We start from the raw sequence: 51,666 nt of genomic DNA on the forward strand, positions 1-51,666 counted from the left end.
GCTGGGATTACAGGCATGTGCCACCATGCCAGGCTAATTTTGTATTTTTAGTAGAGACAGCATTTCTCCATGTTGAATTCAAGGTGTTTCTCCAGGCTGGTCTCAAACTCCTGGACTCAAGCGATCCTCCTGTTTTGGCCTCGCAAAGTGTTGGGATTATGGGCGTGAGTGTTGGGATTATGGGCGTGAGCCATCGTGCCACACCTTTGCCCAACTATTTTGATGCCCAGACCTGCTTCACCTTTGTGCCAGGGGCCTTCCTGAGCTTGGTGTATTTTTGTTGTGTGTTTTTTAAGTTGGGCATTGTTTTGGGGGGGGGGGAAGTTGTCTTTCTCCTGACATTCAATGTCAGACAACTTATATGCATCCACTAGCTACCCTGGATGGTAAACCCTAGGTTATTCTTGGAAAAAGTTGCTAAATAAATAAATGTTTGGATATAACTCTTACTTTGTAAATAATAATACATGGGCAGCGTCAGGGAGTTTATATTACTCCTTCTTCTGTTCCCTATTATACATTTAAGCTTGGGGAGGCAACAGGGACCCTCTGGACACCATATGCATGACGTCTAAAATTGTTACTATATTTTATCATTGCCTCCTGTCTGGTGCAGGAGACCAGAGTAAAGTGGCCTGAGTGACAATCCCACATCTCCCAGTGACTTTTTTGGGACTTTAGGTGATCTTCCTAAATCTCAATTTTCTCAATAGTAAAGTGAGGAAGTACAGGACTGTCAGTCAAGAACTACCCCTTCCGCTCTATGTCAGACATCACAAATCGATGACTGTGTTCTTTTCCACTGAGCCAGGACTCAGTCTCATCTTCAGCCCAGCCCTCAGGGCAGCCACATTTCTGGACTAGATACTCTCTAAGGGCACCTTTAGATACAGTGGTTTAAAAAAGAATGGAGTAACGGGAGGGCGTGGTGGTTCACACCTGTAATCCAAGCACTTTGGAGGCCAAGGTGGTTGGATCACCTGAGGTCGGGAGTTTGAGACCAGCCTGACCAACATGGTGAAACCCCGACTTTTTAAAAAAAAAAAAAGAATGGAGTGAGCCATGCCAGGAGAAGTGAAATGCCTTCAAATGGTTTCTTTCTTCTTTTTTTTTTTTTTTTGAGACGGAGTTTCGCTCATTACCCAGGCTGGAGTGCAATGGCGCGATCTCAGCTCACCGCACCCTCCGCCTCCTGGGTTCAGGCAATTCTCCTGCCTCAGCCTCCTGAGTAGCTGGGATTACAGGCACAGGCCACCATGCCCAGCTAATTTTTTGTATTTTTAGTAGAGACGGGGTTTCACCATGTTGACCAGGATGGTCTCGATCTCTTGACCTCGTGATCCACCCGCCTCGGCCTCCCAAAGCGCTGGGATTACAGGTGTGAGCCACCGTGCCTGGCTCAAATGGTTTCTTTTGTGATCATGTCATTCTATGCCTTGGTGGAGAAGACAATGTTAGCTCAAGTTCCAAGACTAAAGTTTCGCCAGGGCTTTTTTCCAAGCCACTGTTCCTTTATTTCTTTGCCAAGGAGTTAGGCAAGGGGTGGCTCTGCAGGTCGCATGAACACATGTTGCATCTGTCACTCTAAAGTACACCTTCTTTCTTTTGTGGGGTTGCCACTGGAGAATTTGGGTTCCCAGTCCTAATAATTTTTTGGCCAGGCATGGTGGCTCTCACCTATAATCCCAGCACTTTGGGAGGCCGAGGCGGGTGGATCACCCAAGACCTGCCTGGCTAGCATGGTGAAACCCCGTCTCTTCAAAAATACAAAAAATTAGCGAAGAATGATGGCGGGTGCCTGTAATCCCAGCTACTTGGGAAGCTGAGGTTGGAGAATCGCTTGAACCTGGAAGGCGGAGGTTGCAGTGAGCTGAGATTGCACCATTGCACTCCAGCCTAGGCAACAGAGCAAGGCTCCATCTCAAAAAAAAAAAATAGAATTCCCACCTGCTTTTTTTTTTTTCTTGAGTTGGAGTCTTGTTCTGTTGCCCAGGTTGGAATGCAATGGCATGATCTCAACTCACTGCAACCTCCGCCTCCCGGGTTCAAGCAATTCTCCTGCCTCTACCTCCTGAGTAGCTGGGATTACAGGCGTACACCAGCATGCTCAGCTAATTTTTTTTTTTTTTTTTTTTTGACACAGCATTTCCCGAGTTTCGCTCCTGTTACCCAAGCTGGAATGCAATGGCACGATCTCAGCTCACTGCAACCTCTGCCTCCCAGCTTCAAGAGATTCTCCTGCCTCAGCCTCCCAAGTAGTTGGGATTACAGGTGCACGCCATCACACCCAGCTAATTTTTTGTATTTTTAGTAGAAACGGGGTTTCACGATGTAGCCAGGCTTGTCTTGAACTCCTGACTTCAGGTGATTTGCCTGCCTCAGCCTCCCAAAGTGCTGGGATTACAGGTGTGAGCCACCGTGCCTGGCTATTCAGCTAATTTTGTATTTTTAGTAGAGATGAGGTTTCACCATGTTGACCAGGCTGGTCTTGAACTCCTGACCTCAAGTGATCCACCTGCTTGGCCTCCCAAAGTGTTGGGATTACAGGTGTGAACCATTGTGCCCAGCCCTCACCTGCTTTTTAAAGTGATTGTTCAGAAGCATTTCTTGCTATTTTGGAATCTCTATCATTAGATGACATTCTCCACCTTTCAGCAAGCGGCTTAGTTTTTAAAATTTCGGTGGTGGTGGTGGTTTTTATTTTTCCATCCTGACTTGGCTCAAAAGTCTTTTGGGAATGTGTGGCCAAAATGGTGAGAGAATCAGGACTTCCTGGGGCTCTGACTTCAGATTTTTCAAAGGGAGCCCCTTCTAACAAGACAAGAGGCCAAATATACATAATGATTACTCTTTCACTTAAATGGGAGGGATTGCCAGAGGCAGGTGACAGTTTTTCTTTTCTTTTCTTTTTTTTTTTTTTTGGCAGAGGCCCGAGGGCAGGTTTATTGACAAACTCACAGGACAGAAGTGGGACAGGACGGCTCCAGGCGAGGCTCCGTGGCGGTGCTACCTGCGGTACCAGATCTGCAGCCTCCTCTCCTGTTTGATCTTCCTCTGCAGCTGCAGGATGCCGTAGAGCAGGGCCTCGGCCGGCTGTGGGCGGGCAGCCTGGGACGTAGATGTCCACGGGCACGATGCGGTCGCAGCCCCTCACAACCGAGTAGGTAGTAGCCGCCGAGTAGTGGTAGTAGCTGCCTCCGTTGGCACAGCTCCCCATGGACACCACGTAGCGTGGCTCGGGCATCTATCTGGTCGTAGACGTTGCGGAGCGCGGGGGCCATCTTGTTGGTGAGTGTGCCGGCCACGATCATCATGTCAGACTGGCGTGGGCTGGCACGGAAGACCACACCGAAGCGGTCCATGTCATAGCGGGGTGCGGCCATGTGCATCATCTCTACGGCGCAGCAGGCCAGGCCGAAGGTCATGGGCCACAGGGAGCTCCTATGGACCCAGTTGATGAGGTCATCCAGCTTGGCCACCACATACTCCCTCCGGCTGCTGGGTTTGGGAACCACAGCTCTGGCCTTCGGCAGGGCAGGCTGGGTGCTGCTCGGGCCCTTGGTAGCCACGGTCTGATGGACACCTCGTGCCTGCACAGCTGCGCCCACGCTGGAGCGCAGACCAAGGATCCAGAAGCCGCTCAGGCCAGGAGCTGACAGTGCCGCCATCTTGGCCTCGGCCTTCAGACAGACAGTTTGTTTTTATTTTGAGACAAAATTCATCCTTTTTTTTTTTCTGTCTCCCAGACGAGAGTGCAGTGGCGCAATCTCAGCTCACTGCAACTTCCACCTCCCATGCTCAAGTGATTCTCTTGTTTCAGCCTCCTGAGTAGCTGCGATTACCGGAGTGCACCACTACTGCCCAGCTAATTTTTGTATTTTTAGTAGAGATGGGGTTTCACCATGTTGGCCAGGCCGATCTTGAACTCCTGATCTCAAATGATCCACCCACCTTGGCCTTCCAAGTGCTGGGATTACAGGTGTAAGCCACTGTGCCCAGCCAAAATTCACCCTTTTAAAGTACACGACTCTGGATTTTAGTGTATTTCAACGTTCTACAACCATCACCACTAATTGATCATTTTCATCACCCCAACAGGTTCTGCCCATCTTCCTATTCCTGCCGCCTCTTTGTATTTGGGTCTTGATTGTGGAGGGGGGCCAGGCAATTGTGAAACTTCTCAGCAAAATGGGCTGCATTTGCTTCTTTTTACCTAGTGACAGTCTAATGCCCATTAACACCTGTCAGTCTTTTTTTTGAGACAGGGTCAGCTGGGCGCGTTGGCTCACACCTGTAATCTCAGCACTTTGGGAGCCCAAGGTGGGCCGAGTGGAATGTGAGTTCAAGAGCAGCCTGCACAACATAGTGAGATGACCGCCCCCATCTCTAAAAGAAAAAATTATTTACATTAAACAAACAAAAAAAGAGACGGGGTATCTCTTGCCCCGGCTGGAATACAGTGTCATGATCATGGCTCACTGCAGCTTCAATCTCCTGGATTCAAGCGATCCTCCCATCTCAGCCTCCCAAAGCCTTGTGATTACAGGCCTGAGCCACCGTGCCCGGACACCTGTCGGTCTTGAATGGGTGTCAGAATCACTTGGAGGGCTTGCTAAGACACAGATGCTGGGCCGGGTATAGCGGATCACTCTTGTAATCCCAGCACTTTGGGAGGCTGCGGTCAGAAGATTGCTTGAAGTCAGGAGTTCAAGACTGGCCAGGGCAAAAGAGTGAGATCCACCCCCTCTCTCAAAAAAAAAAAAGTTAAATAATTGCTTATTTGTTAAAAATAAATAAATAAACAAAACACAGAAGGCTGCTGCTCTCCCACAGTTTCTGATTTAGGTGTGTTTTGATGTGAGGCTTGATCATTTGTATTGCTAACATGCTGTGGCTGCTGATTTGGGCTTTTGAACATGCTGTTCCCTCTGCCTGGGAACCCATCCTCACCTTTACTTGGCTGATTCCTACTTGTCCATCAGATCTCAGTTTGGCTTCCTGGAGGAAGTGTTTCCTGACATTTGCCCTAGTTGGACTTAGGAACCCTTTCTCAGAGGCCTTATCTTGCTGTTTATCACACTGCGTTGTAATTGCCAGTTTATTGTCTCTTTTCTCCACTAGACTGTGAAGTCTTGGAGGTTTCTGTGTGTTGTGTCCACCATGGGATTCCCCGTGCCTTGCCCAAAGTGGGCGCACAGTCCCTATTACCAGCCCATTCTTGCATGGAGCTTCTGAGAAAACTTGAACTCAAGGGCCATTTGAACCTGAGCCATTTGCATCCAAGATGGAGAGAAAGAGGGAGGCAGAGAGAGCAGCAGGACAGTGAAAACAAAGCCAAAGCCCTCTTTTTTCCACCCCTTCTTGATTTCTAGGCAAATAAAGCCACTTGGGTTCTGTATCAGTTCTTTATCATCACAGTAATGCTGTGTAATAAACAGCCCCAAAATGACAGTAGTGCTTCTTATCTAGAGGCCTGGGCAGTTGGCTAGGTGGCTCTGCTGATCTGCCTAGGGATTGATGACTAGCTGATGGCTGATCTAGAATGGGCCAAGCTGGAGCCACTGAGATAACTTGGGTCTGCACCATGTAGTTTGTTTGTTTGTTCGTTTATTATTTGAGATAGAATTTCGCTCTTGTCACCCAGGCTGGAGTGCAGTGGCACAAACTTGCCTCACTGCAACCTCTGTCTCCTGGGTTCAAGCAATTTTCCTGCCTCAGCCTCCTGAGTAGCTGGGATTATAGTTGCCTGCTACCATGCCCAGCTAATTTTTTGTATTTTTAGTAGAGACGAGGTTTCACCATGTTAGCCAGGCTGGTCTCAAACTCCTAACCTCAAGTGATCCACCTACCTTGGCCTCCCAAAGTGCTGGGATTATAGGCCTGAGCCACCTCGCCCAGCTGCTCTGTATGTGTTACTGCATCTTAAGAACACATACCTGACTTTTAAAAAATCCTAATACAGGAAGACTGTCCAAAAAGGGAGTAAGTAACTTAAGATCTCTGAGCTCAGGCTGGGCATGGTGGCTCACGCCTATAATCCCAGCACTTTGGGTGGCCGAGGCAGGTGGATCACGAGGTCAAGAGATCGAGACCATCCTGGTCAACGAGGTGAAACCCCGTCTCTATTAAAAATACAAAAATTAGCTGGGCATGGTGGTGCGTGCCTGTAGTCCCAGCTACTCGGGAGGCTGAGGCAGGAGAATTGCTTGAACCCAAAAGGCGGAGGTTGCCGTGAGCCGAGATCGTGCCATTGCACTCTAGGCTGGGTAAAAACAGCAAAACTCCGTCTCAAAACAAAACAAAAGATCTCTGAGCTCCAGTTTTTCTTGTTTGTTTAATATATTGCCTGCTTTGCCAGGTGTAGCGAGCACTCTTTTTTTTTTTTTTTTTTTTGAGACGGAGTCTCACTCTGTCACCTAGGCTGGAATGTAGTGGTGTGATCTTGGTTCATTGCAACCTCTGCCTCCCCGGTTCAAGTGATTCTCTTACCTCAGCCTCCTGAGGAGCTGGGATTACAGGCACTTGACACCAAGCCCGGCTAATTTTTGCATTTTTAGTAGAGACAGGGTTTTACCATGTTGGCCATGTTGTTTGGAAATCAGGAAAGGTAGTAACAGCCTGATCTCCCCTTGTACAGGATTGGAGGCTGTTGTGATTGGAGAAGTTCATGAGAATGTTACTCTGCACTGTGGCAACATCTCAGGACCGAGGGGCCTGGTGACCTGGTACCGGAATGACTCGGAGCCTGTCTTTCTTTTCTCGTCCAACTCTAGCCTCCCGCCAGCTGAGCCTCACTTCTCTCTAGTGACTGCCAGCTCCCTGTACATCGAAGTGCTGAGCCTGCAAGATGAGGGGAACTACACCTGCCGGGAGATCCTGAACATGACTCAGTGGTTCCAAGTGAGGCTGGCAGGGAATGGGGCTGGAGAGGTGCTCAGAGCCTTGGGAAGGAGGAAGTCATAGTCAGGAATATGGATTATGGGTTCAGATGGCATGGAATTCATTCTGGGCCCTGCCACTTAGAAGCTGAGGGGCCTCTCACACCTCTATTTCCTCACCTATTAAATGAGGATAAAAATAATTCCTGCAGCTGGGCGCAGTGGCTCATGCCTGTAATCCTAGCACTTTGGGAGGTCGAGGCAGGCGCATCACTTGAGGTCAGGAGTTCGAGACCAGCCTAGCTAACATGGTGAAACCCATCTCTACTAAAAATAAAAAAATTAGCCGGGCATAGTGGCACATGCCTGTAATCCCTGCTACTTGGGAGGCTGAGGCAGGAGAATCGCTTGAGCCTGGGAGGCAGAAGTTGCGGTGAGCCAAGATCACACCACTGCACTGCAGCCTAGGCGACAGAGTGAGACTTCATCTCAAAAAAAAAAAAAATGACTGCTTCTTAGAGTTGCTGTGAAGAATAGGTACTAGTTTATAAAGTGCTTTAGGCCAGGTGCGCTGGCTCATGCCTGTAATCCCAACACTTTGGGAGGCAAAGTGGGCAGAGCACCCGAGGTCAGGAGTTAGAGACCAGTCTGACCAAGTAGTGAAACCCGTCTCTGCTAAATATACAAAAATTAGCCAGGTGTGGCGGGGACCTGTAATCCCAGCTACTCAGAGGCTGAGGCAAGAGAACTGCTTAATCCCTGGGTGGTGGAGGTTGCAGTGAGCTGAGATTGTGGCATTGCACTCCAGCCTAGGTGACAGAACTAGACTCGTCTCACGAAAACGAAAAATAAATAAATAAAGTGCTTTAAATGGCTCCTGGCATATTAATGAGCTTTTATTTTTAGCTTGTTAATATTATCCTAGCTATTTATATCATCTTATTATGTAACAAAGTTACAGTATATCATAATCAAAGCCCGGTGCAGTGGTGTGGGACTGTAGTCCCAGCTACTCAGGAGGCAGAGGTGGGAGGACTGCTTGAGTCTAGGAGTTCCAGGCTGCAATGCACCATAATTGCACCTAAGAATAGCCACTGCACTCCAGCCTGGGCAACATAGGGAGACCCTGCCTCCAAAAAAAAAATATGGAGTCAAGTTAGACGCCTGAATTTCAGTCCAAAGGCTGTCACTGAGTTCTGTGTCACTTTGAGTAAGCGCCCAGAGCTATATGAACGTCGCTGCGGCGGCCGCCACCGCCTCGGGCTACGGGGGCATGGCGCCCCCAGCGGCGGCCGCCGCCTACGGGCTTCAGCCCGCCACCGCCGCGGCCGCAGCCGCCAGGAGCCTGGGCCCCATGGGCGACCTGCGCGACAGGATCAGCAAGCATGTACCTGCCACCCGACGGGGACGCGGCCGACGCCGCCTCTCCGCTGCCCGGCGGTCGCCTGCACGGCGTGCACCAGCACTACCAGGGCGCCAGGACTGCAGTCAACGGAACGGTGCCGCTCACCCACATCTGAGCACCGGCCTGCGTTGGTCGACCCTCATTATCCACCCTCCACCCCCTTGCCCCGCACCCCCAAGTTGGGACGCCTCATTTAGCTTTGCTTGCCTGGGACTGTTGCCCATGGGGACCCTCCCATGGGGGAGGACTGAAAGTTTTGCTGTAGCTGTCGGGTTTTGTACAATAGCAAAAAGAAGTCAGGAGCAGCGGAAATGGGACTTCTAGAGAGTTCTTTTACCCCACGCCACTACCCCTTCTTTCTCCTTTGTAGGCTGGGAATCCCTGTGATATTTGCAAAGAAAAAACAGCCCCCCCACCCCACTCCTCCTCCTGAGTTCCTGGGTTCTTCAGTTACACTGAAAATGCTGTCGTTAGTTTGCAGTTAGCCAAGGAGTGAGTGAATGGAAGAACCGAAGTATCGGGTGAGTCTGGCGGGACAACTGCAACGCCTACGCGAATCGTGTCGCTTCTCTTTTCCTCGTGGTTTTTTGGGGCGCTGACCACTCCCAGCGACGCCGGCAGCTAAAGCCAATGTTAATTTATAGCCAGGTGTGCGTGTGTCTCCCGCCTCGCCGCCCCTAGCAGCGGGACAGCTTCTGTCCCGTCATGTTGAGTTGGTGATTTCTGCCATGATCTGTTTGATATTTCGCCGCGCTAATGTGTTCAGATTTCGTTTGGGTAGTGGGGAAGGGGCTATTTTTTTTTTTTCAGGTTTTTCAAGCTTTTGCTCTTAATTCCTAAATGAGAGATCAATAAATTTTATAAACAACAACAAAAAAAAGAGAGATCGAGACCATCCTGGTCAACATGGTGAAACCCCGTCTCTACTAAAAATACAAAAAATTAGCTGGGCACAGTGGTGCGTGCCTGTAATCCCAGCTACTCAGGAGGCTGGGGCAGGAGAATTGCCTGAACCCAGGAGAGGGAGGATTCGGTGAGCCAAGATCGTGCCATTGCACTCTAGCCTGGGTAACGAGAGCGAAACTCCATCTCAAAAACAAAAAACAAAAAACAAAAAATTTCCTAATTCCTTCGTAGATTCATTGACAGCTTGATGCCAGACACTGTTCTAGGCACTGGGCCACAGATGTGAAGAAGACAGACAAGGCCTTTGCCCTTGAGGAGTGAGCAGCCTACTGGGGTAGACAGATAAGAAACAAGTTAATGTGATTTTTCTGAAACATTTTAAACTGGGAGGTCAGATGGGAGCCTTTGGAAGTAATGAGTTCTTTGTTTGTTTGTTTTTAAGACAGAGTCTTCCTCTGTTGCCCAGGCTAGAGTATAGTGATACCACCTTGGCTCACTGCAACCTCTGCCTCCTGGGTTCAAGCAATTTTCATGCCTTGGCCACCTGAGTAGCTGGGATTACAGATGTTTGCCACCAGCCTGGCTAATTTTTGTTGAGTCTCTCTATGTTGACCAGGCTGGTCTCAAACTCCTGACCTCAAGTGATCTGCCCACCTCGGCCCCCACCAAAATGCTGGGATTACAGACATGAACCACTGCATCTGGTCTGGAAGTACTGACTCTTTTTTTTTTATTATTATTCTTTTTTCTCCTTCCTCCCCTCCCTGCATTGCAAGTAGTGACTCTTAAACTGATTGGTAAGTAGGGCTGGGCACAGGGCTCATGCCTGTAATCCCAGCACTTTGAGGGGCGGAGGTGGGAGGATTGCTTGAGCCCAGGAGATCAAAGCTGTAGTAAGCCATCATTGTGCTACTGCACTTCATCCTGGGGGACAGAGAAAAACCCTGTCTCTGAAAAACAAAACTGGGGAGAGAGCTTTCCAGGCAGAACATGACAGGTTGAGCTGAGCATGGTTCATTCACAGACAGGGAGAAGGCCAGCGTGGCAGGGGCCTCGTGTGTAACAGGGCAGGCCAAGTGAAATATGGGAGGCCAGGGTAGACTACTCCAGGGCCAGGTAGGACCTGTGCTATGGGTTGAATTATGTCCCCTGAAAAGATACATTGAAGTTCTAACCTTTGTTACCTACCAATGTGAGCTTCTTTGGAAATAGGGTGTCTTTGCAGATATAATCAAATTAAGAGGAGGTCATTAGGGTGGGCAGTAGCCCAGTTTCACTAGCATTCTTATTTTTTAATTTTTTTTGTCTCCTGAGACAGAGCCTTGCTTTGTTGCCTAGGCTGGAGTGCAGTGGTGTGATCTCGGCTCACTGCAACCTCTGCCTCCTGGGTTCAAGTGATTCTGCTGCCTCAGCATCCCGAGTAGCTGGGATTACAGGCACGCACCACCACCTGCTTGGCTAATTTTTGTATTTTTAGTAGAGGTGAGGTTTCACCATGTTAGCCAGGCTGGTCTCGAACTCCTGACCTCTGGTGATCTACTTACCTCGGCCTCCCAAACTGCTGGGTTTACAGGTGTGAGCCACTGCCCCTGGCCAGGATTTATGATTTTATTTTTTTGAGATGGAGTCTCACTCCGTGGCTCAGGCTAGAGTGCAGTGATGCGATCTTGACTCACTGCAACCTCTGTCTCCCAGATTCAAGTGATTCTCATGCCTCAACCTCCTGAGCAGCTGGGATTACAGGCATGAACCACCATGCCTGGCTAATTTTTGTATTTTTAGTAGAGATTGGGTTTCACCGTGTTGATCAGGCTGGTCTCGAACACCTGACCTTGTGATCCACCTGCTTCGGCCTCCCAATGTGCTGGGATTACAGGCGTGAGCCACTGTGCCCGGCCTGAGTTATAATTTTATTCTGTGTGCCTGGCCTGAGTTATGATTTATTCTGTGAGAAACTCCTGGAGCTTCCAGCAGTTTGGTTTCCATGTGGCACCATTTCATTTGCACATGGAAAACATATGTGTTTGGTGTCAAGAAGAGCTGATGAAATAAAACAGGGAAGCCAATTGGAGGTACACAAAGTTGGTGACCAGAACCAGGGTAGTGACAGTGGCCTTGGTGAAAATGTGCAGGTCTAGAAAATACTTAGGAAGGAGACCAGCAGGACTTGCTGGTGGATCAGAATGGAGGATAAACGAGAAAGAGACCTCAAGGACATGTCTTGATTTTTGGATGATGCCTAAGATTTCTTTCAATTCTCAAAGTTTAGGGCATCATGCATCGGGGCAGTGTTTTCTGTGTCTGGAAATGCCATAGATAAATTCCTCGGTGATGCCAGGAGTGAATAGGGTGCATTAAAAATGTCACCTAGCCGGGCACAGTGGCTCACACCTGTAATCTCAGCACTTTGGGAGGCGGAGGCAGGCATATCACTTGAGGTCAGGAGTTCGAGACCAGCCTGGCCAACATGGAGAAACCCTATCTCTATTAAAAATACAAAAAAAAATTTTAGCCAGGCATGGTGGCAGTCACCTGTAATCCCAGCTACTTGGGAGGTTGAGGCAAGAGAATAGCTTAAACCCAGGAGTCGGAGGTTGCAGTCAGCCGAGGTGGTACCATTGCACTCCAACCTGGGCAACAGAGCAAGACTCCATCTCAAGAAAAAAAAAAATCACCCATCTTGGCCCCACTGTTTGGTTCCCACTGTGAGCCCCAGGCAAGTGCTGGCTGGTCTCCCTCAGTCCACCTGCCCAAAGTAACTGATCGTCTCTTCATCTCATCAATGAATAACCTTATCTTCTATCCACAGTGGAGTAAGGTGACATTGCAACTTTCTGTTTCTTTATCATCACTGTCTCCAGTTTATAATGACTCGATCGACAATGATTTGTTAATCACTGACTAAGTTTATTGGAGGATAGATTAGTTTCATTATTGCCCCGTAGGGAAATAAAGGCGAGGTCTTGTTGCAATGAACGTGAACTTACATCTTTAAAAATGTGGGTGGATCACCAGAGATCAGGAGTTCGAGACCAGCCTGAGCAACATAGTGAAATCCCATCTCTACTAAAAATACAAAAATTAGCAGGAAGTAGTGGCGGGCACCTGTAATCTCAGCTACTGGGGAGGCTGAGGCAGGAGAATCACTAGAACCCGGGAGGCGGAGGTTGCAGTGAGCCGAGATTGCACCATTGCACTCCAGCCTGAGCAACAGAGAGAGACTCCATCTCAAAACAAAACAAAACAAAAATTAGCCAGGTGTGGTGGTGTTCAGCTGTGGTCCCAGATACTTGGGAAACTGAGGCACAAGAATCACTTCAACCCCAGAGGCAGAGGTTGCAGTGAGCTGAGATTGTGCCACTACACTCCAGCCTAGGTGACAGAGTAAGACATCTAAAAAAAAAAAGGAATAAAAATGTCACTGAACTCCAATGGCACTTTGCGCTCCCTCCAGGGAAGTCCTGTGCATGTCTGAGTGATTGTGCTGTGATTCATAGTATGGACTTTTCTTTACTTGGAAATACATGGGGTAGTTGACTAAGGTAGGGCTTGCTTGTGAAAATCGAACACAGAAACCCTTTGGTTCACGTATTCCAGAGCCCTCTGGGGTTGTTCTCCTGGTTCTCATCTTAGGAAGTCCCTGAGCAAAACACCAGACCCCTCTCTGCCTCAGGGAACTCGGTCTTGCTGCCCAACAGTGGCCAGCAGGGAAGGTGTGATATCTCCGATTGGAAGTTGGTCCTCATTTTTGCATAGATTTGGGAAAATAGGTTTGATTCAGTCACTCTTTGTGGGATGGCAGTGGTATTGTGGAGCAGTCCTGGCCTAGGTTCAAATCCACGTTCTACTAACTGTTGTTTGTGTGACCTTGGGAAAGTCCCTTGAACTCCAATGTTAATTTTACTGTCTGTGAATTCGAGGGGAATGGTGGAAGTCGTTACGGATTTGTGGTATGCATTAATGAGATAAACTCACGGAGCCCTCAGCACACATGAACTGGATCCACTGGGTAAGCCAGCGGTGGGATTCCCCTGGGATAGTTTATCTCAAGTTCCCAACTATCAGCCAGTTTACAGCAGGGTCTTTCAAACAGGTCTTGCTGTGTGTCGGGAACTCTACATGCCCAGATCTTTTCACTGATGTGGTTGCTAACTGGGTCACATTACCTCCTTCTCTCTCTCTCATTTTTTTTGAGACAGGATCTTATTCTGTCACCCAGGCCAGAGTGCAGTGGTGAGATCTTGGCTCACTGCAACCTCTTCCTCCCACTTTCAAACGATTCTCTGACCTCAGCCTCCCAAGTAGTGGGACTACAGGTGTGCGCCACCATGCCTGGCTAATTTTTTTGTATTTTTAGTAGACATGGGGTTTCACCATGTTGGTTACGCTGGTCTCAAACTCCTGACCTCATGATCCATCCGCCTCAGCCTTCCAAAGTGCTGGGATTACAGGCATGAGCCACTGTACCTTGCCTAGTAAGAGACAGGGTGTCACCATGTTGACCAGCCTGGTCTTGAACTCCTGGCCTCAGGTGATCTATCTGCCTGCCTTGGCCTCCCAAAGTGCTGGGTTTACAGGTTTACATGCTGAGCCACCATGCCCAGCAAACTTTATGCTTTTTTTTTGGCGGGGGGCGTGGAGAGAGGAGGAGGATGTTTATTCAAAGCATCTTAAGGTTCAGCACTGACAGAGGCAATCCCAACTCACTCTCAGTTTTATTTGGGTCCCCCGACAATTGAGTTTCCATAATCTGGTCGGCTCAGAGACACTATCATGTGTGGTATATTCACAAATGCAGACAAAGGAAATTCTAAAAAGCTCAGGAGGCTGAGGCAGGAGAATCAAATCTTTCCTTTCTCAGACACTTCTGTGAAGTCTATGTGGGCTAAGGGGAGAAGAACAGAAGTTTCTCTGGGCCTTGGCATCTTGGGATTCCTTCTCTCATTTTCTAAAAATGGTTTCTCACGCCAGGCTAAGGAGGTGGTGGGGGAGGAGGTCTCCCTTCCCCTGCCCACCTCAGACAGTTCTAGGGAGATAGAGTTTTCACCACTTGGCCACTAGTCTCAAATAACCGGAAGGCTCCTTTTCCTGAGGCCATGCAGTGTTCTGGAACCACACGCCCCCAGCCCCCTATGGAAGCACAGACAGGCAGGCCGTGCTTGGGCTTCTCACCCACAGCCACTTTTTTGGCCAGACTCTTGGGCAAGCCCTCATCACCATCAGGGTCTTACGGGCAGTGTAGACTTGCCAGCCCAGTCCTTGAACTTGGAGAGGGAGGTGGTGCTTGGAAATGCCTTGCCCCGGGGCACCCTGTCATTGGAGCTGAGCCCTGTGCCCACAGCTGGGTTCAGTTTGCAGGCACTGCTGTGGCATTCTTTGCTGGTGGGAGTGGAGAGGCCTCACTGGCCTTCTTTGCCTTTTTCTTCTTTTTGGTTCCAAGCGACACCTGGTCCCTGGTGAGCTCACCTGACTTCTGCTTCTGGACTGTGGCCACGCTGGGGGTGGTGGTGGCAACTATCGCCACCTTCTTGGCTTTCTTTTTCGACTTCCTTTTCTTCTTTGCCTCCTTCACCACCGTGCCAGGGCCGTGGATGGCTGACTCCTGCAGGATGTCCGACGCCGACACAGCTGCCTCCCGGCACCGCTGCCACTCCTCATCGCTGTCCTCACTGCTGGAGCTGGAGGGCCGGCGCTTTCGGCGGGGTTGGGGCGACTCTTCCTTCTCACGGCCTCCAGGGACAGACGTGAAGAAAAGGCGGAAACCATCAACCTCTGAAGCGACTTTCTGTACCTGAGCTTTTTTTGGCTCCTTTGCTACTTCTGAGATGGTAATGGAACTGTCCAGCAGGGCTCCCAGCTTCTTGGCTACGTGGGCTCGGAATTGGGGGGTGCTCTGAAGCTTGTTGCTCTGAAGCTTGTTGCCATCTTGTTCATGCTCATCCACCTTAGGCCTGAGGCTCGGTTGGGAGGTTGACAACTGGTTATTTGCAGCACCGGCTCTTGGCTTCACTGCCCGGTGCAGCGGTTGCTCCAAGCCCCAGGCCAGTATTGCTGCCTTGTGGCACCGCGCCAGCTCCTCCGCATTGCTACTGCTGCTACTGCTTTCCGAATCGCTCATAGTACCATTGGGCGCCGCCATCTTGAAGTACCGCCTGCCTTTTTTTTTTTTTTAATTTTCTTTTTGAGATGGAGTCTTGCTCTGTCGCCTAGGCTGGAGTGCAGTGGTGCAATCTCGGCTCACTACAACCTCTGCCTTCCAGGTTCAAGCAATTCTCTGCCTCAGCCTCTCGAGTAGCTGGAATTACAGGCACCTGCCACCACGCCCGGCTAATTTTTTTTTTTTTTTTTTTTGAGACGGAGTTTCGCTCTTGTTACCCAGGCTGGAGTGCAATGGCGCGATCTCGGCTCACCGCACCCTCCGCCTCCTAGGTTCAGGCAATTCTCCTGCCTCAGCCTCCTGAGTAGCTGGGATTACAGGCACGGGCCACCATGCCCAGCTAATTTTTTGTATTTTTAGTAGAGACGGGGTTTCACCATGTTGACCAGGATGGTCTCGATCTCTTGACCTCGTGATCCACCTGCCTCGGCCTCCCAAAGTGCTGGGATTACAGGCTTGAGCCACTGAGCCCAGCCTAATTTTTTATATTTTTAGTAGAGAAGGGGTTTTGCCATCTTGGCCAGGCTGGTCTTGAACTCCTCACCTCAATTGATCTGCCCACTTTGGCCTTCCAAAGTGCTGGGATTACAGGCGTAAGCCACCACGCCCAGCCACTTTGTGCTTTCTGAGACAGATATTGTTGGCCAGGTGTGGTGGCTCACGCCTGTAATCCCTGCACTTTGGGAGGCCAAGGTGGGACGATTACGAGGTCAGGAGTTTGAGACCAGCCTGGCCAAGGTGGTGAAACCCCGCCTCTACTAAAAATACAAAAATTAGCCAGGCTCGGTGGTGGGCACCTGTAATCTCAGCTACTCGGAGGCTGAGGCAGGAGAATTGCTTGAACCCTGGGGCCGGAGGTTTCAGTTAGCCGAGAGGAGGTTGCACCATTGCACTCCAGCCTGGGCAACATAGTGAGACTCTGTCTCAAAAAAAAAAAAAAAAAAAAGGAAAGAAAAGAGATATTATCTTTTATGTATACATTTGAGGAGCTAAGATATCAAAAGATAGATCAGCCCATGAAAGACCCTAGTCAGATTTCATGGTACATAGTGCCAGGCTCTCCCTGTGTCTCTTTTCCTCAGGCCAAGCAAGTGTTTAGTGAACAAGGGAACCAGCTGGCACATGAGCAATGAGGAAGCTGGTCTGTGTCGACCTCCAAGAGGCTTAGGGTTCAGTTGGGTGTGGGGAATGGGGAGCTCCTGTGTAGCTAGTGATGTGGCCTTCACTCTGAACTTCCAAGACAGGGAATCTCAGGAAAGATCCGTGTTTCCTGGCTCACAGTCCTATCTGATATGGACCCACCAGATGAGCCTTGTCTGTGGTGGTGGTGGGGTCACTATGTCTTCTCACAGGGTAGGGCCCTAGGGAGAGGGAATGTTGGGTATATACTGAAGAAAACTTGTTTGTGCCTGGTCAGAAAATGGGTTAATTCTTTGGCTGGGTGCGGTGGCTCACGCCTGTAATCCTAGCACTTTGGGAGGCTGAGGCGGGTGGATTGCCTGAGCTCAGGAGTTCAAGACCAGCCTGGGCAACACAGTGAAACCCCGTCTCTACTAAAATACAAAAAATTAGATGGGCGTGGCGGCATGTGCCTGTAGTCCCAGCCACTCGGGAGGCTGGGGCAGGAGAATTACTTGAACCCGGGAGGTTCAAGTAATTCCCTTGCCCCAGCCTCCAGAGTAACTGGGACTACAGGCATGTGCCGGCACATCCAGCTCATTTTTGTATTTTTAGTAGAGATGGGGTTTCACCATGTTGGCCAGACTGGTCTCAAACTCCTGGACCTCAATACAAACTCCTGGACCTCCTCTTGGCAGTGAGCCAAGATCACACCACTGCACTCTAGCCTGGGTAACAGAGTGAGACTCTATGTCAAATAAAAAAAAAAAGGAGATGGGGTGATTCTTAAACAATAATTTATTAATTTAGGTCTTGCCAAGCTTATCTGTTTTTGTTTGTTTGTTTGAGATGGAGTCTTACTCTGTTGCTCTGGCTGGAGTACAGTGACTTGATCTAGGCTCACTGCAACATCCACCTCCTGGATTCAAGTGATTCTCTTGCTTCAGCCTCCTGAGTAGCTGGGATCACAGGCAAGCACCACTATGCCTGGCTAATTGTTGTATTTTTAGTAGAGACGGAGTTTCATCATGTTGGCCAGGCTGGTCTCGAACTCCTGACCTCAAGTGATCTGTCAGCCTCAGCCTCCCAAAGCGCTGGGATTACAGGCATGAACCACTGTGCCTGGAGCTTATCTGTAGCAGGGATTGGTGCTTAAAGGAGCCTGTGGACCTCTGGGATGGACTTTTTTAGTGGCAGTCGCTAGGGAGATCAGGAGGCAGTGGGTTTTCACTCTTGCCTATAAAGGTGATATCACAGTTTCTAAGTTTTCCCAAAGACCTTATCCCACTGGAGAAGGACACATTAACTGATTAGCACAGACTATCTGGTGCATTCTCAAACCATTTTCCCTTCTTTTCTTTTCTTTTTTTTTTTGAGATAGTCTTGCTCTGTTGCCTAGTCTGGAGTGCTGTGGTGCGATCTTGACTTTGGCTCACTGCAACCTCCACCTCCTGGGCTCAACGAGGAACTGAAGATACTGAGATGTCAATGAACCTTTTGCAGCTCTTGACTGGCCAACCTGTATTTGTGGTGGGTAAGGAAAGAAGTGAATTCTTATGTCAAGGAGGACAGCAGAGAACTGGAAGGAGGCAGCCATAGATTGTTCTAGAACAGGATTTGACAAAACTTTTCTTTTTTTCTTTTTTTGAGACAGGGAGGGGCTCAGTGTGTCACCCAGGCTAGAGTGCAGTGGTGCAATCACAGCTTGCTGCAATCTCCACCTCCTGGGCTGAAGCCATCTTCCCACTTCACCTCCCAAGTAAGCTGGGACTACCTGCCTGCACCACCACACCACCTGGCTAATTCTTTTGTTTTTGAGATGGGGTTTTGGCATGTTGCCCAGGCTGGTCTCGAACTCCTGTGCTACTGTGATATTCTGCCTCAGCTTCCCAAAATGCTGGGATTACAGGTGTAAGGTACTGTGCCTGGCCAGCAAAGTTTTAAAAATTTTTTTTGGCTGGCTGTGGTGGTTCACGCTTGTAATCCCAGCACTTTGGGAGTCCAAGGTGAGTGGATCATTTGAGCCTGGGAGTTTGAGACCAGCCTGGGCAACAGGGTGAAACCTTGTCTCTACTAAAAATATAAAAATTAGCTGAGTGTGGGGGAATACGCTTGTAGTACCAGCTGCTGGGGGACTGAGATAGGAAGATCACCTGAGTCTTGGGAGGTTGAGGCTGCAGTCAGCCATGATCAGGTCACTGCACTCTAGCCTGGAGACAGAATGAGATCATGTCTCAAAAAATAAGAAGTAAGCTCACGCCTGTAATCCCAGCACTTCGGGAGGCTGAGGCGGGAGGATCACGAGTTCAGGAGATCAAGACCATCCTGGCTAACACGGTGAAATCCTGTTTCTACTAAAAATAACAAAAAAATTAGCTGGCATGGAACCCCATCTCTACGAGAAAAAAAAAAAAAATTAGCCAGGCGTGGTGGCATGAGCCTGTAGTCCCAGCTACTTGGGAAGCTGAAGCAGGAGAATCGCTTGAACATGGGAGGTGGAGGTTGCAGTGAGCAGAGATCGTGCCACTGCACTCCAGCCTGAGTGACAAGAGTGAGAGTCCATCTCGCAAATAATAATAATAAATAATATACTTTCATTTTAATTATTTATTTCATTTTAAATTTTTATTCATTTAGTTTTTGAGATGGAGTATCCCTTTGTTACCCAGGCTAGAGTGCAGTGACGTGATCTTGGCTTACTGCAACCTCTGGCTCCCAGGTTCAAGTGATTCCCTTGCCCTAGCCTCCAGAGTAACTGGGACTACAGGCATGTGCCAGCACATCCAGCTAATTTTTGTATTTTTAGTAGAGATGGGGTTTCACCATGTTGGCCAGACTGGTCTCAAACTCCTGGACCTCAATACATATATATTTATTTATTTATATGTAATTATATATATATATATATAAAGTAACTGAGAACTTTTCTTCTGCAATACAGATCTACTAATGAGAAGAAGAATGGAATTTCCTTTTTGGGGAGGATAGTGTTTCACTTAATTGGAATTCACAGGTAGTGTTCTCTCATCACATTGATTGAAAGTTGTCATCAGTAAAATCCATCCTTGGCTCATGGGATAAACAAAAACAGATGGTGGGCTAGCATTTGCTAACCCGTGTTGTAGAATCGATCTATCAGTATATACTGATAACAGTATCAGATAGCACATACTGAATATTGAGGAGGCTAAGTTCTCTGCTTATATTACTTTATTGGATCCTTCGATAACCCAGTGATACAAGTCATTAGCACTCTTTAATTTTATAGGAAGGGCAGGAAAGTGAGAACGGGTGGGACAGGCACTTGTAGTACATCTGTAAGTGGCAGCGGGATTTACGCCAGGTGTGTCTGAATACAGAGCACAAGCTCATAACTCCAAGGCTAAGGCATCTGTGTGCGAATGAGTCAGAAACTGACCCTGGCAGTGGCCAAGGCCTTAATAAGCTGATATATATATATATATATATATATATATATATATATATATATATATATTTTTTTTTTTTGAGACAGATTCTCGCTCTGTTGCCCAGGCTGGAGTGCAGTGGCATCATCTCGGCTCACTGCAACATCTGCCTCCCAGGGTCAAGTGATTCTCCTGCCTCAGTCTCCTAAGTAGCTGGTACTATAGACGTGTGCCACCATGCCTGGCTAATTTTTTTGTATTTTTAGTAAGGATGGGTTTCATCCTGTTGGCCAAGCTGGTCGTGAACTCAGCCTTAAGTGATCTCCCCACCTCAGTCTCCCAAACTGCTGGGATTATAGGCTCGAGCCCCTCGTGCTCAGCCCCTGCCCCGTATTTTTATTTACTTGCCTTTTAATGTCTGTTTCCTCTCCCATCTGTTTGTTTCTCATAGTGATTGCTACCATCACCCTGTAAGCAAAAGAGAATGGTGGTTTCTGTTTAGGAATATCAGCAGGGTGGAGAGAGAAGTGAGAGGGAAGCAGTAGGAATCTCCTCGTTTTGTAGTAAGTTAGGGTAGAGAAAGAACTCTAGGAAATCGAGAAGATGATGTCAGCTTTACTCAGAAATTGGCCGGGCACAATGGCTCACGCCTATAATCCCAGTCCTTTGGGAGGCTGAGGCGGGCAGATCACCTGAGGTCAGGAGTTTGAGAGCAGCTTGGGCAACATGGTAAAAACCTGTCTCTACTAAAAATAAGAAATTTAGCAGGGTGTGGTAGCATACGCCTGTATTCCCAGCTACTCGACAGGCTGAGGTGTGAGAATCACGAGTCTGGGATGGAGAGGCTGTAGTGAGCCGAGATCGCACCACTGCACTTTAGACTGGGCAACAAAAAAAAAAGACAACCCCAGGGGTTTACAGATGAGCTATGAATTTTGAACACTGAACATTTCAGGAGGCCCCTTTAGGCTTTCTCATTTGCTGTTTTTTCTTTTTAAATTTTGAAAAAAAATTTTTTTTTTTTGAGATGGAGTCTGGCTCTGTAGCCCAGGCTGGAGTGCAGTGGCGTGATCTCGGCTCACTGCAACCTCCTGGGTCCCAGTTTAAGCAATTCTCCTGCCTCAGCCTCCCCAAGTAGCTGGGATTACAGGCATGCACCACTATGCCCAGCTAATTTTTGTATTTTTAGTGGAGTTGGGGTTTCACCATGTTGGCCAGGCTGGTCTTGAACTCCTGACCTCGTGATCCACCTGCCTCGGTCTCCCAAAGTGCCGGGATTACAGGCATGAGCCACCGCACCGGGTCTTAAACTTTGAATTCTTCTATCTGCTTCCTTCTCATCCACTCCCTGTAACCAGCTCCATTTCTTGTTGAGAGCTGTGCTTGACTAAAATCCCTGCCAGCTGGTTTCTGGGAGTCCACAGTGTCCATACCAGTGACTGGGACCACTCCCCTCACCCTCTGCCCCACTGCCGAGGCCACAGTGTGAAAGACACAGACTTGTCCAAGCTGATACAGTACCCGGGCATTGGCTACCAGTACCTTGGATGTGCCCTGTGCTTTATTGGCTGCATGCCAACTGCAAGTACGCCCGAAGACCTGCTGATCCACATACCTAACAAACTAGCCAGCAACAGTGAATGGGACATTTGAGCACCTCCCGAACCATGATCTAAGTTTTTCCCTGGATGCTCTGTGGGAGGCAACATGATTCCAACAGATCCCTGAAGCTGTTAGGAGCCAGCTGTAACTTGATGAGAACGTTGTCCTTCCAAACCCATTATTTCTAAAATCCAATGGGTCTGGACACGGGTGAAGTAGGTACCGTGCCTCGAGGGGCTCTATCTGCACTGTTTCTTCCCACAAATAATTTTTTTTTTGAGATGGAGTTTCGCTCTTATTACCCAGGCTGGAGTGCAATGGCGTGATCTCGGCTCACCGCAACCTCTGCCTCCTGGGTTCAGGCAATTCTCCTGCCTCAGCCTCCTGAGTAGCTGGGATTACAGGCACGCGCCACTGTGCCCAGCTAATTTTTTGTATTTTTAGTAGAGACGGGGTTTCACCGTGTTAACCAGGATGGTCTCGATCTCTTGACCTCGTGATCCACCTGCCTCGGCCTCCCAAAGTGCTGGGATTATAGGCATGAGCCACCGCGCCTGGCCCCCCACAAATAATTTTTGTTGCTGACTGATTTCAGTTCAAATCTGTAACCATAGATTTATTCTTTTGGCTAAACATTGTGCTTCCTGGATTTATTTTTATTTTATTTTATTTTTTAAGATAGGGTCTCGCTCTGTCGCCCAGGCTGGAGTCCAGTAGTTTGGTGTCAGCTCACAACATCCACCTCCCGGTTCAAGCTATCCTCCTGCCTCAGCCTCCCAAGTAGCTAGGATTACAGGTGCCCGCCACCACGCCCAGCTAATTTTCATATTTTTGGTAGAGATGGGTTTTTGCCATGTCGCTCAGACTGGTATCGAACTCCTGACCCCAAGTGATGCACCTGCCTCGGCCTCCCAAAGTGCTGGGATTGTAAGTGTGAGCCACCATGCCTGGCCTATTTTTATTTTTTAAAGAGGAAGTCTCTGGGAGAGGTAGCACGCTAAATTACTTCAGGATGAACAGCTGTTAGATACAGTCTTTTAAAAAAATGTTTTATTGGGCCAGGTGCGGTGGCTCACACCTGTAATTCCAGAACTTTGGGAGGCTGAGGCGGGAGGATTGCTTGAACTCAGGGGTTTGAGACCAGTCAGGGCAACATAGTGAGATCCTGTCTCTATAAAACATTTAAAAATTGGCTGGATGTGGTGGCTCACGCCTATAATCCCATCACTTTGGGAGGCTGAGGAGGGTGGATTACCTGAAATTGAGGGTTTAAGACCAGACTGATCAACATGGAGAAACCCCGTCTCTACTAAAAATACAAAATTAGCCGGGCGTGGTGGTGCATGCCTGTAGTCCCAGCTACTCGGGAGCCTAAGGCAGGAGAATCGCTTGAACCTGGAAGGCAGAGGTTGCAGTGAACCAAGATCACACCACTGCACTCCAGCCTGGGCAACGAGTGAAACTGCGTCTCAAAAAAAAATATTTTTTAATTAGCTGGTGTGGTTGTGTGCGCTTGTAGTCCCAGCTACTCGAGAGGCTAAGGTGGGAAGATTGCTTGAGCCTAGGAGTTTGAGGCTACAGTGAGCTGTGATTGTGTCACTGCACTCCAGCCTGGGTGATAGAGGGAGACTCTATCTCAAATAAATAAATACTTTTTTTTTTTTTTTTGAGACGGAGTTTCGCTCTTGTTACCCAGGCTGGAGTGCAATGATGCGATCTCGGCTCACCGCAACCTCTGCCTCCTGGGTTCAAGCAATTCTCCTGCCTCAGCCTCCTGAGTAGCTGGGATTACAGGCATGCACCACCATGCCCAGCTAATTTTTTGTATTTTTAGTAGAGACGGGGTTTCACCATGTTGACCATCATGGTCTTGATCCCTTGACCTCGTGATCCACCTGCATCAGCCTCCCAAAGTGATTGGATTACAGGCTTGAGCACGGGCCCGGCCATAAATACATAATTTTAAAAAGTAACAAAAACTAAAATAGAAATGTTTGAATTGACAAGTAATAATTGTATATATTTTGGGGGGATACATTCTTTTCTTCAAGGGTATGTGGCACCTTAAATGCACTGGGTACCAAGAGCAGAGGGCATTTCAGGGGACAAGAAGGAAGTTCAGAAATGTAAAGACAAGGCTGGGCACGGTGGCTCAGGCCTGTAATCCCAGCACTTTGGGAGGCCGAGGTAGGTGGATAATTTGAAGTCAGGAGTTCTAGGAATTATGGGAATCCTCCTGAAATCCAAGTTCCCAGATAGCAGCCAAGGGCCAGCCTTGCAAGCAGGTCTTTCTAAGGAGAGCAGTCCCAGGACTGCTGTGTTAGTTCTTCACTGCACAGAAATACTTTCCATTCTGTAGTGTTTTATCTTGAGACAAGGTCTCACTCTGTCACCCAGGCTGGAGTTCAGGGGCAAGATCCTGGCTTGGTGCAGCCTCAACCTTCCAGACTCAAACCAGCCTCCTACCTCAGCCTCCCAATTAGCTGGGACTATAGGCATGTGATACCACACCCAGTTAATCATTTATTTATTTTGAGATGAAGTCTTACTCTGTCGCCCAGGCTGGAGTGTAATGGCACAATCTCAGCTCACTGCAACCTCTGCCTCCCAGTTCAAGCAATTCTCCTGCCTAAGTGTCCCAAGTAGCTGGGACTACAGGTGCAGGCCACCATGCCTGGCTAATTTTTATATTTTTAGTAGAGATGGGGTTTTACCACATTGGCCAGGCTGGTCTCAAACTCCTGACCTCAAGTGATTCACCTGCCTCTACCTACCAAAGTGCTAGGATTACAGGCATGAACCACCACGCCCAGCTACATCTCTTATTTCTCTAGATGCAATGTGGTCTCCCTGTGTGCTTAGGAGGAAAAGGTTTGGTGACACATAGGGTGGTCCCAGCTTTCAATGCTTTTGGGCACACCATGTGGCTGCCTTGTATGGTTTCAGAATAGGTAAGCATGCTGAATGACACCATACAAAGAAGCTCCCAAGAGCATGGTGACCTGTTCTGGATGCCTCCTGGTGGGGGTGCTGGAAGCCAGGGAAAATACCACTTATTCTGACCTTGCGCCTATCTTGCCATCAATAATGTGTATTTCTGCAAAACACAGAGAAACATTTAGAAAATGATATGCCAAAACATTTTACATTTTTATTTCATCAGAGACAAAATTGGACAGGAGCAATTGAGTATATGTCTTTAGATTGCCCCATTGAAAATCACGCCAGTGGAATACTGATGTGAGAATACAGCTCTGTGTCTCTGCAGACCAGAAAAAAACTCTGAAAAAATGGAAACAGCTGATGCCTTAACAGGACCAGCCTATAATCAGTTATCATCGAGTGTCTGAACATGCAATAAAAATAAAAAGAGGGGAAAAAAAGTAATGTTAGTGGTAAATAATGTTTTCCCAGAAAGAAAAATAGGTCTTGGTGTGGTTGGTACATTAGGAAACATCATGTGAGCTGCGTTCTAATGACATAACAGAAATAGCTCTGAAAGACACATTAGTATTTTACACCCAAAATCAATAACTCCCTACTGAGTGCATAGGATTACTATTATGCTTCATTAAAGTGTATTTGAAGCTATTCAACATCAAGTGGGGTTGCGAAGGACAATAAGAGCCACTGGGAATGTGACTCTGAAAAAGGAAGTGAGAAATAGGTGATAAAAATGGTTAGAAAGGGTCCTGTGTGTCCATGGATGTGAGGTGCTTGGGAGGGTCCCCAGGTGGGAAACAGGCCAGAGGCAGGCTGGACTCCAGCTTGCCCAGTGTCCTCTCTGACGTTCTCTCTCCAGCATTCTCCTGCCTTCTGGCTTGGGCTGCAACCTATCGAAGTTGACTGACCCACGGAGGTGCCCCAAGGGAGGGCTGCTCTCAACACCCAGACTTGAGGGAAAGCTTGTTTGACATGTTCAAGCGCACTCACAGAGTCACCTGCTCTGCCGCTCTGTAACTCCGAACAAGTCACTTTCCCTCCCAGCAGAACCATGGGCTGCCGCAGGATTGCATGCAGAGGGCTTCCTTGCTTAGTGAAGGCAGAAAGGAAAACCTTGGGAAACTCAAGACCTAAGACACAGGGTATGGCCAGGTGTGGTGGCTCACTCCTATGATCCCATAGTACTTTGGGAGGCTGAGGTGGGAGCATCTCTTGAGCCTGGGGGCCTGAGGCTGCAGTAGGCTTTGATCGTGCCACTGCACTCCAGCCTGGGTGACAGACTGAGACCCTGTCTCAAAGAAAATAAATAAATAAAATTAAGAGACAGAGCTTGCCCTTCAGGCTGGTGCGCAGTGGCATACTCTCAGCAACCTTGAACTCCCAGGCTCAAGCGATTCTTCTGCCTCAACCTCCTGAGTAGCTAGAACCAAAGGCATGGGTACCATCACACAAGATAATTTTTTAAGTTTTTAAAGACACAGTCTCACTATGTTGTCCAGGCTGGTCTTGAATTTCTAGCCTTAAGCAATCCTCCCTCCTCGAACTCCCAAAGCACTGGGATTACCTCTGTGAGCCTTCATAGCAACCGTCTTTTTTTTTTTTTTTTTTTTTTTTGAGACGGAGTTTCGCTGTTGTTACCCAGACTGGAGTGCAAAGGCACGATCTCGGCTCACCTCAACCTCCGCCTTCTGGGTTCATGCAATGCTCCTGCCTCAGCCTCCCGAGTAGCTGGGCTACAGGCGCGCACCACCATGCCCAGCTAATTTTTGTTGTTTTTGTTTTTGTTTTTGAGACGGAGTTTCACTCTTGTTACCCAGGCTGGAGTGCAATGGCGCAATCTCCGCTCACCGCAACCTCCGCCTCCTGGGTTCAGGCAATTCTGCCTCAGCCTCCCAAGTAGCTGGGATTACAGGCACGCGCCACCATGCCCAGCTAATTTTTTGTATTTTTAGTAGAGACGGGGTTTCACCATGTTAACCAGGATGGTCTCGATTCTTGACCTTGTGATCCACCCGCCTCGGCCTCCCAAAGTGCTGGGATTACAGGCTTGAACCACCGTGCGGGGCAATTTTTGTATTTTTAGTAGAGAAGGGGTTTCACTTCGTTGACCAGGATGGTCTCGATCTCTTGACCTCGTGATCCACCCGCCTCGGCCACCCAAAGTGCTGGGATTATAGGCGTGAGCCACCGCGCCTGGCCTTTACAAAATATTTTTTAAGAGTGGGAGCCGCCGCCGCCGCACTGGGAGCTCGCAGGCGCCACGTCGCCCTCGCCACCGCCTCCTGCCCGTGCGGCCTCTGAGCGTCCCCGCCACGCTCCCAACCCCGCCGGCGGCCAGGGGCGCTCTCGGCCGTCCCGGGCAGTGTCCCCGCTGTGGCCTTGCGGCGATAGCCACCAAGATCGACAAAGAAGCTTGCTGGGCGGCGTACAACCTGGTGCGCGACGACGGCTCGTCCGTCATCTGGGTGACTTTTAAATATGACGGCTCCACCATCGTCCCCGGCGAGCAGGGAGCGGAATACCAGCACTTCATCCAGCAGTGCACAGATGACGTCCGGTTGTTTGCCTTCGTGCGCTCCACCACCGGGGATGCCATGAGCAAGAAGCCCAAGTTCACTCTCATCACATGGATCAGTGAGGACGTCAGCGGGCTGGAGCGCGCCAAAACCAGGACGGACAAGACCCTGGTCAAGGAGGTCGTATAGAATTTCGCTAAGGAGTTTGTGATCAGTGATCGGAAGGAGCTGGAGGAAGATTTCATCAAGAGTGAGCTGAATAAGGCGGGCGGAGCCATCTACGACGCCCAGAGGAGTAACCCCAGCCCCCTGCCTGCCAAAGTCATCTGCCTGCTCCCCAGGGGAGGGGACCGCCAGCTTCAGCTACCAGCCCACCAGCCCACAAGGGAGAAAAGAAGCCATGAGAGGCAGCGCCCGCCACCCTGTGTCTGCAGCCCCCACCTTCCTGCTTCTCACAACCCTGCTGTGTCCCATCTCAGGACGCTCATGGAACCTCTTTCTTTGATCTTTTTCTTTCCTCCCCCTCTTTTTTGTTCTAAAGGAAAATCATTTTGATGCAAGGTCCTGCCTACCGTCAGATCCGAGGGGACTCCTGCAGTGACCCCTTTTCCTGGAGTTTCTGTTACATGGGACGAGGTCCTCCTAGTGAGATCTGCATGGCCTCACATTGCTTCCAGAGCCGGGGCCTGTTTTGCCATCTTGGTTTTCTTGGGCACCACTCGGGCAGCTGGGCCAGGAGCTGTGCCCGGTGCCTGCAGCCTTCAAAAACACACACGTCCATTCCCTAGTCAGACCCAGACCTCCTGGAATCTGCCCCAGCCTCCCTCCTCCCACCTCCATCCAGAGTTGCCTAAGTTGCATGTCTGGCAGAGGCAGGATTGCTTGGGGGTGAGGTCAGGGCTGGCTCAGACCGAATAAGGAGAGAAGATTTGCCTTAAAACTTGCCTGGCAGTGGCTTTACTACACGGTCTGAAATCACCTGTTCCCACCCTCTTGACAGGCATTTCCTTGTGACACAGAGAAGGGCAAAGATCTGAGCCCAGAGTTGACAGAGTACTTCAGGGTTCACTTCAGGGGCTCCCAAAGCAATAAGGATGCTAGGAAGAGAGGCCCAGGGTGGGGACTGGGAATTTAAAGATTGCTGGGAATGGATCATTTAGGTTCTGGAAGCTACTGTGCAAGCTGTGAGGATGGCTTAGGCCGCAGGGCTGATCCACTGAGCTGGGAGCTGAGCAAAGCCTTGGTAACGGTGCGCCAAAAGCCTTCGGCTTCAATCCTAGGCCCGCACCACACACTCAAAAGCATCGTTGTGTTTTGTTTTTAAAGAAAGATGAGAGTGGCTTGGTTCTTCATGAGCACATCTGATATAGCTCTTTTTCTTTCTTCCTTGCTCATTTTGTTTTGGGGAAGAAATCTGTACTGCATTGGAGTTGTGAAGAACATCTCTGCACTCAGTTGACAGAAATAAATGTTTTTTTTGTTTTTCAAAAAAAATATTTTTTAAGAGAAAAAGATTAGAAATAGCTAAAATTCATTCAAAAAGAAATTCACCATATATTTTCTTCATTAGGTTAGCTCCAAGGAGTTTTATTTTTTATTTTTAGACAGGATCTCACCCTGTTGCCCAGGCTAGAGTGCAGTGGTGTGATCTCGGCTCACTGCAACCTCTGCCTCCTGGGTTCAAGTAATTCTCCTGCCTCAGCCTCCCAAGTAGCTGGAATTACAGGCACTCGCCACCACACCTGTTTAATTTTTGTATTTTTAGTAGAGACAGGCTTTCACCATGTTGGTCAGGCTAGTCTTGAACTCCTGACCTAATTATCCACCTGCCGTGGCCTCCGAAAGTGCTGGGATTACAGGTGTGAGCCACTATGCCCGGCCACCAAGGAGTATTTTATATATTGGAAGTGATTATGTAACTGTTACTTATAGCTGATATTCTGTTTTTGCTTAATTTTAAAATAAAAGTGAGGGAAATGATGGGTTCTGGCCTGATGAACTCCGGGCCTGGAGTGTAAGGCTTGGCTGGTGCATCTGGTCAGTTTCTGATGCCATCTAGTGTTAATGACATAAAATCTTTGTGAGCAGCCTCCAGGACTCGGCCTTGGAAACTCCTCAGAGATCAGAAAGGTACTGATGGGCTGGGAGCGGTGACTCATTCCTGTAATCCCAGCACTTTGGGAAGCTGAGGGGGGTGGATCACCTGAGGTTAGGAGTTCGAGATGAGCCTGGGCAAAACAGCAAAACCCCATCTCCACTAATAATACAAAAATTGGCTGGGCGAGGTGGTTCATGCCTGTAATCCTAGCACTTTGGGAGGCTCAGACGGGCAGGTTGCCTGAGTTCAGGAGTTTGAGACCAGCCTGGGCAACATGGTGAAACCCTGTCTCTACTAAAATACAAAAACATTAGCCAGGTGTGGTGGCATGTGCCATGTTATAGAGACTACTGGGGTAGCTATTTTTCTCAGGGCGAGAGACTTCCTGGGAGAAGCTGAGCAGGAAAGGACAACACAGAAACAGCTCTCCTTGCAGAGGAACAGCACGCACAAAGGCCCCGAGCTGGAGGAGCTTTGGCCTGTCTAAGGAACAGTGGAACGGCCAAGGTGGCCGGAGCATGGGGGAAAGGAACAGGTGATGCCACACAAGGTCAGAGAGTTGGGCAGGGGCAGCGCCATTTGAACTTTGTAAACTAAAAAAAGGAGTTAGGATTTTATTCCAGCCACACTAAGAAGCCACTGGGCTTTTAAGTAGGGTAGTAAATGATCTGTAAGTCTAAAATAGGAACACTAGCACTCACTAAAGCAAAATACTTTCACACATCTTAACACTGAAGTTTTTAATCAGATTTTTCTAGATGGTATCATATTCAAGACTTTCTTAACAGGTAGATGTTAGGTACATGTTGATTGTTTAGTAAGGGTGAGTACTCTGTTAGATTTTAACTTAAAAAAGCATTGCAGTTCAGGGGTCCCCTGAGCCACTTGTAGGTTCAATGATTTGCTAGGGGGACTCGCAGAACTCAGAAGAATGATTATATTCATGGTTATTTATTTATTTATTTATTTTTGAGATGGAGTCTCACTCTGTCACCCAGGCTGGAGTGCAGTGGTGTAATCTAAGCTCACTGCAAATGCTGCCTCCCAGGTTCAAGCAATTCTCCTACCTCAGCCTCCTGAGTAGCTGGAATTACAGGCACCTGCCACCATGCCCACCTAATTTTTTTGCGTTTTTAGCAGATACGGGACCTCATGATGTTGGCCAGGCTGGTCTCCAAGTCCTGACGGCAAATGATCTGCCCGTCTTGGCCTCCCAAAGTGCTGAGGGTTATGGTTTATTGCAGAGAAAGAATACAGAACAACCTCACCCCTCATACAAAGGGATGAGGCACAGAGGCCCAAGGGACAGCAGGCACAAGCTTCCTCAGGAGTCTCTCCCACTGGAATCTCATGGACAGTGCTTAATTGTTCCAGCACAATCCCTGACAACTCACATGGAGTACTGCTAAACAGGGAAGCTCATTTGAGCCTTGGTGTCTGGGGTTTTGATTGGAAGTCAGTCATGTGGATGTGGCTGACCTTAGTCTCTAGGCCCTCCAAAAGTCAAGCTGCTATTGTGTGGCCCAAGTTCCCCCAAGCCACAAATCAATTGGCATATAGGATCTTGGTGGCCCAAGGCCCCCAGATAAACAAAGGCACCTTATTAGGCAGGACATTCCAGGCTTAGAGGTTACCACCCAGGAGCTGAGCGAAGGCCAAACGTTTCTTTGGGCAAGGTTAATCGTGTGTGTGTGTGTGTGTGTGTGTGTGTGTGTGTGTGTGTGTGTGTTTTGAGACAAAGTCTAACTGTGTCACCCAGGCTAGAGTGTAGTGGCATGGTCAGAGCTCACTGTAACCTCTGCCTCCTAGGTTCGAGAGATTCTCCTGCCTCAGCCTTCTAAGTAGCTGGGACTGCAGGCACATGCCACCACACCCAGCTAATTTTTTTGTATTTTTAATAGAGACAAGGTTTTGCGATGTTGGCCAGGCTGGTCTTGAACTCCTGACCTCAAGTGATCCACCTGCCTCGGCCTCCCAAAGTTCTGGGATTGCAGGCCTGAGCCACCACACCTGGCCAGCTAATCCTTTACTGCAGAATTGTGATCATACATTTTATACTAAAGAAGCTTTATCATTTGTCTCATGTATGTTTCTTCAACGGTCACTCTGGCTACTATGCGGAAAACAGATTCTAGGATGCAAGAGTGGAATCAGGAACACCAGGGAGGAGGTGCTGCGGTGATGTGGGAGAGGACTGATGATAATACCATCCTTCCAGCTGTCAGACATTGCCAGAGTATTCACTGTGTGCCAGGCACTGTGACAAGGGCTATACATAAAATATCACATTTAAGCACTGCATTGCTTCTTGGAGGATATGACATCTAATTTTCTCACCTTAGAAAAAAACAGCAGGCTAGAGAAGACATGCTCAAAGACAGATGGCTAGCCAAGGCAGAGGCTGCTCCAGAACTCAAGCCCCCTCTCTTGCTACCCTCTCTCCAAAGGTAGCAGTCTCTCCAAAGGGCCCGGATATTGGCACTCCAGAGAAGTCTACCTTAAAAAAAAAAACTTGAAAAAACTGATACATAATTGTACACATTTATGAAGTACATGCAGTATTTTGATGCAAGCATACAATAGGTAATGATCAGATGAGGGTAATTAGGACACCCATCTCCTAAAACATTTAGCATTTCTTTGGGTTGGGAACATTCCAAATCTTTCCTTCTAGGTATTTCGAAATATACATTAAATGATTGTTAACTAGTCACCTTACTATGCTATCAAACACTAAAATGAGTTCCTTCTATCTAACTGTATGTTTATGTTTATACCCATGACCCAACCTCTCTTCATCCATGCTCTTTTCCTAGCCTCTGGCTACCATTATTGTATTTTCCTTTTTTTCTTTTTTGAGATGAAGTCTCGCTCTTGTCCCCCAGGCTGAAGTGCAGTGGCACAATCTCAGTTCACTGCAACCTCCGCTTCCCAGGTTCAAGCGATTCTCCTGCCTTAGCCTCCCGAGTAGCTGGGATTACAGGCACCTGCCACCACGACCTGAATGTGTTTGCCTCTCTCCATCTCCATTGCCTGTACCCTAGTCCAGTGGAGAACAACTCATTTAGTAGAAAAGGGGAAATTGTAGCTCAGGAGCCACAGGGGAAGATATATATGAAGTAAACAAATTTGTTGAGAAAATAATCTGGGAGTCTGAACACTTGGAGGCCCCAGGAAGATAGTGAAGGAACTGTTTTAGCAAAATGAGGAGGTAGGTTGAGATTAAAGAGCACATAAGATTAGGAAATGGAATTCAGAACAGGAGAACCAGCAAAAGGAGGTATCGGGAAAGTAGCTAATTACCAGGTCTAAAGGTCCTAAAAGACATATTGGAACTCTGCAGGGGGGCAGGAGCAGTGATGAATACGACCGCCAGTCATTGACATACTTGGGCCACTGGGAAATTAGATCTGAGTGTTTGGATAAATATTAGTGATAAATACATATGAAGCAGCACACAAAAGTAGATGCAATTATGAACTTCAGGAAAAATACAAGGCTACTGGAGGGGAAAAGAACATAATTTTGGCGTATCATCTGGCTTGGCAGTGAGCAACATCACATTATGTACATTTTGGTGATCCATTTAACTAAATGTTATGACAGAACCTCACTGGGAAAATCGGGAGTGAAGTTAAGAGAAAGGGAGCACATAAAAGTACTAAAATCCCAACTACCAAAAATAATAGATAATGCCTAAAAGTTATAAACCAAGAAAGGGCAATAAAAACATATTATTTGTTTATTTGTTTACTTTGCAGATGAAAGCCAAGAATCTATGTTTTAATAAGCTTCCAGGTGATTTTGATAAACATTCAAGAAATTTTCACCCTTCTGGTGTGTTTCCTGCCAAATCAGGTGCATATATTTCTTGTGATTAACAGGAATTCTGTATCAATTACATTTTTTCATACACAATGCTGTGTTTATAGGACACTGTGTGCTGTTGAGTGTTGAGGAAAGAGGGAGGGAAAGTAGACAATGGTCTCTTCTGGCAAGTATGGGGGACACCTCAAGATTTAATCATCGGAAGCAAACTAAATGGAAACCTTACAATAGAGAAGAATTACATGTCAGTGTCTTTTGGAAACTGAGCTGGGACAGAAAGGGACTGGGGGCTGCCCCCAACCTGATCCCTTCTGAACAAAGACGTCCACAGTGTTCCTGGCACTCTGGCTCAGGAAAAGGGGAGACTGCTGGTTCTGTGCATTGAAGTAGCTTGCCCAGCGCTCACTCCTGGCCAGCATCAGGAACCCCGCCTTGCCGGCTCTGGTCATCGCCTTTCTTTTTGTGGCCTGAGACGATGTCATCAATTCGCAGTAGCAGAACTGCCGTCTCCACTGCTGTCTTATAAGTCTGCAGCTTCACAGCCAATGGCTCCCATATGCCCAGTTCCTTCATGTCCACCAAAGTACCCGTCTCACCATTTACACCCCAGGTCTCACAGTTCTCCTGGGTGTGCTTGGCCCTAAGGGAGGTAAGTAGACGGATGGTGCTGGCCCCACAGTTCTGGATCAGGGTACGAGGGATGACCTCTAGGGCCTGTGCAACAGCCCTGTATGGCCATTGTTCCACACCAGTCATGGCCTTGGATTTTTCTGTCAAGGCATGGGCCACAGCCATCTCAGAGGCCCCACCCCCTGGCACCAGCTGAGGGTCCAGGAGAACATTTCGGCACACTTGCATGGCATCCTGGAGATTGCGTTCTACTTCCGCAAGAATCTCTTTGCTAGCCCCCCGGAGAAGAATGGTGCAGGCCTTGGGGTCTTTGCACTCAGTGATGAATGTAAAGTATTCATCACCAATTTTCTTGATTTCCAACAGGCCTGCTCCCGTTCCAACATCATCTTCTCTCAGTTCCTCTGGTCGGCTGACTATCCGGGCCCCACAGGTTCTAGCAATGCGATTATTGTCTGTCTTCCAGACTCTGCGGATGGCTGTGATATTGGCCCGCATGAGGTAGTGCTGAGCTAAATCTGAGATGCCCTTTTTGGTGATGACCACATCAGGCTTCAGCTGGATAATGTCTTCACAGAGCTGCTGGATATACTCTTCTTCCATTTGGAGAATTCGTGTGAAGTCCTCCTCTCGTGTAATCTCAATGTCAGTCTGGCTTTCTCCTTTCTTGTATTCCAGAGAAGAATCCAGCAGCACAATGCGAGGGTTCTTGATATAGCGCCGCATGCGTGGATGGGTCACATCCTTGTTAATCATGACTCCACGCAAGACACAGGAGTCTTCAATGATGCCCCCAGGTATCTTTTCCACCTTTGCGTATTTTTTTATGTCAACCTCTTTCCGACCATTCTCCTCAAACTGTACTGTCTTGACAGCATCCAGGGCAATGTTGCAAGCCAAAGATGACCACCGACTGATGGCTTTGGTAGTTATGGAGCTATTGATGATGTTCAGCATCATATCACTGTTATTGATGTCAACTGGGATACTGATTTTCCTTAGGGTGCTGATCATATCATCCAATGCCTTGCGGTAAGCACTGATCACCACTGTTGGGTGCATCTGCTGCTCCAGGAAGTGCTCAGCTACAGACAGCATTTCCCCCACAAGAATAATTACTGATGTGGTCCCATCTCCAACCTCTTCATCCTGGGTCCGGCTAATTTCAATCATGGACTTGGCTGCTGGATGCTGGACCTGAATCTCTCGAAGAATGGCGTTGCCATCATTGGTCATCACGATGCCTCCCATTGGGTCCAATAGCATCTTCATCATGGACTTGGGTCCCAAACATGTTCGGATGATATCTGCAATAGTCTTGGCAGCATTGATGCTTCCAGATTGAACTTTTCTTCCGGATTCACGCTTTGTGTTCTGGCTGAGCACGAGCACGGGACGATGGCCCATCATGGCGGCGCGATGCAGAGCCGGGTACCCAGAACTGGGGGAACCGACAGAACCTTCTGGACCAGAACTTTTCATGGGCGAGCAGATGGATCTCTGAGGGTTTAATTAGGTGTGATAAATAGAGCTGAGTGGAGTGAGAAAATCTAAATGAAGGCTATGTAGGGCAGGTTGGGTGTGGTGACACACACCTGCAGGGAAGCCATGGCACAAGGATTGCTTGAGGCCAGGAATATGAGAACAGCCTAGACAACATCACAAAACCTGACAGACCCTGTCTCTAAAAATCAATTCAAAAATTAGTTGGGTCTGGGTGTGGTTTGGCTCATGCCTATAATCCCAGAACCTTGGGAGGCCAAGGCAGGTAGATCACTTGAGATCAGGAACTTGAGACTAGCCTGGCCCAACATGATGAAACCTCATCTCTACTAAAAATACAAAAATTAGCTGGGTGTGGTAGTGCACGCCTGTAGTTCCAGCTCCCCCAGAGGCTGAGGCAGGAGGATTGCTTGAATCTGGGAGGTGAAGGTTGCGGTGAGCTGAGATGGCACCACTGCACTTCAGCCTGGGCTATAGAGCTTGACTCCATCTCAAAAAAAGGAAACTACTATTTGTTGGGTTTTGGTGTTATGTCAAAGAATAGCCACAATTTATGTAATTTTTATATAAAAGGATGTCTCAAAAAATAATTTTTAAAAATAAAAATTAGTTGGGCATGGTGGCACATACCTGTAGTCCCAAATAGTTGAGAGGCTGAGGCAGGAGGATCGTCTGAACCCAGGAGTTTGAGGCTGCAGTAGCCATGATTATGCACTCCACTGCATTCCAGCCTGGGTGACAGAGTGGGGGAAAAAAAAGATGACATAGGGGAAAAATCTGGGAGGAAATATTCAAGTAAGAAGATAATTCAAGCCAATAGAACTTTTTTTTTTTGAGGAGTCTTGCTCTGTTGCCCAGGCTGGAGTGCAGTGGTGCCATCTCAGCTCACCACAACCTCTGCCTCCCGTGTTCAAGTGATTCTCCTGCCTCACCCTCCAGAGTAGCTGATATTACAGGCATGCGCCACCACGCCTGGCTAATTTTGTATTTTTTTTTCTTTTTTTTTTTTTGGCCAAGTCAATATTTTATTTTAGAAAACACACAAATACTTGCACAATGGTAACAGAGACAGAGACAGAGAGGAGATGTGAGGTCTCCTTGGGCCCAGGCTGACCACATAGTGTTTCTACAGGCACACCTCGCTTCAGGAAAGTGGGTATCTCTAAGACCCACTGACAAGCCCGATAAATTAGGAGGATGCTTTGTTTCTTAAGGCTTCACTCCCCTGAGAAGTGAGAAGTAGAAGGGATTTAGGCAGGAGTATTCACAAACCCCTCCAGCTGTGCTAAGTGGGGTGCGTCAGTACCTGAGGTAGTTCTGGAAGCAGAAAGGCCAAAAGCAGAATTCCCTGGAGGCTGCTTTCCTTTCCCAGAAGGGAGGAATGTTCCCCCCGAAGGCAGGAGAAAGAGTTTCCAGCCAGCTCAGGAGCTCAGGAAGCTGGCTTCCTGGGAAAGCAGGAAGAGGGTGCAGACCTTTCCTAGTGCCCACCAGCCTGGCAGGACTTTGGCACAGGAACACAGGTCCAGAGGCCTTGCCTGGGGCACACGTCTTGCTCTCTGCAAAGCTCCTGAGGGGCCGAAGGGCTGTGGCCTTGTTAGAGGCTGCATCTGTGGACTGGGTTACACAGGAGACCTTGTCGAACAGCCACATGCTTGCCATGCAGAGGAAGGCGGCCGCGAAACCTTAAAGATCGCTCTGGCTACCAGTCCACTCTGGTTACCAGTCCACTCTGGTTGTAACTCTTGGAAGCTGCCATAATGGAGGCGACGAGGAGGAGCTGGGTACCGATTAAATAATGCAGAAGTTCCGACAGGGGCCAGCTGATACAGGTGAGCACGCGGTAGAAGCAGAAGAGGTGGGCCAGGTAAAAGGCTAGGATCATTATCAAGTCGCAAATGGTGACCACTTCAAAGTAGCTGTAGGCACTGTAGTCAGTCCACAGGGAGCTCCGCACGCAAATGAAGGCAATCAGCAGGGTGACCATCTGCGCCACTTCCAGCAGGGCCTCGTGGGTGCGGGGGTAGCCAGGGTCCTGCAGCACCTCCAGGGGGCTCGCGCCGGGCTGGGCCGCGCCAGCCCCAGGTCCGAGTGCGCCGCCGCTGCTGCATGTGATGCGGACGAGCTTCGCTCCGTGCGACAACGTGCGGCCCCAACTCACTGACCGCCTCCCGGGGCCGCGGCCAAGGCCAGATCTAATTTTGTACTTTTGGTAGAGATGAGGTTTCTGTTTTTCTTCTTTCTTTCTTTCCTTTTCTTTCTTTCAATTCTCTCTCTCTTTCTTTCTTCTAGCTAGTCTTTCAGGATCAGAGATGGGGTTTCTCTATATTGGTCAGGCTGGTCTTGAACTCCTGAGCTCAGGGGATTCACCCACCTCGGCCTCCCAAAGTGCTGGGATTACAGGTGTGAGCCACCGCGGCCGGCCTATCCTTTATCTTCTTAATTTAAAAACATAACAAAACAAAAAAAACCAACCCATGTAAACAAAAAAACACCTTTACCCCCCAAACTATAAAATATAATTTTTAAAAAGATGAAAAAAATTTTTTAAATATATATTTCTCCCCAAAAATAAATAAAATAAAAATACCTTTAAAAAAAGAATTGAGGTGGCACTTAACTAGATAATTCTTGAGCGCTGACATGGTTCAGCGCGGACTGGAATCGATGGTGGTAATCACTGGCGAAATACATGTACATTTCTGTTGGTTTACGGACCGGGCATGTCTGGGAAATGCTACCCGATGGTTCTCAGTCCAGACTGCACATCAGACTCACCTGAAGAGGTGGGGTTTATTAATATCTGAATTATCATCTCTGGGGGTGGGACCAGGAATCTGTAACCTCTCCCCGTGGGTTTCTAATGCACAGCTAGTGCCCAGGATAAGGGCCCTAGTGCAGTCTAAGTAAGACGTGGTACAGAAAACGATTTTGTAAATGAATATTAATTGGAGATATGTTCTCGAAATCGTGTTAAGAGAAAAAAAAACAAGTACAAAAAAGCTCATAGTGCAGTATGATTCCATTTCTGCAAAAAACGAGCGAAAGACTAGAAATTAACCGTAGTTAGGAGAAATGTGTGACAATTACTACATTTTTAAAAAAAAATTGTTTCTGAGACAGTCTCGCCTTTTGCCCGAGCTGGAGTGCAGTGATGATCACAGCTCACTGCAACCTGGGACTCTCCGGGACTCAACCAACCCTCCCGCCTCGGACTCTGAAGAGTGCTAGGATTACAGGTACGCGCCACAGCGCCGGACCTGGATTTACAATATTTTTACGACGAATAGTTAACAGATAGTATATTAAGAAAATATTAGCATCTTAGGTGCATTTTTCCAAATAATAACGTAGACAGCATTTACTGGGACCGCCTGGCACCAGGTCCTGCCCTGGGGACCGCCATGGGGCGGCATCCCCTCGCAGCTGCGCAGAAGCGCGCGGGCCTCGAGCAGTCCCTCCGCGGAACCTCAGCCAGGCCAGTCCTGAACACTGCCCGCCCGACCTCGCCCCGCCCCTCCACTCCAGTCTCAGGGCCCGCCCCCGCCCCCGCTTCCGGCCAATTCGCCCCGCCTACCCCGCGTCTCCACAAGCTGTCGCTGGCTTCGCCCCGTCAGCCTCGCTTTAGCAGGGCGCTGGCCCTCTCCGCGGCGGTCTGGTTTCCCCGACGTGTTTTGTTTGCGACGCTGTCGTGTAACAGCGCGCTTTACGGCCGCGGGGACGGAGCCAGCCGGCGCCAGGGCCCTTCGGGCCGGGAAGCGGGGAAGGAGAGCAAGGTTGATGCCCGGCGGAGGGGCGAGCACGGCGTCTGGCCGGCTTCTCACCGCCGCGGAGCAGAGAGGGTCCCAGGAAGCGTCAGGGTCGGCGTCCAGGAGCAGCTTCGGGGGCTCCAGTGGCGACAGAGGTGGAGCAAGCGGCCCCGGGTCCGGGAGGGGAAGCCCTGGGGGCCCCGCGGGCAGGATGAGCTTGACCCCGAAGGAGCTCTCGAGTCTGCTAAGCATCATCTCGGAGGAGGCGGGCGGCGGCAGCACCTTCGAGGGCCTGTCCACCGCCTTCCACCACTACTTCAGCAAGGCCGACCACTTCCGTTTGGGCTCGGTGCTCGTCATGCTGCTCCAGCAGCCGGACCTGCTGCCCAGCGCGGCGCAGCGCCTTACGGCGCTCTACCTGCTCTGGGAGATGTACCGCACCGAGCCGCTGGCCGCCAACCCCTTCGCCGCCAGCTTCGCGCACCTTCTCAACCCCGCGCCGCCAGCCCGCGGCGGCCAGGAGCCGGATCGCCCTCCGCTCTCAGGTATCTCCTGAAGCCAGCTGTGCCGTGTGGATAGCGTTAGATTCTGCAGCGTTCCACCTGCGTTGCTGGGAACTCACCTGCAAGGGAAATAACTCTCCCTGTGAAATGTGCATCCCCTTTTTCCGTCTCCCTCTGCCACTCCACCCTCCTCATTCCCTCCGGCCTCAACTCTAAAGAATGGAGAGGTGGTAGCTTAATTGCAAGTTCGTGACACCGAAAATGATTTCTTTGTACTCGTCATCACATCATACAGCTCAGTGTAGGTCATGACATGTTTAGCGTCCCAAATACGGTTCGTTCTTGAAAGCCCATTTGTGGTGTGTGAAGTTAAAACCAATGGTAAGACTGGATCTGTCCCCGGTTTTCAGTCTCAAAGGAGAATGTAGAAGTCAGTGTTAAGAAGTTGAAGTTGTTGGGCGGAAATGTACATGAAACCCCATGAAAGACTTAGCAACCGTCGTCCTTAGCTTGTTAGTGATGGGGGCAGAGGATAGAAAGCCTAAAATTGATGGTCTTGCGGTTAAAAAACACATGATTTACTGGACATTATGTAAAGTGCATACATGGTGTACATTACATAAAATGTATTTACCATTGTGTGGCGTTGGTGAGACCAAACTAGTAGGTTAGCTACAAGGCTGCATTTTGTTGTTGTTTTTAAGCTCAAGCAGGGGATCCTTTATGTGGATTTGCTTTGGGAGAAGACTTGCAGTCAGAAAACAAAAAAAATGGCTTGGTGACAAGGGGACCTGAAGGATTTAAGGACCAGTGTAGTGGAGGAAGCAGATAGAGATTAGGAAACAGCTTGATCTTACATTTCGTAACCAGTATTAGGTAGGGCTTGCTATTCAGCGAGTCAAGGTTAAGGCAGCAGATTTTGAGGTAATACAAGGACTTTGTTTTTATGGTACAGAAGGCTTCTGCATTTCTAGTTAGTGTTCCTGCCGGGCAACACATCACAATCTTCTGATTGGTGTCCAGTAGTGCCCATATCTAAGAAGGGTAACGCTTTGTATTGGCCTGAGATGCCCTTAGGGTACAGGTACTTAACGTGCTTTTAAGAAGCTTGTGACTGCCCGGAAAATGAATGTGACATAAGTTTGTGGTCAAAACTCACCACCCAGGCCTGGCGATGTGGCTCACGCCCAAGGTGGTGAGGGATGAGGGTGGGAATTGCTTGAGGCCAGGAGTTTGAAACCATCTTGGGCAACATAGCAAGTTCGTGTCTTTACAAAAAATTTAAAAAAAATTTGCTGGGCATGGGGTAGCTCACACCTGTAGTCTCAGCTGCTCAGGAGGTTGAAGCAGGATGATCACTTGAGCCTAGTAGTTTAAGACTGCAGTGAGTTAGGATCACACCACTGGGTAACAATGAAACCCTGCCTCTAAACACACACACACAGGAGACAACCACCACCCTGGGGTGCTTGTATTAGAGGATTGGGACACTGTGAGATTTAGGTCAGAGGGTCCTTTGAATTCTGAAGAACAGGTGAGGCAAACAAACTGTGACTTACATAATGTCATTCTCATATACAGTGAATCTAAACCCACACCTAGTCCATAGACCATTGTAGAAACAGATTTGCCATGGGTGGGATGGCAGTTGCCAGAGAAGGAATCCATGGGTAGACTATATTTAACTCTTTTGTGCCTCAGATTCCTAATCTGCAAAATGCAAATAGTAACAGTTCTCAGCTGGCAGAGTTATTACAAAGAATACAATTACCTGTGAGTATTACCCACTATTATCATTGCCATTATTAAAGTAGATAGGGATGGCATGTCAATAACACAGAAGAGAAAATACCAGTGTCAACATCCCACTCCCAGAGCTGCTGCTGATGTATGTTTAGGGTAAGACATTTAGTGGGTATGTCTTCAGAATGCTTTTCCGATGATTCTGAACAGAGGCAGGGCTGCGATTGTGTAATGCTGGGTAGTACAGAGGAAGGAACGACCACCTGTGGAGCCAGATAAATTCTCAAAAGGAGTGATATTTTGCTGGATATTGATTAGGGATGTGGGTGGAAGGGCAGGAGTGGCTCCACCACATATTACTAAATAATTGGGTGTAAGGCCTTGTGCAGTGGCTCACACCTCAGTCCCAGCACTTGCACTTCAGGAGGCTGAGGTGGGCGGATCACTTGAGGCCAGGAGTTTGAGAACAGCCTGGCCAACATTTTGAAACTCCATCTCTACCAGAAATACAAAAATTAGCCCGGTGTAATGGTGCACTCCTGTAATCCCAGCTACTCAGAAGTCTGAGGCAGGAGAATTGCTTGAACTTGGAAGGTGGAAGCTCAGTGAGCGGAGATCTCACCATAGCACTTCAGCCTGGGGAACAGAGTGAGACTCTGCCTCAAAAACAAAAACAATAAAAAACTGAATATAGAAGTTGAGGGATTTTGTGTAACTGGGGTGTAGGGTACGTGGATGGGAGAGAAGGTCAAGAAGTGAGATTAAGAATGTACGTTGGGACCAGATTATGAAGGGTCTTGTAATGATATAGAAATTTGGCTTTAATTCTGTGTGAACAGGTTAAGTAATGTGATCAGATTTGTACTCTAGAGATATAACTAAATGGTGAGAGGTAGTGTGAACTATGGGTGGTGTGTGGGCAGGGGTCACAACTGGGAGCTGGGGAAGTCAGTAGAGGGGGCAAAAGTAGTCCAGGTAAGAGAGGCATGGGAACTGGAGCTGAGGGAATGCAGCCTGGTGATACTGCTGCAGTGGGAGAGATGAGGCTTGATGAGCCATTGAATATGGGACTAAAGTGAAGCAACATTCAGCTTTGCTGGAATGTGTAGCTGCACTATGTGTTGAATCAGGTATATGAAGTGTATTTGCATTGCTGCTGGTTGCTCTTCTATTTATTCAACTTCTACACAGTGGAAACAGAGAAGAAAGGAAAGCATTTCCAAGCACTGTAGTGTTATCTATTTTTGCTTGTGTATATAAGCTTTAGCCTTTACAGGAAATGAAGTTATAGAAAATGAAGAAAATGAAGATGAAGTTATTATTGTAAGAATTAAAGAGGAAAGAAGTACGAAACAGAGACAGGTTTTCTTTAAAACATCAGCCAAGAGCCCCTCTCAGGTTTTAACTAAAGAAAACCTATCTTTGTCTGCCAAGCTGCATTTTATGTTCTTTTCTCTTTCTTTAACTCTTACAATTAACAGTTACAAAAACCTTAAGTTTCGGCCGGGTGCAGCGGCTCATGCCTGTAATCCCAGCACTTTGGGAGGCTGAGGCAGGTGGATCATGAGGTCAGGAGATCGAGACCATCCAGGCTAGCATGGTGAAACCCGTCTCTACTAAAAACACAAAAAATGAGCCAGGCATGGTGGTGTGCACCTGTAGTTCCAGCTACTTGGGAGGCTCAAGCAGGAGAATAGCTTGAACCTGGGTGAGCCAGGATTGTGCCACTGCACTCTAGCCTGGGTGACAGAAGGAGACTCTGTCTCAAAAAAACAACAACAAAAACACACAAAACCAAAACAAAAAACCCTTTAAGTTTCATTAGTAGGGACACAGATCATAGAATTTCAAATGACATTTATTTACATAGTTCATAAATGTATGTATTTGGTTAACTGAAACCTAATTGTAATTTAGCTCTTAAAAATATGTGGCTTAAAGTGGCAAGTAGTAAGAACTGATTTTACCAGATTCAAGCTGATTTTGAAAAGTAACCATTGGAGAAATTGTTATACATTTTTTGTTTGCAGGATTTTTACCTCCTATAACTCCACCAGAAAAGTTTTTTCTTTCCCAGCTGATGCTGGCACCCCCACGGGAACTCTTCAAAAAGACACCTCGCCAGATTGCGCTGATGGATGTTGGAAACATGGGCCAGTCTGTGGACATTAGTGGGCTTCAGTTAGCCTTGGCCGGTAAGGACGAATCAGTGGTTTGGGCATTCCTGTGTGATAATATTTAGGCCTCTTGTTAAGGACTCTACTTAAAATGATGGTTTTTATAACTGCTAAAAGGTTAGTATCGTCCATTTCAAAAAGTAGTTTTAATACTGCATCTTAAATGGAAGTCTTGGCTGGGCACCATGCCTCACACCTGTACTCCCAGCACTTTGGGAGGCCAAAGCAGAAAGATCGTTTGAGGTCAGGAGTTCGAGACTAGCCTGGCCAGCATGGTGAAACCCTGTCTTTACTAAAAATACAAAAATTAACTGGGCATGGGTGGTGCACACCTGTAATCCCAGCTACTTGGGAGGCTGAGGTAGGAGAATTGCTTGAACCTGGGAAGCGAAGGTTGCAGTGAGCCGAGAATATACCACTGTACTCCAGCCTGGGCTACAGTGAGACTCCATTTCAAAAATAAATAATAAGTGGAAGTTTTATTTTTGGGTGCTAATAGCATGTAAATTCATTTGGAGTTTTCACTTGAATTGATTGCTTTTCCTGTTTTAGAAGAAAGCTGGATAAAATTTAGTGTTGTTTTTTTTTAAAGTTCTCATTGGAAGACTTAATATTTTTTAATAGGTCAGTACTACCCAAAATTATAAACAGATTTTCTGCAGTTCCTGTCAAAATTCCAAGTGTTTTTTGCAGAAATAGAAAAATCCTGCTGGTCAGAGTGGCTCACATCTGTAATTGGGAGGCTGAGGCACGAGAATCACTTGAACCGGGAGGTGGAGGTTGCAATGAGCCGAGATTGTGCCACTGCACTTCAGCCTGGGTGACAGAGCGAGGCTCTGTGTTAAAACAAAGAAAAATCCATCTTTAAATTGAAGAAAGGTTGACATAGTAGCTCATACCTGCAATCTTTGAGAGAGGCCAAAGTGGAATGATTGTTTGAGGGCAGGAGTTCAAGACTAGCCTGGGCAACACAGGGAGACTTTGTCTCCATATATAATTAAAAACTTAGCTGGGCGTGGTGGTGCATGCCTGTGGTCTCAACTACTTGTGAGGCCTAAGTGGGAGGATCACTTGATCTCAGGAGATGCAGGCTGCAATGAGCTGTGATTGCGCCACTGCACTCCAGCCTGCGCGATAGCTTGAGACCTGTCTCAAGGGACCCTGAATAGCCAAAACAATGTTTTCTTGGCATCCTTGTTGAAAACCATTTGCCCATATATGCAAGGGTTTATTTCTGGGCTTTCTATTCCATTTCTCTGTGTCTGTCTTTCTGCTATTACCATACTGTTTTAATTACTGTAGCTTTGTACCAAGTTTTGAAATCTGGGCGTATGAGACTTCAGCTTTCTTCTTGTTCAGGATTGTTCTGGCACATTCTGTGTTAAACATGTAAGCAAGTTAATGAGTGCTCTTGAAGTAAATAGTGTGTCCTGACAGAAAGTAATAGAAGGAGAACTGGTGGTCAGAGAGAGGCTCTCTGAGTTCTGAAGGAGTAGAAGAGGCACTTTGGGCTTCCCTGCTGTAAGCATTCATCTTCTCACTTGAGAGCTACTCAGTAGGGAAACTAATATGTAGCTGGGTTTGTGAACCCTTGACTTTGTAATTAAGTAAGCTCAAGTATTAATTTTGACAGTGCCCCATCCTTCTTATACACCTGTGACATTTGGCTTTGCTATAAGTTGACATGATGTGATAAACAGCTTTTCCTAAAAAAAAAAAACCACAGCGTTTCCTTTGGAACATTGTGAACCTTTAAAGTATTGTGTATTAACAAAATAACCATGGGGCCAGGTACCATGGTGCATTCCTGTAATCCCAGCAGTCTGGGAGGCCGAGGCATGAGAATCACTTGAGCCTGGGAGTTTAAAGCCAGCCTGGGCTACATAGGAAGACCCTGTCTCTACAAAAGTAACTTAAAAAAATTAGTTTGGTGTGAGCAGGTGTGGTCCCAGCTACCCAGGAGGCTGACGTAAGAGGATCGCTTATCTTGGGAGGTCAAGGCCACAATGAGCCATGATTGCACCACTGCACTCTAGCCTGGGCAACAGAGTAAGACCCTGTCACAAAAGCAGAACAAGAGCAATGTTAACAGTGGTTATTTTCTGAAACTAAAAGAAATCTTTTTAAGACTTTAAAGGTTGTACTAATGAGAACAAAAGTACTTATTGCCAAGGAGTGCCAGATATAATTTAATAGAAATAAAATGATTACTTTAATTTCTGACAAACACCAAAGATACTTTGAAAACTGGATACAGAAGTGATATATTCTGATGGTCCTACCTTAGTATTTATAATATTTATTTATAGTATTTAAATAGTATTTATAATAATGAATCACATCTGACCTTTCAACTTGGTATGCCTTGAGTCAGCTGCAAGAAAGTTGTGAAATATATTAACATGAAGGAAGGATCACATGCCTAGAGTAAGGGCTGAGAATCGTGGCCAAATGGCTAAGCTTGCTGCAGATTGCAGATGTCCAAATCCATTCCTCTTCACAAGTGTAAAGAAAAAGATCTGGAGCTAGCCACCAAGATCTCTCTGGAGGCCTAAAGTTCAAATGTCTTACAGTGGCATCTGTGGACCAAAGGTGTATTTTTGGATGATGCAGTTGGTGTTTTCTTAACTTTAAAAGAACAAGCAGCGGGCAGTGGTGGCTCAAGCCTGTAATCCCAGCACTTTGGGAGGCCGAGGCGGGTGAATCACAAGGTCAAGAGATCGAGACCATCCTGGTCAACATGGTGAAACCCCGTCTCTACTAAAAATACAAAAAAATTAGCTTGGCATGGTGGCGCATGCCTGTAATCCCAGCAACTCAGGAGGCTGAGGCAGGAGAATTGCCTGAACCCAGGAGGCAGAGGTTGCGGTGAGCCGAGATCGCGCCATTGCACTCCAGCCTGGGTAACAAGAGTGAAACTCCGTCTCAAAAAAAATAAATAAATAAATAAATAAAAGAAAGAAATAAAAGAACAAGCAGACAAGTTAAACATAGATAGATGACAAGGGGTGGATTTTTACCTTAACAGTGACAGTGTTCATTTCAGAGGTTTTGTTTTCCTTTATGATTTATTCCTGACAAACACCTACCATTTACTAGTTTACCAGGCAACTGGCCAATTTAACTTTTTTCCCCTACATTTTGGTTGATTGTATGTTATCTAACTTTTTGTACTCCAACAGTCAGATTTTTTTTAAATGGCATTATAGGATAATTTTAGTGATCATTTCTGTTAAGTGAATGAGAAAAGATGCTGTGTGTCTAAGGCATCTTTTCATGTGTCTCTGGCCATTTTTCCATTGGATTGATTGTCTTTTATTGTATATAGTTTTTTAGTCAGGAATTTAGTCCCCTGTGTTTTTAAAATTACACAATATGAAATAAAAAATGCATTCACTTTTTAAAGGAATTATAATTAAGTCAACCTGGAGCAACTTGCCATCCAAGTTAAGAAAAATAATATTTTCATGGCCTAGAGGCTACCTATGTGTTTCTCCCAATAGCTGCCTCATCATTAACCTGATTTTTGTGATAATGATCCTAATTGCTTCCTTCCTGTGCCTGCCTATAGTTTCACTTTGCATGCCCTTGAACTTTATATGGAATTGTGCTGCATTTATTCTTTTGTGCTTTCCTTCTGTTGGGGGTTATTTGAGAGATCAGTCCATGCTGATGGCATGTAACTGCGGTGGCTGCCCTTTACTGCTGCTGTGGTACCTTCACACTGTGGAGTACCAAGTTCTGTATCCATTCTGCCATTGATGGACATAATACTGCTGTGAAGATGCTTGCATATTATTCTGGGGCATGCGTGAAAGTATGTCTCCTAGATGGAAAGAAATGCACATATAAAACTTGATAAGGAAATGTCAAATTGTTTGCCAAACTTGCTGTGCCATTTTTCATTCCTATAGCAGTGTGCAAGTTACTTTACATCTTCTTCTGCATTTGATAATGTCAAGTTTATACATTTTTGCCAATCTAGTGGGTATGTTACAGTATCTTGTGTTTTAACTGGATTTTCCCTAGTTCCTAATGGTATTAGACATTTTTTCAGATTTTTTTGGCCATTCAAAATTTTTAAATAAAACCCTTATTAAAGTTATTAGTCCATTTTTTCGTGTTGGGTTCTTTGGTTTTTTTTAAATTGATTTAAAAATATATGTATGTACAGTAAGTCCTCACTTAACATCACTAATAGGTTTTTGGAAACTGCAGATTTAAGTAAAGTGATGTATAGCAGGTCCTCAAATAACACTTTCATTAATATTGTTTCATTATAACATTGATTAAAAAAATTGTTTTCTTATATGTCGTTTGACTTAGTGGCAGTTTCCAAGAACCTTTCAACGACATTAAGTGAGGACCTGCTGTACGTACAGACACACACACACTTTGTCTCTGTGAATCTGGCCCTTTGTTTTTCTGTGTTACAGATAGCTTATCTCAGTTGGTAGCTTGTCTTTTCACTCTCCTCATGGTGTCAATAATTTTAAAATGTCTATTTTAACCTTTTCCAGAACGCCAGTCTGAATTGCCAACACAAAGCAAAGCGAGCTTCCCCAGCATCCTCAGTGACCCAGACCCAGATTCTTCTAATTCTGGATTTGACAGCTCAGTTGCCTCTCAGATCACAGAAGCTTTAGTCAGTGGACCAAAGCCACCTATTGAAAGTAGGTTAATTTATATTCTTGGTTTTAGTCTGTCAGCATCCTCTAGGACTTTTCAGTTTTTTGAGACATTATCTTATTTTTATTATGACTTAAATTGTAATTTAGTGCGAACCTTTCTAGTGTAGTGAGTGTCTAGAACATAGTAGAGATGTTCAGTGGCGATTAGTTTCTTCTTTAAGAAAAGTGCACACCAAGTTGTTTGTTGTACGTCCATCTTACGCATACCTTAAGATACAGGCGGGGCGCAGTGGCTCATGCCTATAATCCCAGCATTTTGAGAGGCCAAGGCAGGTGGATCACTTGAGGTCAGGAGTTTGAGACCAGCCTGGCCAACATGGTAAAACCCTGTCTCTACTAAAAATATAAAAATTAGCTGGGTATAGTGGCACATGCCTGTTGTCCCAGCTGCTCGGGAGGCTGAGGCAGGAGAATTGCTGGAACCTGGGAGGCAAAGGTTGCAATGAGCCGAGATCGCGCCACTGTACTCCAGCCTGGGTAGAGTGAAATTCTGTCTCAAAAAGGAAAATAAAAAAATATACAGATTCTGATTTTACTGAAATGAGTCTGTTTTTGTAGCACCTCATTATCTTTTTTTTTTATACCTCTTAAGTAATCTTATCGCCCTCATTGCCTTTTCCATCTTCAAGTTTTTCTTGAAGCTCCTAATTTACTTTATTTCAAAGAAAATACTTGTAGAATTTGAAATAATATTGCTGCATTTCTGGGGGATTTCTTTAAGGGATGGAGTCTTGCTATGATGCCCAGGCTGGACTCAAACCCTTGAGGCTTAGGGGATCCTTCCACCTCAGACTCCTGCATAGTTGGAATTACAGGCATGTAGCACTCTGCCTGGCATCTATTTTATAGGCATCTGTGTGCTTTGAATTATGAAGGGAAGTTTTCTGCTTTGGGATAAGAACATGTTTACCAGATTAAAGTATAGTAAGTATCACTATGAATTTGAAATTCACACAGTGACTTTTGTACCATTTGGTTTACAGTAGATCTTTGGCATACATAGGTTTAATATTTGAAGTTTCTGCTAGTCACAGGTGTGACTGAAACGTTCATGCCATGTAATAGCTTCTATTTAATATTTGCTCGGGCACAACTCTAAATCGCATAGGTCACCAGGAAGAGATGTGAAAAGCAGATCACTCATAAGTGGGTTTAGCCAAAAACCAGGTTTCCCCACCTCGCTGGAACTCAGTCTTTATCACCTAAGTAGTATTTCTCATGAAGTGTTAAAAACTTTATTTTTGGGCCTGGTGCAGTGGCTCACACCTGTAATCCAAGCACTTTGGAGGCCAAGGCAGGTGGATGACCTGAGGTTGGGAGTTCAAGACCAGCCTGACCAACGTGGTGAAACCCTGTCTTTAAAAAAAAAAATTGGGCAGGCACGGTGGCTCACGCCTATAATCCCAGCACTTTGGGAGGCCAAGGAGGGTGAATCACGAGGTCAAGAGATCAAGACCGTCCTGGTCAACAAGGTGAAACCCTGTCTCTACTAAAAATACAAAAATTAGCTGGGCATGGTGGTGCACGCCTATAGTCCCAGCTACTCAGGAGGCTGAGGCAGGAGAATTGCTTGAACCCAGAAGGCGGAGGTTGCGGTGAGCCAAGATCGTGCCATTGCACTCCAGTCTGGGTAACAAGAGCAAAACTCTGTCTCAAAAAAAAAAAAAAAATTAAACAAAACAAAACAAAAAACTATTTGTGTAAGTGGTTGAAGGGAGATTCAGATGCTAGTCCTGGTGATAGGTAAGTGAAGAGACAGTGGCAATGTTTAAGATAAAGTGATGATTTTTAACCAGAAAATAGATGTTTTCTATAAACTCAACAGTAGACTCTCAAATTTGGCAGGGGCTAGGATCCATGATAGGAATAAGCCACTCCTTCCCTATGTGGAAACCTTGTGAGATGTAAAAATGGTTCAGCAGAAGTCCTAGCCAGCATTTACTTCAATGGGTTTATACCTAAGGGATGAATCTTGTTTTATAAAATAGTTGAGCCACTTCATTTTCCTTTTGTACTTGTATTGTTTTATGAACGTGAATATGGTATTTGTGAATTTAGGGATTCGTGATGGTCTCCAGATTCATGTTGAAATATTAAAAGGCAACCATACTTTCCTTCTGTTTCATCACCATGTAATTTGTTACTTCAGTTATTAAGATGCAAAGATAAAACTAGCACAAATCATAGTAGCAGCTGAACAAATAGTGGTTAACTAAGAATAGGATGTGTGAGCACACAGTATTTCATTTTTTTATCAAAAGGCTGAGCCCGTTTAGCAGTCATGCCCTTTTGCTGTTGTGCAGCAACAGCATGCTCAAGTGCATTGTGGGCGGATCACGGCTAGGCTTCCTCACTCCTCCGAAAATGGCATCATGCTGATAGAGTGTTCTTTCATTGACTTGTTTGCATTCTGACTGAAACCCTGACTTGCTGTGTCATACTTCTGATTTCGAAGTATGAGAGTTTTGTCACATCATCTTTATTAAGAGATTACTTTGCGTACTTTATATTATTTCACTTAATAAAGTGAAATGTGTGGCAAGTGTAGAGATGTTAGTTTCCTGATAGGAGTCACTATCACTGCTCTCATTACAGGCCATTTTCGACCAGAGTTTATTCGCCCACCACCTCCACTCCATATTTGTGAGGATGAACTGGCTTGGCTAAACCCCACAGAGCCTGACCACGCGATCCAGTGGGATAAATCGATGTGTGTTAAGAATAGCACTGGTGTGGAGATCAAGCGAATAATGGCCAAAGCCTTCAAAAGCCCCTTATCCTCTCCCCAACAAACACAGGTGTGTATTGATTATAAGCATTTTATCTTTTTTAAAATTTATTTTTAATTAAAAAAAATTTGTTTTTAAGACAGAGTCTCACTAGGTTGCCCAGGGTGGAGTCTGATGGTACAGTCTCAGCTCATTACAACCTCTGCCTCCTGGGTTCAAGTGATTCTCGTGACTCAGTCTCCCCAGCAGCTGGGACTACAGGCATGTGCCACCATGCCCAGCTAACTTTTGTATTTTTAGTAGAGATGGTGTTTTGCCATTTTGGCCAGACTGGTCTGGCCTCAAGTGATCTGCAGGCCTTGGCCTCCCAAAGTGCTGGGATTACAGGCGTGAGCCACCATGCCTAGCCATTGTGAGCATTTTCTTATCTTTAATCCAACAAGAGTTTATTTTTGCTTTTTGGAAACTGATAAACAAGCAATAAACTAATCCTGTCACCATGAGGCAGCAGTAGGAAGTTGCAGAGGTTTTTAGGTCTCTGAAGCTTTGTTCTACTCTTTGGTAATTTTACTGTGGTGGGCAAGAAGTCTCCTGACTAAAAGTGTTCTAACTTTTCTTTGTGGTCAGTTTGTCTCTGGGAGCGGTGTCACTGCTGTGTATACAGTGGGACACTACACAATGGTTACATCTGAGCTGACGGTTACGCTTCTGAGGAAAAGTGCAGTGACTGACAGGCTGTAGGGAGGAAACCAAGGCTCAGGGAAGGGGAACCAGCCCCCATCACACAGGTGATCTTGGTGGGTTTGAGATTAATATAGCCCCACTGCCCAAGTGCAAGACTGGATGACTCCCCTAAGGAAAGGCAAGGCCTTCTGCTGGTTGATGAATTTTATCCAGTTTGCACACTTTTTTTGAGTTAGAACTTTTCAGGAGATAATTGACCTCTCTAATGAAGTTTGCCACCAAAAATATCATTTTCAAAGTGAAATAATGAACAGCAATGTTTATAGTTCACTTTGCTCACGAGACCATCCCACTGTGGAACATACAAGTAGACAGGGAAAAAAAGCATAGGACATTTAAAA

At 47.1% G+C, this 51,666-nt stretch overlaps 1 protein-coding gene, 1 long non-coding RNA gene and 3 pseudogenes across 4 annotated transcripts; 2 read left to right on the forward strand and 3 right to left on the reverse strand.

Moving 5' to 3' along the window:
* Positions 1-2,880: 2,880 nt before the first annotated feature.
* On the reverse strand, positions 2,881-3,689 carry LOC100387301 (NADH dehydrogenase [ubiquinone] iron-sulfur protein 7, mitochondrial pseudogene; annotated as a pseudogene).
* Positions 3,690-14,410: 10,721 nt separating this feature from the next.
* LOC100389107 (protein CUSTOS pseudogene) lies at positions 14,411-15,342 on the reverse strand (annotated as a pseudogene).
* Positions 15,343-17,865: 2,523 nt separating this feature from the next.
* Positions 17,866-24,769, forward strand: LOC144579230 (uncharacterized). Its single transcript, XR_013526342.1, has 3 exons — positions 17,866-17,999; positions 19,407-19,478; positions 24,638-24,769. It is a non-coding gene; the product is annotated as an uncharacterized LOC144579230 (long non-coding RNA).
* Positions 24,770-26,612: 1,843 nt separating this feature from the next.
* LOC100386941 (uncharacterized) lies at positions 26,613-27,613 on the forward strand (annotated as a pseudogene).
* Positions 27,614-33,046: 5,433 nt separating this feature from the next.
* Positions 33,047-39,154, reverse strand: LOC100412770 (T-complex protein 1 subunit gamma-like). 3 transcript variants are annotated; one of them, XM_078348810.1, is made up of 4 exons: positions 38,567-38,671; positions 36,299-37,424; positions 35,623-35,723; positions 33,047-34,989 (listed from the first exon to the last, which is right to left on the reverse strand). In XM_078348810.1, the coding sequence occupies exons 3-4, from the start codon at positions 35,695-35,697 to the stop codon at positions 33,262-33,264; spliced, it is 1,803 nt and encodes a 600-aa protein (XP_078204936.1). In that variant the 5' UTR covers positions 35,698-35,723; positions 36,299-37,424; positions 38,567-38,671; the 3' UTR covers positions 33,047-33,261. The 3 variants fall into 3 exon arrangements, with proteins under 3 accessions (XP_078204936.1, XP_078204935.1, XP_035127669.2); XM_078348809.1 differs by having other exon boundaries at positions 36,299-37,427; XM_035271778.3 differs by lacking the exon at positions 36,299-37,424 and having other exon boundaries at positions 38,567-39,154.
* Between the last annotated feature and the right edge of the window lie 12,512 nt (positions 39,155-51,666).

The sequence above is a fragment of the Callithrix jacchus genome, chromosome 14, assembly GCF_049354715.1.
Source record: "Callithrix jacchus isolate 240 chromosome 14, calJac240_pri, whole genome shotgun sequence".
In the NCBI taxonomy this organism is placed as follows: Eukaryota; Metazoa; Chordata; class Mammalia; order Primates; family Cebidae; genus Callithrix; species Callithrix jacchus.

Excerpts from the sequence above, each read along its gene's own strand:
- LOC100412770 (XM_035271778.3), bottom strand. The coding sequence starts at position 38,993 with ATGATGCTTAGCAGACTCGAGAGCTCCTTCGGGGTCAAGCTCATCCTG. Across the intron at positions 35,724-38,566 it reads ACAGCTTGTGGAGACGCGGG|GCTGGAATGCAGTGGAGTGC; the intron begins GTAGGCGGGGCG and ends TCTGTCACCCAG. Across the intron at positions 34,990-35,622 it reads TCAACTATTTGGGACTACAG|AGATCCATCTGCTCGCCCAT; the intron begins GTATGTGCCACC and ends TTAAACCCTCAG.